General features: G+C 34.3%; 7 protein-coding genes across 8 annotated transcripts; 6 read left to right on the forward strand and 1 right to left on the reverse strand.

The window, feature by feature from the left end:
* The first annotated feature begins 3,493 nt into the window (after positions 1–3,493).
* On the forward strand, positions 3,494–7,413 carry LOC120329666 (uncharacterized). Its single transcript, XM_039396391.2, has 4 exons — positions 3,494–3,686; positions 4,931–5,118; positions 5,465–5,737; positions 6,158–7,413. The coding sequence occupies exons 1-4, from the start codon at positions 3,581–3,583 to the stop codon at positions 6,212–6,214; spliced, it is 624 nt and encodes a 207-aa protein (XP_039252325.2). The 5' UTR covers positions 3,494–3,580; the 3' UTR covers positions 6,215–7,413.
* Positions 7,414–12,819: 5,406 nt separating this feature from the next.
* Positions 12,820–17,661, forward strand: LOC120329633 (DNA-directed RNA polymerase I subunit RPA2-like). Its single transcript, XM_039396351.2, has one exon. The coding sequence runs from the start codon at positions 12,830–12,832 to the stop codon at positions 16,271–16,273; it is 3,444 nt and encodes a 1,147-aa protein (XP_039252285.2). The 5' UTR covers positions 12,820–12,829; the 3' UTR covers positions 16,274–17,661.
* An 87-nt stretch (positions 17,662–17,748) lies between these two features.
* LOC120330334 (DENN domain-containing protein 5B-like) lies at positions 17,749–25,772 on the forward strand. The gene has a single exon (XM_039397235.2). It carries the CDS (start codon positions 17,749–17,751, stop codon positions 21,937–21,939), a length of 4,191 nt encoding a protein of 1,396 aa, XP_039253169.2. The 3' UTR covers positions 21,940–25,772.
* LOC120330335 (protein arginine N-methyltransferase 9-like) lies at positions 25,773–34,408 on the forward strand. Its single transcript, XM_039397237.2, has 11 exons — positions 25,773–26,035; positions 26,672–26,771; positions 27,075–27,287; positions 27,852–28,009; positions 28,870–29,077; positions 30,375–30,495; positions 30,923–31,178; positions 31,522–32,242; positions 32,934–33,087; positions 33,677–33,865; positions 34,242–34,408. Exons 1-11 carry the CDS (start codon positions 25,798–25,800, stop codon positions 34,398–34,400), a joined length of 2,517 nt encoding a protein of 838 aa, XP_039253171.2. The 5' UTR covers positions 25,773–25,797; the 3' UTR covers positions 34,401–34,408.
* Positions 34,409–34,682: 274 nt separating this feature from the next.
* LOC120330336 (NF-kappa-B inhibitor-interacting Ras-like protein 2) lies at positions 34,683–37,201 on the reverse strand. The gene is made up of 6 exons (XM_039397238.2): positions 37,043–37,201; positions 36,177–36,272; positions 35,760–35,810; positions 35,499–35,594; positions 35,103–35,196; positions 34,683–35,031 (listed from the first exon to the last, which is right to left on the reverse strand). The coding sequence occupies exons 1-6, from the start codon at positions 37,136–37,138 to the stop codon at positions 34,892–34,894; spliced, it is 573 nt and encodes a 190-aa protein (XP_039253172.1). The 5' UTR covers positions 37,139–37,201; the 3' UTR covers positions 34,683–34,891.
* A 671-nt stretch (positions 37,202–37,872) lies between these two features.
* LOC120329314 (TBC1 domain family member 10B-like) lies at positions 37,873–57,040 on the forward strand. Of its 2 annotated transcripts, none has more exons than XM_078118941.1 (10): positions 37,873–39,249; positions 39,367–39,584; positions 41,445–41,544; positions 44,660–44,767; positions 45,079–45,300; positions 45,859–45,924; positions 50,475–50,664; positions 51,134–51,288; positions 51,886–52,016; positions 53,500–53,656. In XM_078118941.1, exons 1-10 carry the CDS (start codon positions 39,214–39,216, stop codon positions 53,513–53,515), a joined length of 1,242 nt encoding a protein of 413 aa, XP_077975067.1. In that variant the 5' UTR covers positions 37,873–39,213; the 3' UTR covers positions 53,516–53,656. The 2 variants fall into 2 exon arrangements, with proteins under 2 accessions (XP_077975067.1, XP_039251833.2); XM_039395899.2 differs by having other exon boundaries at positions 37,876–39,249; positions 51,886–52,074; positions 53,500–57,040.
* A 6,750-nt stretch (positions 57,041–63,790) lies between these two features.
* LOC120329550 (uncharacterized) lies at positions 63,791–69,441 on the forward strand. The gene is made up of 6 exons (XM_039396200.2): positions 63,791–63,948; positions 64,740–64,905; positions 66,084–66,218; positions 67,051–67,258; positions 67,863–67,950; positions 68,276–69,441. Exons 1-6 carry the CDS (start codon positions 63,932–63,934, stop codon positions 69,039–69,041), a joined length of 1,380 nt encoding a protein of 459 aa, XP_039252134.2. The 5' UTR covers positions 63,791–63,931; the 3' UTR covers positions 69,042–69,441.
* Positions 69,442–72,089: the final 2,648 nt, after the last annotated feature.

Genomic DNA, 72,089 nt, shown 5'->3' on the forward strand with positions numbered 1-72,089 from the left:
ATGTGTTATTATTTGCATTCTCTATTACGTTTGTATGATATTAATACTCAATATTGTTTAATGTTTTATTCAAATCAAATTTGAATAAAACAAATTTGACATTATAAAAGAGAATGATATTGGCACTGAAACAAAGGAAAAATAAACAAACATAGAACAAAATATATCAATAACATCCATTAGTCAGTATCAAGTTGTGTGACACAAAAATCTTTCTGATTATTTGTCCATCTTTAACCATAGTGTCCCTAAAATAAAATTACTCAATACTTAGACTTTATCCTATCCTTCTGAATAATCATATGAGATAAGAAATTATTTCCAATCTCCCCCATTAAAGAATACTAAGATTTATATGTATGCGATGCAGTATATAATTAAATTCAGAAAACGTTGAACATTAGAACTTGAATGCTATGTTGTTCACAATGCCGCCCGAGGGAGAATGTTTGAAGAATCGAATTCACGAGAAAATGGCATGTGATACGATCCAGACTAAAATGTTTTTGTGAACAACAAACTCACTAAAATGATATGTTATGGGAGCCCGTGGTTTACGCGTCAATTTTGTTGCGTCTTTCTTTCGTTAATTTACCTTAGGACAGGTGCTCATCTGCGAAAAATGTACTACCAAATATACTATGCCAAATTCCACAAAACGGAGATTCTTGGAAAAGATAATTTAACATAAAATGTTCGATAACAAACAGGTACCAACCACTACTGTACATTGAATGAATGCGAATCAGTAGCTTGTCTACTGAATGGAACAAAAACATTTTGGGCGAAGCAAAAAACGGAAAGCGCAGTCGAACATGGAGGCCTAGGGTAAACAGCTTTTTCCTCGGTTTACAATAAATCGTCATGTAACACTGTATTTAAGAAATACCTTCCACAAGAATAAATTACTCTGAAGTATTCCTGTTAGTAAACATTAATGATACACAGAGTAGGTAAAGTACGTATTTTGTATATATATATACCTTAAACTTTAGAGAGATTAATCGTGTCTAATTGAGATTTTATTTTTTCCCGATATTCTATAATTAGACCAAGTTTCTCCATTTAATGAAATAATACGAAACACGAAGGAGAAAGGTAGATATTTTTGTTGTATCGCCAGTAAAAATCCCAACATTTTCTAGGTCGCATGCATTGATTCTATCCAATTGAATAAACTCGAAGGGAATTTTTCAAACTCCTATTACCACATTACTCACTCAATAGAATTGAACGTTGGAAATTTTGTGGGAAGTATTTTGAAAATAAGGTCGACACACAAACTGATGGCATAACTTTCTATAGATAATCATCAAATTCAGTGGTTTTATGTTTTACTCAGAACAATCACAATTGCTATATAAAAGGTCTGACACGAGACGAAACTTTTGCCGGCATATTTTCCGTAGAACAGTGTCCGCATAGCCTTGTGGTCGAAGCGTTGGCATCGCAGAATATATTTCTTGGGTACGAACCCCATGCCCACCACCTCACCCTGTGTCTATTATTCCCTTACGTTGTCTATGAGTGCTTGCACATAGAATTGTTCAGTGTGATGGTGTGAAAATGCCTCATAAACGAGAAAAGTGAGTATCACGCCACCAAAACGATTATACTTACTTATTATCTGCTTGGTTACAAATCAGTTTTGGACTTTAGAATCTAATTTTCGACTGCTAACAATTTTCTTTGTTCTGCTGCTAACCCGTTGCGTTTTGGTTGAAATTTCTTGTTTTATGTTTTTAAACTATTTATCGTAACTCGACTCGTATTTTCATTGTAAAATAGTGTTTTTTGTTAGCAACGGCGATTTTGTGTTGCTAAGAGCCAACGATTTAAAATACCATGCATTCCTGGACAAAAACGAGAGATGTCGTCATTTAATTTCACTACAAGAGAGAAGAAATTTCTCTCGTTTTTTGTTTTCTTTATTCCTCTACTGAGTCTACGAAAATAGAGAAATTTTTGCCAAAACCGCACCCTTCCCTTTAAATAGGCAATTACTACTTGAACAGAACCGCCAGTGACCGTAAGAAGTAATTATCAAACTGAAGTGGGTCATTGTGGCATGAACGAAGCAGCTTCAAGAAGCATTATGAAGTCGCGAAAGGAAATTGTGTGTATGAAGCTGAAATATTAGCAGGCAATGTTTCAATTTGGGAATTATAAATTGGCGAGCTATATTGTTTAAGTAATTTAATACTGATAACATTCCGTAATAAGTGTTTGAGTAAGTATTTCAATTTTCTGTGCGTTAATAGTTAAATACTGTAAAGTATAGTAAGTGATACTTTAAGCAGTAGCCATAAGATTTTCAGTTGGATAGAAAATTTGGACGTAACTTGACATGGAGTAATCTATATCAAATACAAAACAATATGCCTACTGAATCTATTTACGTAACCGAGAAAGATTCTCTTTTAAAAGACGAGCCTTCAAATAGCTCACATTCGAATAGATATATATATGACGCACATTAAAATTCCATAAATGTGCTGTAGCTTATACTTTCATATGATGTATGAAATATTTGCAGCGGCTAAATGGATTTAGAAGTTTTGAAAACTATTTTAGAGCCTGTTCATTGTATGAAAAAAGACTGGTATATTCTCAAGCTGTCTTAATTTTTTAGAAATAAAAATTCGATCATCAACTCACGTTTGCTTTATCTTTGATCCTGGGTTAATTTTTATTATTTTCCAAAACATTTCGCATAAAATATTCATGCATCCCATGGGATGAAAATGTATTGCTTTCGTATTATCGACTCGCAATATCACGAAAATTGTCAAAATAAACAGCAAGCCTCTCAAGTGCGCTGAGTCACCCCCTTTTCAATATGATCAAGTACAAACCTTTGATAGCACTCCCCAAAGTTTCAGAATTGATGTTGTGTGTTTTTCGTGAATAAAATTTGTCACCGTTTCTTTGTATTAAGTATGCATTGTGTGAAAATAATGCTCTTGAAATAACTACGACGCATCTGGCCGATGGTGTCATTAAAATAATTTCAGCAAAGAATATTTTGGACGTAAACATGACGCCTCTCTCGCTCACTCGTTTTCAACTTTAACTACCGGTATGTTCTGTTTATAGTATTTATAGAACGTAGATAATACTGGTAAAATTGCCCGCGTTGTTGTAGATTTTGCAGACATGTTCATTTGTGTGCAGCATTTGCAGGCTAATTTTGTCTTGTAGGGTTTAAATTATTTGGTAAATGTACACATTGAGTACATAGGATTATATCTGAAACTCTTTTAATAGCATTAGGTAATCCGTAACAATTTAAGATCTGTCGTTACCTTAGCAAAGATGTTTTGACGATTTTGATTAGGAATATTAAAACGCTACAAATACAAGTCAAATAATAGGTGAAAGGTGAATAAAAATGGGGCAATAATTTACCTTATCCCAATATAACCTGAACAAAATTTAAAAAAGCAGAAAATGAATTACGGGAAATCTTGTTTAATCGTAACATGTTGTTATCTCGTCACCTATATGTAGGCTACACCAGAATAAATAAAATATTTAGGCCGTTTGTTTGGCATTGATAAAATAAAGAAAGAAGAGCAGGATGAAGATCAACATCGACAAAGAATTTATGGGATCCACAACCGGTATATTGCGGTTAGGAACAATCGGATTCGGTGGAGCAGTGTTCGGGACTCTTGCTGCTAACAGTATGTGATGTTGATTTACCTTCACTAGAATTTCCTAATACACTTTTTACCTAAATTCCTGAACAAAAATAAAAAGTATCTGGGTTTGCTACAGATTAGCCTAATTTTATAATTTTAGCCTAATACATAGCTACACTTGTCTTAGATATATATGAATTATTCGTTTAGTGGTAGAGTGTTAAACGACTAACAAATTTGGAGTTCAACGCACTGGAGTAGATTGAAAAAATTAATATTCCCTGGTTATTTGTTGAATTTGGACAAGGAGGATTTGTAAAATAATTTATGGGATCCTTATGGAACACCCCCGCCACCGTTCAAAACGAAAAAAAGAATTATATTCGCGATTTTAAAATTTCTGGTAAACTAAATCTAATTAAGTCAAAAATCTTGCTGCACATTATACGCATACGGATCCACCTACGCAAAGGCATAGAGCAAGGAAAGATTGCTAGTTTCACGTAACCCCAACTGTTAGTTACGTAAACTTTATTACACGCGAATTTAGTGTTTGGGAAATCGATTTATCTAACTTTCATAAATACGTCTCTAGGGATTTTGATTTCATATCTCATCTTTAGAGGGTCGCAACTCGCAACATTAAAACCGATGAAAATCTCCTCCAATAAAAATAGTCATAGTCGTTATTTTAATAGCAGTCAATTAATGCAAGGCAGTAAACAATTTTAAAGAACCGCTTACAAAAGTATTTAGCTTTGTGTTTCATATAATTGCGTACACTTCCAATTAACTGGTGATCGATGTACTGTAGCATATAAAAACGTGGCATGTTTAATTTGAATTGATGGGAAAAACCAGGCGCATTATCTCATGGTTCAATGCACAGCATGCCTAACACAGACAAAAGTGAACATACCAAGCTAGTCGATTTCAGTGAATACAGTAAAGTTAAATCACCCGAAACACAAACACTCGGACACCTATGAAGAACTATCAAAACTTGTACTTACGGTATCGTCGCAGACACGTTCATTTTACGGATTCTAACATTATTACATGATATATTTCGAATTTTAGATGGAACTTGCTTCTATTCTCCATAATAAAATTCATAACATACCGACATAAAATTTTTAGCCTTTTTCAATTTAATAATACTGTTAAATGCGTTTTCCTTTTTGCGTAAATGATACACCACCGCTTGCAATTTGATTAGTCTATGCCTATTATAACTTTTTACCAATTTTATATACCGACACAAACATAGAAAATCTCTATTTTAGACCTCCTCGTTCGACCTACCGCGCATCTACTGATGTGGATCGCAGTATTTGCCTGGTCCATCAGTACAATAATATTCATAGCTGGACTTCTCTCTCGCCAGCTATTCTCTGGCGGTGCAGAATATCGAGTTAGCTTCTTATTCTCTATTCTCTATCTGATTGGTGCAATTATGTACGGAATTTGGGACGTAAGTATTAGTGTATATTTCTAATCAATGTTAAATGGTGTTCACCAAATCAAGGAAATTTTAAAAATAATGCAACGTTAAAAATAACTCGGGAGACACTGAATGTGTCCTTCTGATTTACGAATGTTTGGAGCACGATGGGATGTATAATCGTATTTGTGATAATTTGATAACTTACTGCTCACGCATCACAAAAACGTTTTTTGTCAACGAAGAATACTTGACTGTATTTTGTACTTATGTACAATCATACATCAAAATGACGGTGAATTGCAAATGGCATTTTCCCGCCCGCAGTTCCCTGGGCAATTTCATTCAGCCCCTAAACCCGACTATACATTTTTAGATCGACGTGAGGCCATTTACAGGCATGGGTGTCCTGGTTTTTGTGTATGCTGCAATCAACTTCATACTCTATTTGGTGCTTTTCGCCCTACAATTTTGCTCGAGCGACGTCGGAAGAAAATGGAAAGAGTCCGCAAAAACTAGAAAAGAAGCAAAGCCAAAGAAAGAAAAGAAATCAGCAAATGACGACAAAAAGGAATTGAAAGAAGAAATACAGGCCGAGGAAGGTACAGCTGTCAATGCTGACGCTGTCGTGGAAAACGGAAAGGATGATGTAATGCAATAAATGTATTCTCTTCTGCACGTTTTTGAGTGTGAAATGTCATAAAAATTGATTTTAAAATGCGGGCATTGAAGTGTTGTTGAATGATTTTGTATCGATTTGCTCTATTCAGCAAACGGATTTAACATCCGCTTTTATAACTAAAACTTTTCAGAACGAAACTTTTTTGAAGCCTTTTTTGTCACCTTACCAAACAATTATTTCACTCTGGGATTGTAAAATAGCTTGCCTGACATGTCAATTTGGAAATCAAATGAAATGAGTATTAAAAGGTTTATAGCTTTATTCAGTCGATTCCAAAATATTTTTGTCTGATTGAATGCGTACATTACCTTACGGTACAGACTCCCAAAATTTATCTTATAGTAACATATATGAATATATAACGTTATGATATCGTTTTCTTTTCAGGAGCCTGAAGCCCAACAAGCTCAACAAGAAGCCGTCGTCGAGCAGAAAGTAGAATGAATTGTTTGTAAAGAGGAAGACTATTGAAAAATAATATATATTTTTGAACATTTCTTGAATTTGAGTAATATGACTCATAGAGAACGGTAAATTCCATTCCAATGTGTTAAAATGAATCATGCCTGGAATATGATACTAAAATGAGAGTAATGTAATAAACCCCTAGATATATATTTAGCTTAATAAAAATGTCGAAAGGGATGCAAAATACTTTTCACTTGGAACACAGTTTAATATGCTTTAAAGGTGAGACGAAACTACCAAAATGTCAATTTCTTAAAATATTTTTACTCGTTCTGATTTACTGCAAAATGCTATTGTGAAGTTTGTGTAGTTTCGGAATAATTCTCCCAATTGATTTTTGATTATAACCGTCCATGACAATCAAGTTGATTTTAAATTAGATGTGTATCTGTACTTAAACGTTTCCCTGAATTAAGCATAAAATTCACGAAAAGGTTGTTTTATGTGATTTAATCATGCAGATATTTTTTTCATTGATCCGGATATCTCACCTTCCCGTATATATTGTGATTTTTGCAGTTTTTTATATAAAACCATAGAATTTTATTTTCCTGGTATTCTTTTTAATTTTTTTGCTTCTCATTTCTGTTTATAAATAAAAAGGTTTCTGTCTTTTTTTTATGATTAACTCGTTTAAATGGTAATACAACAGTTTGAACACATATTACAAGACAGTCATAAAATTTTTGCAAAACGGGCATGCCGGCATGCATATCAAGTCAAGTAAAGTTTATTTTTTCCAACCAGTAAAAAGAACACTTTCTCCTCTGTATGTATTTCCTTCCTTAGTCAAAGGTCAAGTCTGTCACTGACTCATGGTGAATTTCACGATGTAAAATAGACGGAATATGACCGCGGATATGGGCCTTGATTTTCTAGGGTTGAATCAAATATTGTTTTGAAATTTACCTTGCGTATGACAAACAACGAATTTTTTTGTAACCATCCGGTGTTGTTTTGATGTTTAGGTAATATAAAAAAGTCTACATGGTAAACTTCCGTCTTAACTTTTGATAAAATCTAACAGTATAGTAGTCCATGATAGAAAAAATAGGTATGGGCCATTGCAAATACGGCTCAATATCAAGAAAAATGAGTCTCATTCGCTAATTTCCTTGTATCGTTACGTGCTTTGAACGCCGTCTTCGATTATTTTTATTAAATTTATAAAAGTGGATATATATATAATGGTTTTTCTATTTACAATATTTGAGGAATTTGCTTCAGGGTGTTGTTATAAATATGGTAAATAATCTATTTTGCAGTCGATAATGCAGCTTACAAGACCCGCGGGCAATTCAAAACAGACGAATAGAAAATACATAATATAGACAAGCAGTGTTACCTATAAGTCGGTTAACTTTTTGCTAACCTTCTCCGAAGCCGGAACCTTTTTTATTTACCCTCTAAATGAGACCCAAATCAATAAGAGTACCACTTGGTCAGCGTGGCCATTTCCAGAACCGACCCTTAAATAGTGCATGATTATATACTCTGGACTACAGACTGGAAAATATTTTCCTATGTATAACCATGACAATATGTTATATCAAGATTGGGTACTCCCGTAGGATGTGTAGGTTAAGATCAGGCCATAAATTTATTCCGATTTTATTTTTATTTCAGTTATATTACGAGTTCGGGAATTGTCTGGGTCAGCCAGGTGAAACCGTATACCCCGTCCCCCTACCCATAGGCACCGTTCCTTTACACAACTTATTGTAAAGTAAGCGAACAAAATTAGTTACCTCTACATTGGTACACACACTTCTGGAGCGCGCAAGAATGTTATACGCTTTTATCAATTCTTTTCAATGACAAATGAGATACGTGCGTGGAGAGAAAGCCGATAAGTAAATGTAATCAAATGGAAAAAGACACTAACCCAGTCAAAAGACGTAACGGCGAGCGCCGATCTGTGTATGAGCATTATCCAAAACCTCATTTAATTAAAAAATCTTCAAAACATCCTTCCATAACAAACGATATGGCACTCAAATGTTAATCCCCATATAAAATTTGTGTTAGTGTCTGATCGAAATGGGTAAATCCGAATAATTTATCATATATATATAGTAAAAGTGGAATAACTAATTACATGCAAACAATCTTAATTTGAAAAAAAGGTACTCAAATGTTCAATCAGATAATTTGTAAAAATAGGGAATACTGCTGATAACGAACCTTTCGAGAACTTTAATTACATAGTTGATACCAAAATCCATAAATATTCGTTTGTCTATTCATAGTCGGTCTACATTCGAATTTTTACTATTGTATATTGTTCCGTCAGAAATTTTTAGGACAATGATTCGAATGTCAAAACCAATTATTAGGTTTGTATTTTCTTTAAAAAATTTACACCGATGCCAAAATAAATACATAGTTAAATTTATTCACAACAATAAATTTTTTTAGTGGACGGATATCAAAGATATGCCATGGAATTGAATATATTTTGCAGCTTACTAAATCACGCTTCGACGACCGGTGCATTGTACTCGGGAAAGGGCGTGCTATCAGTCTCCCTGATTGCCATATCCTGTTCGCATCCCATGTGTTAAGTGTCGGAGGATTGCTGGCCTTGCTTTTGTAGTTTGGCTCATATCACTGCTGGTCGGTTACGGATACATCTCTCACCATGACTATTCGTTTTGAAGAAAAAAACTGCGGACAGGGAACAAATTCTTTGTAATCCACAAACGAACTCATTTCAATGCATAAACACAAAAATTGATTTATTTCGTAACAATGGTTGTTGTACGGGCTTTTTTTTTGTAGCAAGTAGTGTAAGTAACGTGTTTCCCCGAAATTAAGACCTACCCTGAAAATAAGACTTATTCAATAACGCGAATATTTTTTTTGACCTAGTCGTTAGCATGAAATCTCTCCCACAAATGGTTTGAATGAATCAAACACGTTTGATATAATCTATGTTTGGCGGTTCTTTTGAATAAAAACGTGTTATTTATAAGGAAATATAATTTTGTAATTTCGATTTTGATAAATAAAAATATAAGACATTCCCCCAAAATGAGCCCTAGTGTTATTTTTCAAAAGAAAACTGTAAGTAAGGCCCAGTCTTATTTTCGGGGAAACACGGTAAGTGAAAGCACATGTTAGTTCGTGAGGTTCACTAGTCAAACGTTTTAACAAGTAGTTGTAATTAGCGCTTCAGTTCAGTTTGATATTCAAAATTTGGCATTAAAATGGCTGGAAAACGTAGAAAAGTTTGCGAAGAGGGCAAAGTGCTTGGACGGAAAATATTTCTTTGTTGAACATTATTCAAAACTTATCTGCTTCACCAGCATCGTAGTTACGATATGTACTGCGGATATCATCAAAGTTGCCAGTTGATTTTTTAACACTTTGGCCATCACACAGAATTAACATAATCCTTCACACTAATGAGGTAAACAAAAGCAATATAAATTTTGAATGATGATACCGAGAAAACAGCCACGTACACGTCTCAATGAGATTTGAGATATGCGTTAAACACATGAATAGAAGTTGCGGGTGCGGAATAAAGTTTTATGTGATTGTTTGTTTACAGGCGGAAACTAATGCGCCACGCATACTACCAGTAATGTGTATATTTGGCCCAGTAGTACTTCAAGTTTGCTGACCGCCGCTTCGGTATTCAGTATGTTCGTATGTTTCCCCGCTTTTTATTTTAGGAGAGGGAGTTCCAAATTTGGGTGGTGATAGATATTTATTTGACTGATCCTCTTCACCGGCATATAAGCCACTTCCTAAATATTCAAATACATTTTTATTTACGTTGAGAATTAAAGTAAGGTGTCACACCTGATATTTAGCGGAGTTGAAATTTGGGGGGTAGGGAAATCACTGCCGCCGCCCTACATAAACTGTCAACCAAACCGGAATTCTTGACTGTTACCATGGATTGCAATTTTGGGTAAAATATTGGATGTCACATGGCTCAGGAATTATAAAAAGAAGTACCGCTAATAGCATTCTATTGACATTTTGGAGAAAAGCGATAAAAAAGTCTGTAATTACCGGTATACAAAAAATAGAAGAATACGACGATTTTGAGGACAATGGAGTGAAACACAAAACAAAAGAAAGAAAAATACGGGTCGTTTACTTTTTAACATTACAGAGCTATTTTTTAAAAGCAATGTGAAAATAATTGAACCAATGAATGATCAATATTCAAAAATGAGAGTCAAGTGGAAGAACATGGCGCGGCGGTGTGGCTCAACGGGCTAAGCGTTAGGAATACGCTCGCCACCGCACCTCTAATTACTCTGCGTGGGTTCGCAGGTTCGAATCCCATGCAGGGATGGTTATGTGCGAGAGGATTGGTGGACTCCTCGCCGTCGTTGGGTGGTTCACGTAACCGCTGGTCGGTTACGGCTTCCTCCACCACCAAGTCCAACAAACAATACAGTAAAACTAATCCCATACCCGACTTGGAATGGTAACCGGACGAGAGGCCGTGGTTCGCCATATGGATAAGCCGTCTTATCGGCTTTCTTCTCCCCCGGGATAAATATGTAAATCCTATTCTATCCTAACATGCGTCAATCAATATAATTGAACTTATCATAAACATTAGATTAAGTTTAAGTCACTAAAATGCAACTACGGTACTACGGTATTTTCTATATTTAGGTTAGTGAACACGTAGCACTTCGAATTTAAATTCTGTGCGCTATGAATCCCATTTTGGGTTTTGTTTGCTCTCCTTATTCTATAATCAGTTTTCATTTATTTATTTTTATAAACAATTTTATCGTCTGTTGTGCCAATAACTTTGTTTCGTGTTATGGTTGTGCTAATGATGGAGTCGAAATAAACTACGCCGAACTATCCTGCATGTTGACCTGAGACATGAAAATCGCAGCCTACCTCTGTGATAAAAGTCGTTGGGAAGTACGTAGCTGCAGATGACAGATGCAGATGGACTGCCAACAGGGGATAAAATAAAACACTGGTTCATGAATGAACCAGGTATATGTGTTATGTGTGAATGTAATATTGAAGAGACTTTATGTCATTTATTTTTGGAATGTCAATGGGCTGTTGATTTCTGGCAATGGTGCTGCGTAGAAAATAATCGAATTACTATTTTAGCAAATGATTCGGAATGCAAATCTAAATTAATCACAATATTATGCGGAAAATCAACAATTTGGGAATATAGAAATTCAGTAAAATATGATGAAATAGTTAAAAGTAAAAGCAGTATGCGCTCAATATTCAAATGTAAACTGATAGGAGTTTTAAATTTAATGAAAACAAGTGAAAGAAATGATTTACTATTGTATGAACATATGGATGATCTCATACATAGGTCAATCATGATGTGACATGACATTGACATTTTCTATGCAACACCAACTTAAATGGATAGTACATGAAAAGATTCCAATGTCCAAATTTATGCATCATTTTGATTTAATTCATACATAGATAGTGAATAGAGAAATGCCAAAAAACCCACTTTGGCTGTTTTCTGATTTTCTGTCTAATTTTCTAATTTCCATGCAAAAACTAACTAAATCGATTAATTATTGGTAACTATATATAAAATGTGTGCACGAATTGGATGACGACTGATAATATGGATAAACCTATATTCAATGGATATAAATTGGACTATATATGATACAAAACTCCGGTAATGGTATGGTTTTATATTTTAATTGTTACATATATTATTGAACTTGTGGGCAATGTGTTTTGAAATTATGAAATTGTTTTAATTGGGTGCAAATTATACTAATTCGACAATAAAATTAATATACGAAAATTCCGTTTGGCATTGGAATTTATTTGGCAAAAAAAAAAAAAAAATGGAATTTATTTGGCAAAAAAAAAAAAAAAAGCTGCAGATGACATTAAAGCGGACAAAACCATAAGTAAGGTTTTAAACGTACACATGTTAGATTGAAAGGTGTTGTCGAAAGAAGTCAGGAAGTGGTAAGTTACGTCTGTACGTGCCCGCTCACCCAAAAGTATTACCGGTACCGGTAACCAACAAATGAATTATTGGAAGTCCCTGGATTATATGGAATATTATATCTGATGGAATTATCTTGATATTACTGATATACGGTATATGTTTGTTCACTTGCGGTACACAATATATCTTTATTTATATTTAATTTATTTATTATTTACATATTGAATAATCCACATTGTGGATCCATTTAAAAAAAAAAAAAAGTATTAATTTAAATAAAACACACACACACATACCTGCATACTGCAGTAGTCTACTGACTGTATTCTGTTGATCACTAACTGACAAAACTTATTACCGAATATAGGTCAGATATTTAGAAAAATTGGGTTGAACTGGGGTTAGTCGGGTCAGTACGATTAGTCTTAAATTTGACTTGAGAAACAAGGAAGCGAGAAATAGTAGAGCTGTCAGGCTGTACAGTTCCACATTCAGACCATACCGGTACTGCATTAAAATATAACTTAACTAGGCCTATAATTTATTTGACTGTTTATGCTCTAATGATTTCTGCTAGTAGCGTCGTTTAGAATTGTTCCAAAATTTATCAGACTTCAAAAATATTTATATCTTTTATCATTAGATTTAACATCATGTCTAGAATAAGTTTGGAATCCAAACTTCCATCAAGTACCACTCCATCTTTGAAGAATTTAACTGTGAAAGATTTTTCTAAACTTGGAGAAAGTCAAACGGAGGCTTTACAAGCTTTAACCAGACCTCATGTCGATTCTTTCAACTGGTTTTTAAATACTGGTATCAAATACTCGGCCAGACTTATTCCTCCCATTCAAGCTCTTGTCCAAAATCGTCGTTTCTCTGTTCAATTCGTGGATGCAACTATCGAGAAACCACGTGTTGATGAAGGGTTTCGTAATTGTCGAACATTAGCTGTATATCCATCAGAATGTCGACAGCGTGGGTCAACATATCACGCTAAACTTCACGCTACCTTTTCGTATTCTATTGATGGAATAAAACAAGCGAATATTCCTGTCATGCTTGGTGTTATTCCAATAATGGTGAAATCAAATTCATGCAATTTGAGTGGGTTAACTCCTAAACAATTAGTTGCAAAACAAGAAGAAGCAGAAGAAATGGGTGGATATTTTATTGTGAATGGAAACGAGAAAGTTCTCCGTATGTTAGTAATGCAAAGACGTAACTTTCCTCTTGGTGTTGTCAGACATTCATGGAAAAACAGAGGCCCGAACTATACAGAATTTGGCATTATGATGAGAAGCGTGTCTCCAGATTTGAATGTTGCCAATATGGTTGTTCACTACTTGCGAAATGGCACTGTAAACATTTGTATTTTTCATCGCAAAGAAATGTTCTACATTCCACTGATATTTATGCTTAAATGCCTCGTTGATAAATCTGATGTTGAAATATATAAAGAACTAACAAAAACCAAGGAAGATGACACATATTTCAAAACGTGCATTCAAAATATGCTCCGACAAGCAAAATCACTTAATCTACATTTGCATAAAGATTTCACAAAGTACGTTGGAGGAAAATTTCGTATTAAACTAAGTCAGCCGCCTTGGACAACCGACGCTGAAATAACGAAGTATTTATTGCAACACAACGTTCTTGTTCACTTGAAAAACAATGAAGATAAGTTTCATTTACTTTGTCACATGGCTCAAAAAGTATTCGATCTTGCTATGAAAAAATGTGTCCCAGATAATTTGGATTCGGTCCAAAACCAAGAGGTGCTTTTACCTGGCCATTTATATCAAATGGTTTTGCGTGAGAAAATGGTTCTATGGCTTCTTACTCTATCTAGGCTTATTGAAAAGCAATCTAAGCTGAGTAAAAATCAAGGTCTGTCAATGCTAACGTCATCTGCAATACAAAAAGCAATGAGATCTGTACCTGAAGTATCCAATGCTATGTCCTACCTTCTCGCTACTGGAAACGTCACAACAAAATCAGGTTTGGGTCTTCAGCAAACCACTGGACTAGCTGTCGTTGCAGACAAGCTCAATTTTATGCGCTACATATCACATTTTAGATGCTTACATAGAGGATCGTTTTTTGCGGAAATGCAAACTACTGAAGTCAGAAAATTACTCCCCGAATCATGGGGCTTTTTGTGTCCTGTACATACTCCCGATGGGTCTCCTTGTGGTTTAATGAATCATTTAGCGTACATGTGTGAAGTGGTGACAAATCGTACATCAAATGCTGCTATTGTACCGATGCTATATAATTTTGGTATGATAGGGCCAGATTCATGTCAAGTAAAAGGTCCTAATTATTACCCAGTTTTACTAGATGGGCTTTTAGTGGGATGGCTATCAAAAAAACTAGCGAAACCCGTAGCGGATATTTTGAGAACTAAGAAATCAAATGGGGAAGATAAAATACCGAACACCCTTGAAATTTGCCTGATTGAAAGAACTGAGAAAATATCACAATTTCCTGCTCTTTTCCTATTAACAGACGTAGCACGTATGGTCCGACCAGTGTTGAATTTAGAGACAGGAAACGTGGAAATGATCGGATCATTTGAACAGCCATACATGGATATTTGTATCATTCCTGAAGAAGCACATGAGCATACAACACATCAGGAACTTGTTCAAAATTCTACACTTAGTGCTGTAGCGAGCATGACACCGTATTCTGATTTCAATCAATCCCCCAGGAATATGTACCAATGTCAGATGGGTAAACAGACCATGGGAACACCATGTCAAGCGTTGTCTTACAGAGCTGATAATAAATTATACAGAATTCAAACTCCACAATCGCCTATGGTGCGACCATACATGTACGATCATTTTAAAATGGATAATTTTCCTTTTGGAACGAATGCAGTGGTTGCTGTCATCAGTTATACTGGATTTGATATGGAAGATGCCATGATCTTGAATAAAGCTAGTTTTGACCGTGGTTTTGCATATGGTTCTATTTATAAAGGTGATCTTATTGATTTGGTTAAAATAGTAAATGACATTTCAGTTAAAGTTACATTCGGAACTTTGCCATCTGATAAAATTTCTGCGGAATTGGTGAAGACTGGAAAATTAGGAGCTGATGGTTTACCAGCAGTTGGCCAAAAGCTTGTTTACGGAGATCCCTATTACAGCTACGTGAATGCCGGTACTAAAACATTTCATCTTCAAGTTTACAAAGGACAAGAAACAGCATATGTTGATAACATCAAGGTTTTGAGCAATAACATAGGAACAGGATTGTTCAAAAGGGTGTATATAATTTTACGAATAACACGCAACCCGATTATTGGAGATAAATTTGCAAGTCGTCACGGCCAGAAAGGTATCTGTTCCCAACTTTGGCCCGCTGAAAGCGTTCCTTTTACAGAATCTGGTTTATTTCCTGATATCATATTCAATCCCCATGGATTTCCATCTCGTATGACAATCGGAATGATGATAGAATCTATGGCTGGAAAAGCAGCGGCTATGCACGGTGAACCATATGATGCCACACCATTTTCATTTTCAGAAAACGATTCAGCTATTGACCATTTCGGTAAAACCTTACGAAAAGCAGGGTTCAATTATTACGGTACTGAAAGAATGTATAGTGGCGTTTCCGGCCTTGAACTAGAAGCGGATATATTTATTGGAATTGTTTATTATCAAAGACTGAGACATATGGTATCTGACAAATTTCAAGTTCGTACAACTGGCCCCGTTGATCAAATGACGCAACAGCCTGTACAAGGCCGAAAACGTGCTGGCGGAATCAGGTTTGGTGAAATGGAGAGAGATGCATTGGCCGCACATGGCTGTGCTATATTAAACTATGACAGGCTTTTATTATCATCGGATCAAACATGGGGCCATTTATGTGAGAAATGTGGCAGCATACTATCGCCTATTTTAGAGCGAGATTTGAACAAAGGCCGTCTTTATGGGCTCGGTCGCAAAACATGGAAATGTTTGACGTGTGGTTCATCAGATAATGTTGTTTTAGTTGATATTCCATCAGTGTATAGATACTTAGTCAACGAACTAGCAGCGATGAACATCAAAACTGTGATACCTTCTCGGTAAAAGGATAAAAGTGTGGCCAACAGCCACAGGCAACAATTGTCTCATTAACAGAAGTCATCCTATAATGTGTTTTTCATTAAATATTCTGTAAATACAGCTGTACAATGGGATTCAGTGATTAGCAATCAAGTTTGATTACAATAATCATTTAGTTTTCCTCTGTTCCACTGCCATATTATTTGTGACCTATCGTATGTCAACCAAATTTTTTTTTTTTTTTTAAAAAAGTGACTCAAATTTACATACCCAAATTTTGGGTAGGAAAATTTTCATTGTTTTCATTATTTCAAATTAGGCCTATTAATCAAATCATGTTTGTGTCCATGTTCAGGCTTCAATTATTTTGAACTAAGCAGTATAAATATAAATATAAAACTTTCTGGAAATTTTTAAATAGAATTTCATTTTGAGTTCTCAATATTTAATTGCCATGTTTCTATAGCAAGTCATATTAATGTATAAATTTCAATCAACTTTTGGCCTTCATTTTAGGTTAAATTTTCTTCTGCTATAGTTTACTTGCATTCGATTTCTAATCAACAGGAAAGCCAGCTGTTATTTCAATATGTTTTTCAAGTTTTGTTCAACCTATGTTTACGAAGTGAACTTTGTCCTGTTTACGAAGTGAACTTTTGAGGTGTAAATATGACATGTGAAAATATGTCATCACTTTCTATTTGAACAGTAATTTCATTACTTGCTTGCATAGGTGTTTACCGAAAGTGCTTATATGTACCTATTATAAATATTAAATGATAAAACTGAAAGACTGTTAGTTCTTTAAAATAGAGACAACATAACCTAATTAATGTATTTGGCACTTTTGATGAGTTTAGCACATCATTGCTAATAACTTCAGCTAACTTTCTTGTTGTATTATTTGAATACTGTTCAGTATGGACTTTCTAATATGTAACTTCCTTGTTGTATTATTTGAATACTGTTCGGTTTGGACTTTCTAATATGTAAAGTGCCACAAAACCTCTAAAATATACCTCAATGTAGGTTGTTTGTTCCTGGCTCTATTCCTATTTTGAGGCTACATTTTCCGGTAATTTCATCTTTATTATTAAGCTGATTTACATATGTAATGTTTTATTTGAAAGGTTTGCATAATAGTAATAATAATTGAGATGGTTTGGGCCGCCAACCGGTGTTCTGCCTGTAATTTAAAAAAGTTAAATATGAGAGCAGTTTTATGCTGATAGTGCATTGCTTTACACTGCCAAGTGCCAATTTTTGGATTTTGCTTTGGTCTTTAATTTTAATTAAGGTCACACATTTTGTATTGAATATAGTTGTGAAGGCCTGACATTTTCAACCACTGTTAGAGCAATTTGTGTGGAATAATTGTTGATGGTGCTTTATTATTTTCTTCCATTTTTCAACAGATTTACCAGTAACAATATGTACCGTAATTATATTTTAAAAATACATTGATACCGTGTACTGTTGTCACTGGTGCCGTTGTCAATATGACATCTACTACAATGGAAATGGATAACAAAAAGAGGCAAAGTAACATTTTTGATTATTTTTTTGTATCCGGGATTTCGAGAAGAAGTTTGCTACGCGTACCTGCTGTTGGCAAGGATGATGAAAATATATTAGATACTGCCTTCAGACCTTCTGTTTTATACCGTTTTCCTACAAACGTCCCGGAAAATTCATGGAATATATCCATCCAAGGTACACTGATGCAATTATGCCATCCTGGAGGAATTTCAGTCAGAATGGGGGAGCCGGAAAATAATGAACCAGTTTATCACTCATTCTTATCAACGAGGGATGACGGGTTTCGAACCTACGGACATGTTTTGACCTATTTTGAAGCAATTACTGATGGAACAGTTATAGAAAAAATCCGAAATAGTATTCAAAATGCAGATGATGCTTCACAGAAGGATAACGAAAAAATATACGCTCAAAAATGTATTTGTCTCAGTAGTAGGCATTCGTACATAAATACGGCTGAAAAACTATTACGGATGTTGTACAAAATATTTGTTACAGAAAAGAGAGAACTAAAAGGCACAAATTTGCCGATTGATAGTTATATTTACAATCTTTTATTTGAAATGCCAATACCATCAATGGGAAATAGTCTTGCACTGAAATGGAACTCAGAAAAGCCAATTATCGTACAGCATCCATCAATCACAGAACTTCCTTTTATAGACATACATTTATCATCGTTATTTAACCTTGTTGGCGGACCCGCTAATGTTTTACGCGTTTTAACAAGCGCTTTTCTGGAACATCAAATTATATTTGTTTCGAAAGACTGCCATCAACTGATGCAAGTTGCTGAAGCAGTAACTTCTCTAATGTTTCCATTCCAGTGGCTGCATGCATATGCTCCTGTGCTACCGTACAAACTTGCCCATAATTTTTTAGATGCCCCTGTTCCTTATATTATGGGTATTCCTCTTGGTTCTTCTGAAGAAAAGTTAAACCGATTGAGTTCTGAGTTTGATCAATGTTTTGTTGATCTCGACAAAGGTGCGGTAGATTGTCCAGAAGATCAGCCGAATTTTCCTAATCAAATTATATTAACCCAACAGTTGAATATGTTTTATAAAAAGCATTTGAAACAGATCGAAAAAATTGATAATGTGAAAGATGATTTGAGTGAGGATGCAGAAATTGTGCCACCAGTTCCTGACAATGAAAAAAGTGTTCAACGTTCTACGTCATCATTACATCGCAGAAACGCTCATAAGAGACCTTCGAAAGTTTACGAAGATGGTCGTGAAATTAATGTTCAGATTTCAGACAAAATCCCAACGACCGAAACTATCGATGCAAATATTGAAGTTGGAAATGAAATTGATCCAGTTGAGGAGTTAAAAAATCTTCATGCTGTCAGTATTTCTCCGATCAAGTTTTCTACTCCTCCACCCTCACCAGTATCAGAGTTAAAAACAATGAAAGCAGATGAGAAAGAAATTCAAGAACAAATTTTCAATATCAAAGTACGAGAAGCTATTTTCGGCAGTTTAGTGTCGTTGTTTTCACAATACGATAAATTTGTCATCCACCCAGATGTCGACGAAAGTGATCTTGGAAAGGGATGGTTTCTTACTCGCGAGTCACAGCAAAATTTCGATAAAGCTTCATTTCTATCAGATCAGCCTGAATGTCACTTAAAATTCTTGTCTGCTTTTCTAGAAACGCAACCATTTGCTACTCTAGTTGACAGCTCAATTTTATCACAATTTGACAATTCTGTGAAAGACCCAAATTTAAGGCTCTTTGACGATAGAATAAAACAGGCGAAAAGCATGCCTCGTCCAGAAAAGGGGGGAAAGGATATTACTCCACAAGTACCTGGGTTAGATTTTCTTCATCGTTCAGTGTCTATTATATCGGCTGGACAAAGCGCGAAATTAAGCATAGAAAAATGGATGAAAAACTCTGAAAATGCGCTGAGAAGAAGATACAATAACTTAAATGGAAGATATCCCAGACTCCGATTGCTACAGAAACCTGATATGGGTATTATAGAAGAAGATGAAACTGAAAAAGAAGAAGTGAAATCAAACGATGTATTTCCTAATATATTATGTCCAGCGTTGCTCCAAGAAAGAATGAAAGATTCTGAGCAAAAAGTGTTTCAATCGTCAACTATTGATCCTGATGCGGAATGGCAGGAACTACAACGCACAAAGAAAAGATTAGCAAGGCAACCAAGTATGTCTGAATTTTCTCCAGAAATGATTGCGCAAACTAACTGGAAATTCCTTGAAAAATTGTTGAAAGACGTGAAAGGAAAAACTAACAAATTGGTTGTGAGAAAAATGGGACAAGAAGCTGTCGCACTAGGACACACAGAATCTAGCATTATGGGCCTCGAGGAAAATACACTCATTGGTAGTTTATGCGACCTTTTAGAAAGAATATGGTGTCATGGATTACATTCTAATCAAAAGACTGGAAAATCGGCGCTTTGGTCACATTTACTAAGATATGAAGAAGATTCTGTAAGGATAATGAGAGTTCCAACACACAACGTTATGAATACAGTTGATGGGGCTCGGCTTACTGGCTTGGGACAACATACTCAGTCAACTGGGAGGTTATCAATGACGCCAGAATCTCCTTTACATCTTTCTCCCCAGTCAGCTAGAAAATTTGCAGACGAGGTCCGATTAGATCGCAGATTTTCTCAGCCGGTCGTGGTTTCTGACAGTCAATATATTTCTCCCATACCAACTGATATTGTTAGTAATATTAAAAGAATAAGACAATTACGTGAAGTCAAAACAAATGTTGGAAAATGCCGAGCATGGATACGACTTTCATTAGAACAGAAGCAACTCCAAGTTCATTTGAAAAAACTTTTATCAAATCGACCTTTGTTGCAAACAATGTACAAGCGATACTCATTGTTGAGATGTGATGATGAGCGTGAACAATTTCTGTACCATCTTTTATCATTAAATGCCGTTGATTTTACTTGCTTTACCAATTCTTTCACCAAAACTACAATCCCTTACCGTGTTTGGATTTTTCCGAAGAAGCAACTAAGTGGAATCTCTCAAACTTCCGCCAATGTGTACATAATGATATCAGGAGAACTTGCATGCACAGGCGTAATTTCTGTTCCTAAAAACTGTCTGGAATTCAGTTTTCAACAGCAAAATCTTGGAGTCCTCACAACGATGATACTTGGACATGATAATGCTGGCATGCTACCAAAATGGCTCGTTGAATATGCTATTGTTCGGAATGAAGTATCTGGGCAAGCATATTATTTACCTTGTGGACGTTGGTTGGGAAGTAGCATCGATGACGGCAGCACACAAAGACTGCTGCTGGCTCATACAATACCTCATGCTAAGGATCTTAATATCTTTATACATGAAGTTTCATCAGGTAAAAATCAGCTCGGCGTCTACCCTGTTGTACAAAAAAACCTTATCGATGACTTGAGAGATTATGTGGGACAAGCTGTCAACGCCGTCGTGAAGCATTTTCATCGCCCATCGCAAGATACGTTATGTCCAGGAGCTCTCACACCACTTTTATGTAAACCAAATGGTCTTATACCGGTTTTAATACAAGTTTTTCAACATGGTTTGAAGAGCGCTGGATTTTTTCGAAAGCAGATTTACGCTTGGGATGTTATTACTACGGCTTGTGATATATTATCAGGAAGGTCTTTAGCTGTAAAACAAGAACAATCACTATACAGATCCACATTAAACAATTTAGGGGATTTCATACGAAACACAAGTCCTCAGCGAAGTATCACTGCACCATCTCAATCCTCTTCGGGGCGTAACTCACCACAATTCAGTGCTCGAGATGAGGAAGGACCTGTTTTTTCAAAAACCGGTCCAGCGGATGTTAAAGCGATCACAAACCGATTACTATTTCTGCATAACATAATCAAAAGCCAACAAGAACGGGGATTAGGTAAAGATGACATGTTTCAAGTCCTCGTTTGTGTTGGATTAAGAGAACGTTGCCTATCAGAATGGCTGAAAAGTATTTCGTCAGTAATTCGACAAGGAACACAACTTTATGAAAGACATGCATTCATGTGCAATTCACAAGCAATTTTAGCGCTTGCATCGGTTTTGACTAATTTATCAGAGTATTCTATAACTTTTGAGCCAATATTATTAAGAGGATTAGATGAATTATTATCAGGTCGTTAGTTCTGTTTGAACTCATTATATCCTGTTACCAAATTCTTGCCAATGCTTTTATAACCAAGTTGAAATTATGTTGTATCCTACATAAAATATTTATTTTAGTGTGCTGTGCAATCTATCGTATTATAACTATTGATTATGTCTTTATTGGAATTACACCTAGTACTTAGTGAGATTGCATATACTGATTGACAAGTTCATCATTGGTGAAATATGAAATTTCTGACTGCGCTACACTGTATGTGGGCATAAAACTAATTTGATCTTTCGATAGTTAGTCCAGCCAGAGCCACTCAGTTTAAAAGTTTCAATTTCGTACATATATTTTCATGGGTATATATTTTGAAATTCAATTTTAGAAGTTTAGAAGGAAAATCAATACCTATACAATTTAACAAATTAATATTTTGAATATAGTATAATTCTAGTTTAGATATTTCAAAACGAATTTTGAATTATTATTTCAATCAGATGTGGCCATGTTTATTTTATATTCCAGACTTCCCAAATCTTGAGCGAGCGGCGTCATTACATCATGTTTGAATATCAAAGTAGGAATATCTTCCAAGCATGGGCCAGTATTACAGTGCACTTATTTTATATACATCACCATTAAATCATGCTCGGTTTGGTATATAAGACAGCTAAGATTATTTTAAATTTGTAAATCTATTTTCTTGCTAGTAAATTCTATATATGGTTCTTTACTGGTAAATCAAGCTTTATATAAACTTATATCTGGAAGTTTGAACTATATTAGGATGCAACGTTTCCTTAGTAATGAATACGTTACTTGCAATAACATTGCCCGACCTTTTACAACATATACAATATCCTGTATTCATCATTTACGAGCATATAAACCTTTTCAAAATAAATCTGATTATTGATCTACTAGCATAACATATTAAGAAATTGTGTTTTATTTCAGCATAATGTTACGAACTTGTGTATACTGTTTCATGTGTGAACTGTAGATAAATAAATAAACCTGTGATTCCGTAATGCACGCTTGACCGATTTTTTTGGTTAAATCAAAGTCCTGAACTAAAATATTTTGACGTAAATTTGAAAAAACAAAAACAATTCTTGTTTGTTTTGGGAGAAGGGATTATTCTTTTATAAATGAATAGCTCAGAGAGGCATTATGATAATAGGAATGCCAAAGATAATTATATTAACAATTATTATATAATTGGATAAAAGTCAGTCGAAATAAAGTCATTTTTCATTAGCTCAACTTGATAACAGGGTAAGGAATTTTTTTGACTCTTTTGACCCGAAAAAATATTTCTGTAATAAAAAAATATGCTACCTGAATTTTAATATTCAATTTTGTTTTGTTTTTCTCGTTTTGCTATATTATACCATAATGTGAATGTTTTTTTTTAACTATTATTCAGCCGAGTAAAAGAGTCAAGGAATGACCAAAACTGTATCAATCCAATATTTCGAATACATTCTCAAATTAGAATTACGGTATTAAATATTGAGTCTTGTATTGAACTGTTTTTCAACCTACCGTATTTGATCACGACCCACTTGGCAAGGCCACATTTTTTTGCAACCTCTGTGAACTGAAATAATACAGCGAAAATAAAAGATAATAATAAAATAGATAATACATTTACTGGAATTGCTTATTTTCACACAAATGATCGAATTTTGGCACTATTTCGGTGATGGTGCGTCTCAGTATCGTTTCCAAATTTGATCGATATTTTGTCTCAACACACCGTAAGTTAGTGTGGGAAAAAAATTTTGTCGCTACCCCCATTGACCCTTTTTGCGACCCACTGTGCGGTCGGGACCCCAAGTTTGAAGAGCCCTATTCTGAAATGAAGTATGTTTAACAGGGAACTCCCATTGTAATATTGTATTCATTTAGAAAATTAAATTTTTAAATTCATAAGCAGTCTGTATAAATATTGTTTTCTGTGCGACCATACCTGAAATTCCATATGTAAAAATGAAAATATCTCAAGTTATTCTTAGAATGAAGAATTGACCAATTCTTATATGTAAATAAACTAAATTTCTTCATTTAATATTGTTCGGTAAAGTCCATTTACTAATGAAGCTTAATCATGGCTAGTGTATCCTCTTCCAGTATTATTAAACTCCTTGTATTATAATATTCATCACCACTGCGATATATTTTCTCTTTCTGACTATTTCATAATGATTTTGATGTTCAGCATTACTTTGTTTTTCTATATAGCTTTTGATTACGTTTTCATGAAGCGTGCCTTGTTACATTTCATTGCCATTTGCTACAATGTTGTAGGAGTTTTCTAGTACACTCCTTTCTTTATTATTTTAGAAGAAAATTGTTTACAGAATGGTGTAAATAATTTAACGTAGTTTAATTTGGATTCAAATTTATGAATATTTGGAAATAAAAATCATAATGGCAGTTTTATTCGTAAACTTTGGAATTTTGTAGAATAAAGTTTTTCGTCAATATTCGAAATTTACAATGATTCCAAACTGTTTGGAAATGGTTGCCTGCACTTTAATAATATTTCTTGTATTTTGTATTGTTGTTCTTATCTTTTCTGTGATGTATACATTTCTTTTGTTTGTGTACTTTTCTAATAGTACTAGTCTTTAATTTGGGCGCTCCTGAAGTAAGCATATCAAGATGGCGGACACCGAAACGTAGTATGTGTACCAGGTTAGGGTTGGGCCATAATTTTAGGTACAAATACTACGGGAATCACTTGGCTAGTCCCCGAACTCGTAATAGAACTAAAATGTGGAAAATTGGAATAAAATTATGGCCTAACCCTAACCTGGTACACATACTACGTTGCGGTATCAGCCATCTTGGTACACATACTTCAGGAGTACCCTAATTTGGCTATTTCTATATGTGTTTCGGCTGGATTTTTATTTCATGCCATTATTGATATCAAGTATGATTTAAGGCTGACAAATTTATCCGGCGGAGAATGGAAACCCTAATTGGGGTTGCTTGGATACTTTATGTTGAACGGTATTTGAAAATCAAAATTGTAATTTTGCCAAATCCCAATATTACAAAATTGGGGAATATTTTGCTGTTGAGTATACTCATTTAAAATTTCCTTAATAAAAATAAATTTCAATAAATTGAAGAAACATGGATTACCCGAATTATTTTATCTAGGCATTCCTAATTCCTATACCCAATGTATTCCAGATTTATTCTTAAATATCATAGATGCCAATACAATTAGGTGAATACTGCAATCAAATAAATCAAAGCAAATTTGACAGTATATGGTTAAAAGTGCATATACCCATCTATTGTTTTAATTGTGATCGTTAATTAATAACATTCTGAAAGTGAGTTACCATATATATATTCATGTTCGAATATTTTTAATTTGACCCACATATTATTCAATTTTGTTCCATGTCTATCCATTCATTACACTTCCTTTTCTTCAAAGTCATAGGTAGCCCGATGTCACCTTGAACATGTTACCTAACAGAATTCTGTTCCTTCATTATATCTGTAATATGATCTGATGTCCTCTCAATCCTAACTATCAATGCTACTATTATTAATCTGAAAGATAGTACTATAGAAAAAAAGGAGCTCTGAGGTGCCATTTCAATAAAAAAGCATTTTGAATGCCTATATTAGGCTGGTAAAATTATTACGATTTTCAATCTTCAACCAATTTTCTGTTAACTTTGCTCTGCAAATATTTCTCTCTTTGTCTCAAGAAAGACAATTCTTAATTTCCGACTTTGTGAGGATGCTTTATTTCGCCAATTTTGATTCTCTATACATACATTACATTTATTAAACAATAATATTCTTGTTTATTTGTGTTTTTGTTAGATTAGCGGGTATCTTAACATACAATAATGGCAAGTCATGACAGCCAACTTAGGCACTTAGTTAGAGGGTACTTAGGAGAAGCCAGGCAATGTTTTATAAGAGAAGATTATGGCAAGTCGTACGCTTTTTATCTGCTTGTTATAAAACTTGCGCCTGTTGTAAAAGCTTCTGTGGAGAAAGAGTTCTGTGAAACGTGGAAACATTGGAGCGCAAAACTTTTTAGTTTAGGGAAATTTAAAGAGCTGATAGAACTCTATCAACAAGGTGATTTTATGTATATAATGATAACTATTTTGTTGAAATTCAGCACTACATTGCATTATATATCAAATTTGCAGTTTTCATCAAAATGCATGATACTGGCTAAAGTGTATCCTCAAGCTTGTGTTCATGACCCAATTTACAGGGTGCCCATAAAGTTCCTTTACAATTTCAATTTTGGTGTGAAGTTAGTTCTCAATATATTTTGACCAGGTTTGTTGTTTTCAATCGGTAATTGTTTAAGTATTTTTATTCCATTTAATACACATTCGAGGGCCAAAACAGTATATGGTATCGATAAATTCCCTTTGCAATTTTAAAATAATTGGAGATTTTTTAGACACACTCTGTACTACTACAGGGAGTTGAATTACATTCATATATCAGCTACATTCCTATATCTGAAATGTTCATTTACCCTTTCAATGAATGCGATTGGTAAGGAGGAGTTTGTTATCATCATATAATTTTTCTACTCTATATTTAATTGTTTCAGATGCATGGATTTGATCTCTTGCATCATAATAGTGATACCTAAAAAGTTGAATATTGAATATTTTTTTAACCCAGAATGTTTATCATGCATACCAATTTGAAACAAAAATTTGAAAATATTACTTGTATGTTTAATTTTTTTAGGATGTGACGCATTTTACGAGTGTGAGAATCTTCATCTGTTGATGGCTGAATTATTTTTTAGAATGGAACAGAAGTTGCCTGCTCATAGCACTTACAAACGGTATTGTAATGGTATTTGTCAATGTCTCTTTCCCAGATTCATCTTATAATTTTTTTTTCATCTCTTTTTTATTTTTTTTCCATGACTTCTATACTTTTTTTGCATATAATAAAGTAGCATTCTATGTAACTATTTAAAACAACTATGAAAATGAATTTAAATTATTGAATTTAACTTCGGACATTCTAAATTTTAATTTCAATAACTTATTGAGCCATGTCTTGCTGCTCGACAGCGACCCTTTTTATTTGCTTGCTTCCTGTTGCACAACATAATTTAAAATCTTTAAACAAATGGATTTAGAGCTCTTCAAATGAACTCTTCGAATATGGCAACCCTGGAATGCATTGATAACTTGTGTAGAGAAATGATTGATAATTGGACTTATCCTATGTTGAATGACAAGGAAAGAAATTTCAAATTCCATGAAGCGATTCGAGATAAAATATTAAAAATGAAGGAACAGGGAAAGGAGGTTCATGTTATAGACATTGGATCTGGCACAGGGATTATGAGGTAAGAGTTTAAATTAGTGTAAAAGAAAAATCAAAATTTGGATTTTCTGATCTCCTAGTACAGGAGTGTGCAATCTTTAATTAATACAGGAGGACCAGATACAAATAACTGTATGAAACCACAACCATCTTTATTTGACATAGGCTTTCTAGTGATTGCAGCATTCGCTGGCACGAAGAACCATTGTAGCGTCATAGGAATAGATACCATTCAAAATTGGCACTAATCCGCGCGCCGCACAATATTTTTCTCACCGGCCGCATTTGGCCCGAGGGCTGTTGGTTGCACACCCCTGTCTTAGGACATCAGAGTCAAAGTGTGGGACATTTAAGACATTGATCAGAAGAGTTGTTTTTTAGGTACCGGTACACGTTTTATCAATATATTGGAATGCATTAAAACGCATTGAAAATAATTACTATTGTTTCTCATGGCAGAAAAAGTTTCGATAGTTACCAATCTCAAACGAATCACTACCTAGGTTACATTCATTCTCATTTCTAATATCTTTACTATGTTTTACGTAATCATATTGCCACAATTATTACACCATTCTTATGACAGTATGTTTGCAGCAAAACATGGTGCCACGACTGTTACTGCCTGTGAAATGTCACCAACTATGAGTAATCTTGGCAAAGAAATAATAGAAGGCAATGGATTTAAAGATCAAATTGTTTCATTAAATTGTTTATCGACAGATATTCACTTACAGGAAAATGGTTTGTGTATTTATTTCTGTAATGTATCTAAATCTGTTTCTGTGTTGTATGTTAATTCTGCTTATTGTTCTCGATGAGCAGTACATTTGTAGTTCATTTGTTTTTTCCAAATACAGTATCTGAAGCAAATTTATACCCATGCCTAATATGGACTTGTTACTGGACAAGACTTATGATTAAGCTGTCTTATCAGCCTTACTCTTCCCGGGATGAATATGAAAATTACATCTCATTGTTGAAGATATTTCAGATCCGTATTTATTGCAACATTGCTAAATGGTTAACTTAAATGTCAGTATTCTGGTTAACTGTTAGTCTGTTACCATACCCATCCTGAACTTGTAACCCAGCGGTTCTTAACCAGGGATCCTTGGTCCCCCAAGTGGGCCTCGTAGCAGTTGGAAGGGGGCCACAATACCAGGCACCAAATTGATTTTGATGCAATTTCATTTGCAATCTTTTCCCTGTACCAGAAAATCCCCGTGCTTCCTATTTTCATTGTTTCATAAGGTTATTTCACAGGTGGTTTTCACTTTGTTGAGCATGAATTGTTTGAACATAATGGGATTTGGAATCTACCAATCAAAATAACACTTTAATAAATACCACTGGAATGATAAACATTGGGGACATGAGTGCAAGAAGCCTCCGAATGGGGGCCACGAGCCATAAAAGGTTGAGAACCACTGTAATGTAACTTGACAAGAGACTATGATATTTTAATATGGATAAGCTGTCTTATCAGCCTTCCCCAACATAAATATGAAAATTCTAAACTTATTGTTTAATTAACCATCGGCAGTAATTAGAGGCAAAATTATATACAATTTTTTATGTAATAAACTTCTATACACATTCAGATGGATCTAATATTCTACCTCACAAAGCATCTGTTGTGATAAGTGAAACACTTGATGCTGGAGTATTTGGTGAAGGAATTATAAAAACGATCGACCATGCATGGAAAAAACTTTTATTTCCGCCAGAAGAAGGTGGATCTGTGATTCCATCAAAAGTTATTGTCAATGTGATTTGTGTAGAAAGTGAAGATATACATCAGAAACACTGGTAGATATTTTACAAACATTTTTTTGGTTGATGTTACTTCAACTTTGTGCATTAAAGATATTGTCACGTCGAAATTCACTATGGGCATGGCAAAGACTTTTTAAAGGAAAGGACAGTGAATTTTACGATTTACCAACTACGAAGCATAACCTAATATAAATCCATGCTATATAATAGTGGTTGGGCTGGGCTGATGGCTCGCGAGCCATATATGGCTCCCTGAAAAATCTGATATTCCACGGCTAAGCTTACTCTTGTTATCAGATTTCAAACTATATACAGTAGTATGGCCAAATTTGGAAGAATATTTGCCAATACGTTTGAGAACACATGCTCTGCGCCCGTCTATGTTATTATGGTAAGAGAATTACCAGACAGGCATTGTGACAAAACCAGGGGATTCCTGGAACATATTTTGTGATGCACCAAGCGATAAAGTTGCGGGGCAAAAGAGGAAACCTTCTGTCCGTTTGTACTGTTTATTTGTAATATTTGGATTATTTAAAGCACTACGGATATGCCTATTAGAAAGAAACTATTCGTAAGTGAATTTCAACATGTGTTGCATGTGAGCATTCGTCCAATGCCCTTAGCGACAACAAGCAGCATCAGAAGTCACATTAAAAATATATTGAGACATTTTATGTGTTGAATTTTGGGTATAAAATTAAGACATGATCAGGGAAAGAAAAATGCTGTATGGCTCGCACGGAAATGCAATTGAAAATATGTACCTTTTATGGCAAAAAGGTTCCAGACCCCTGCTATATAACCTACTATTGTACTAAGATACCACCATGATATCCTATTATTCCCCACATGTATGGCCGAGATAAAACAAGACTATTCTGGATGCAATGCAGCTATTCTCTGCAATGAATTTTCAATTCATACCAATTAGCAATAGAGTGGTGATTTTGGTCAATTCGTGATTATCATTGCACTCATAAAAGAACATAAATTATGGTAAAATTTTAGTCTCTGTAATTGAAATACATATGAATATACTTTTGCATTTTTATTCGACATTGGCCTCGAATGTGTATCCTAACGACTCTCATCAACCCTTTCCTATTCATTGTGATGATTAATCATTATTACTCATCTGATTAAAATGTTATTCATTGGTTTGTTCAAAAATTTTAGTTTCCCAACTAAAACTCGCTCCGGCAACAAAATCATGATTTTATGCGATTGCAGTAAAATTCCTCTTCGAAATATAATGAATAAATTTTAGATCTAAAACCTATAAGCATGTATATAATTTCTATCACAAGCTATTTTCTTCAATTTTCAGTGGTGACACTACATTCGAATTCACACCAAATACTGAAGAATCAAATAATATATTGCTGACGAGTAAAGTTGGTGTTGGATTGCAACCTGACAATGAGGAAATGCTTGGACCTAATTTTTTTGTATGTTTTACATTAGTTTCTTATTTGCTCCCTTTTTAATGGCGTAAAAAGGGAAACTAATGTAATCTGATGACTAATTACGCACAAGAGCAAAAGAGTTTAAAAAAGGTTTTCTTCCAGGCATTACCAAACCATCTCTTTCACTAAAAATGTCTGGTTTCTTCAACATTAAAGGACTTTTTGGAGTTCTAGCTATCTAGTGTTCAGGAGGCTTTGCTCAAGTCTCTATTTGAAAGACTCAAGACTTGGATGATCCATATGTCAATTTGACTCGCTGCTCTGGATTCAAGGACTTCTACTCAATGCTGGTACATAATACTGTTCATCACATAAACTCGCTCTGCCAAAATGCTATACCAGATGTATAATTTTCTGTCTCAAACTTGTCAAATTTCAAATATGATTCTATCAACATCTTTGTTTTCAGAGTGATGGCTCACAACCTGAACCTTACACCTCAGAACGAATATCCAGAATCAAACACAAACTGCTTTCCAATTATCATACGATACAAGAAGTCAATTTCAATGATCCACAACAGATTTCCTCCATAGCAGAAAGAAAACCAACGACAATAAATATCCAACTACCAATTACTGCAGATGGTTTTCTTGATGCTGTAGTTTTGTGCTTTGATCTTGCAGTGGATGACAACCAAGTGCCAAAATATGTAATCACAACAAGTAAGTTTTGTGGGCAGGATCGCCCAGTGCATAGGTTCTCGAACTGTGGCAACAAGGCGATTGATTATTCAGATATGAAATTATCTATAGGTTCCAAGTAATTTCAACTTACTCAGGAACATCAAACGATGAATAACAACGTGTTTTTTTTTGATTCCATAAATTCACTGTGGGTTTCATGAATAATAGCCAACCTTTTCACGGGCTCCATAACACTGAAAGCTTGAGGCGCTTGACCTAGTGGTTGTATGTTGGAATTGCGTGAAAATAGTATGAAAGACATGAACCAATTTAAAGGATTAGCAGACAATATATTTCTAAATAAATTTGCTTTGTCTTTCAGAGATTGATTCAGGATGTTGTTGGGAACAGGCTGTGTATCCAATTCGTCATATTGACGCATCAACAAATAAAATAAACTTCACAAGATTACATGTAAAAAAATCTGACATCGTTGAACTGAACCTCACTCAACACCACAACAAAATTGTACTGGAAAATTGCATTCATCAAGATACTTCAATGAAGAAAAAAGTTTTACCGCAAAATTTAATGACAGATAATTTTTTTCAAAACTTGACCGTATTTTCTCTTCAAGAAGACAAAGTAGTTTTGTTTAATGATAGAAAATTCACACAATCATGTAAAAAAGCGATTTTGAGATTTATGGAAACAACAAATTCCACTTCGAAAACACTAAATGGAAATATGTGTGACCATAATGGTGCCAGCATACAACCAAATGGAATATTAAATAACATGGAAGAGCTACCTGATGAAAACTCTGGCTATACATCACAAGACACATTTATATCAGTCTTAGATATGACAAGTCCATTCTCAAGATTGCCTTTAGAGCTTACACAGTGCCACAAACGTGTATCCATACACAAAGGTCTTTCTATTGGCACTAATACTGAGCAAAAATTCGCAACACATTTGGGTTTGAAATATGTCATTTGTAATGGAAACTTGAATGAAAAATATGATGCTTTATTTGTTGATATTGTGGAACAAAGTGGACTTTTACACCAAGAAGCATTTAACAATATCGCTCATGCCAGGTTTGTGTCATTTTTCAATCACAGTGTTTAAATTTGATAGGGTATGACTAATTGCAAGAAAAATGTTTGTTTAAAAGTCGATGAGTTTGAATTTGGAAATGTAATATAAACTCAAACTCATTTTTCAAATGAATCTATTTGTTTTGGACTGAGAAATAGTTAATAAATCTTAGAATAATTGGTTGCTAATGCCACATCTGACTTAGACTCTTAGCCGTGGCTGTCATGTAATAAAGTCTTCCATTCTTTCTTCGGGGCTCCCAAAGTATGCGAACCAAGATGGCGGACATCAAATGTAATATATGTACTAGGTTAGGGTTAGGTCATAATTTTAGCTATAAATACTACGGGAGGCTCTTGGCTAGTCTTCGAACTGATAATAGGACTAAAATAAGGAAAATCGGAAAAAAATTATCGCCTAACCCTAACCTGTTACCCATGTTACGTTCCGATGTCCGCCATCTTGGTTCGCATACTTCGGGAGCACCCTTTCTTCTACCCATGCATGAATAACAAGCCATATAGCTACCCAACTGAGTCTTAACTTTATCGTAACTTATTTGAGATATTGACACATTTGCTCCTAACAGGAAAAGTGTATTTGATGGGAATAAGTAATACAATTTGCACAGACGTCAATATAGTAGTCAGTGCAAACCATTAGCCAACTAAAAGAAGCTATTTTGTTTAGAACTTTACTTCATCCAAATGGGAAAATATTTCCAACAAGAGTTAGACTGATGGGAATGGTTTTCGAATCAGAAGAACTTTTGCAGCGATGTTCTGTGCCAAATATTGACCAAACTATAGGGGTTGAAATTGGGAACTATCTGCAAGAATATCAGGTAACGAGAGCGTTATTTATATCTTGATAGTTGTAACCATATCACTCTGAGAAATTATTTGAACTGGTCAATAACAAACCATTGCTGTTCTCAAGTTTAGTTGGACTGTTTCTTATTTTAGAAGGCCTCGATGGATGACACATCAGTAACACATTGCATGCCTCTGATTAACCTTCACATGTTCAAATGCTACACAGGGCATATAATTGAGTGCGAGAGAATTGCTGCTCCTCATCATTGTAGGGTGCCATGGCTTCCTCCACCATCAACCGAAGAATTTGAAACAATTAACTGGCCAAATATTCCTATATTGATTACGGACTCTTTTGCCACATTGTTGCGCTGCTTTATCGGTTTTCCTCCCCAGGAAAGATACGAAAATCTTCTTTAATGTTCCGCGATACAGACATCCCTAGTTTGTGTCTGATAGGCACATAAAAGTATTCCTCCATCCACTTAATGCAATTTTTGATTATCCAAGGTGAGAAGAAAGCAATTGCTGAAATGATGCACACACAGCTTGCTGCCAACAAAACAGTTATCACAAATTACAAAACTTGCAAGTTAAATTCCTCATTTTTACTTCCAGGCAACTACACTTTCGCATATCAATATGAACAAAACCAGATTTACTGCATTGTCTGAATGTGTCGATTGCATGGCTATTGATTTAAATAATACTGACATCTCATCCATTTGCGATTGTGAAACAAAAACTGATGTTAAAATTACCCATAGTGGATTTGCTCATGGAATATTCATATGGTCGATATTGGAGGTATGTCAAGTTTGCAAATTTTAATATTTGTGAAGAAATTGAGATTATTTTAATGCTACATCCTATTACTAATTCTAGAAGTTATACAACTTTTAAGTGAGTTTTTGTGGTGTTGTCTTGTCAGTCCGTTTACAAGTAGCCTATATAATAACATGGACAATGCCAGAATTCAATTCTTTTTTCCCTATACGCCTATTCACCATTTTTGCTCAGATTCTTTCCTTTTAAATTTGACCACCAAACCAATTTTGAAATACAACACTACATAGCTTTAGTTGTTTTGTAAGTGCGTAAAGCAAAATTCTAACTAGGGGTTTGATAGATTCCGTCAAATCCCCGTCATACATTGGTACCTATAATGAATATTTTACTTCAGCTTGATGAATGTACAACCTTTGACACGTCCAATTCGTGGCAACAGTGTGCGATCATGTTTGGGAAGAACTCTATAGATGTTGCTGCAGGAGACTGCTTAACACTAGAAATGAAACGCAATCTCAGTTATTTTACTTTTAATATATTGGATAAAACATAATAAAATTTCCAATGTCTTATGGGTGAAGCTAGGTAGCATCTGATTCTTTTTTAACAAGAGAGTGGGTAAGCAGTCTTCGAGGCTTCACCTGACCACTAATGCGCCACAAGGTCCGCATTTTATTAATTTTGATGACTTGATTGCAGCCAGAGTGATCAACAATCAACATGTACACTTCAAGTCCTCAATATTCAGAAGGTGACAGGCAGAGACTACCGGTACTTAAAATTTGCCATCTGACATAGATAAACATTGCAATGGTTTCAATAAATTTCCTTGCCGAACCAGCCATTTTAGAATGTATTCAATCAATCAGGTTTTTGGGCCATCATGATTGGATTGCATAAGCATGTATTTCTTTGAAGCAAAGATTTACTTCTTCTTGAGGCAATACCAGAGCAGTTGTGGCATACACAGTGGCACATGAGCAACTTTATTAGCTCCGTATTTCTTGAGTAATACTGTAAGTCAATGATATCAGAATCTTGAGTTCAGTCCACTGATGTTTGCTTCAACCTTCGGCTTCCTAGTAGTGTAGATTTTTGCGGTGGTTGTGTCAGTCTACTGCACACATATGTGAATGGTTCGACCACACTGGTTCTATTCGTCATTGTTGAATTGTAGATTTTCACTATATAGGAAAAAGACGACATTTAGTCAATAATTTGACACAAATTATTTTCAAATCTATGTGAAATTCACCTTTCTCCTTTGCCGCCCATTTTTGCACCATCATTGCATCGACTTGTCTTTGTTTGTGTAAATCTGTTTTGTTACCGACAACGACGATAACAACCTAAGGAATGGCAAAAAAGGTATAAATGAATAGATTACTTCAGGCCAGGGTTTCTGTAACTGGGCCCTCGGCCACTCTAGAGGGCCACAAGCAAACACCTACAACCATTGAAGTAAATTTGGCTGCAATTCGCACGTAAAATAAATACCCTAATGGAAACTTATTACAAGGAAAACTGCATATTTTTGTTGAAAAGCAGGGAACCGCTGTCACAGAAGTTTGAGAATCACAGCCCAAGACCAATTCCCCTCATAAACACTGATTATCAAAAAGACCAGCATGAGAATATTAATATATTTTACCTCTTTCTTTTCTCTTGTTCTGTCAATCTCTCTTTTAATTGCTTCAATACATCTGAAGGATTCTCTGTCAGAGATGCTATAAACGAGAACGAAGCCCTGTAATAAATATACTATATTAGTTTCTGAACAATATAAAATTTGAAGAAAAAAACCTTTCATATTGCATTGTACAGGCTGATAGAGTTTTATTACTCCTGACTGCCATTTTGAATCAATGGATATATTGTGATCCAGTGTAGCATATATCAGACAAAGTCATACCTCACCAAAATGAAGATAATGTTTTCCAGAAGTGCTTGGATTCAGCCAGTCCTGTAGTGAGAATACAATTATAATATCATTGAACTTTTTGAAAGCAGAATATATAGCGTTACATGAATGAATACTAAAGAGAACCGGCAGCCCAAATAGTATGGGTGGATAAGCAATTAAGCATATCCGTAAAATGTTGAATAAAATATATTTGGTTCTTTCATTACTCACGTAGGCATGTAAAATTAAATAGACAATATCATACAGAAAAAGATTCTGGAGATTCCAAATGCTGTAGCTCTATGCTTATTTTTGTGTGGCCTCACTTGGAATTGAAGGAAATAGCCCATAATTTGAGTCTCTAAGGATTAACCTAAGAAGCTGAAGAACTATTTACAACCTCAATACTGTCAAACTTCAACTCACATTTCCAGATGTATCTTGAATACGAACTTGTTCTTTGACTCCGCGATCTGTCTCTATTTGAGCAAGATAACAATCTTCTCTTGTGTGCATGATATCCTGAAATATAAAATAATTTAGGTTTGAATTTTTGCACTTTAATGAAAATTCCAACTTGCTGGTTCAGTGGTCAAATCCTTGTAGATAGATTCGCCCAAGACTGTGCAATACAGCGATATCGACAAAATTGCATTTATCATAAAATCTGAATTTACTAGAGCAAACTGGTAGTTAGGACTTGAATTAAGACTGTAAGTTACTCTTGAACTTTCGGGTCAAGGCTTAGAATCAGAAAAATTGCTAGACTTCGGTAAAGGATAGGATTTAACGTTACATATTTATCCCGGGGGAGAGGAAAGCCGATAGGACGGCTTAATCATGTGGCGAACCACGGCCTCTCGTCTGGTAACCAGGTCGGGTATGGGATTAGTTAGACAGTTATTTGTTTTCGGAAGCATGGACTTGATGGTGGAGCACCAGCGATTACGTGAACCACCCTACGGCGACGAGGAGTCCAGCAATCCTCTCTCACATGATCATCCCCGCATGGGATTCGAACCTGCGATCCCACGAAGGGTAATCAGACATACGGTGGCGAGCGTATTCCTAATGATTAGCACGATGCGCCACACCGCAGAGCATGAATACTGAAATAAACCAAATTGCTGCAGAATAACTTGGTGCCATTGATATTTGACATCAGAATCCATTGACAGATTGACAAGCAATCTTAGTCAAATGACAGAATGAAATGCCTTATTCTGGTTTTCTATTATCGTACCTACCAGATCATGACTTTTTCTAATTTTTATAAATGTTCATCATTTTACCTTGCTGGCATATTCCCCATATATCGCATTCTCTAAAATTGTAGTTTTTCCAACTCCCGGTGCACCACACACTACTAGTTTGCAAGTTTTAACCATCGTTAGATTGTCGAAAGCGACGAAAGATAGAATAGTAGTAACGCTGAGACGGTATAGGCCTAATACGAATTACACTATTAAAAGAAATTGTTTTCTTCTATACAAGATTGCGGATATTTAAACCACTAGGTGGCGCGAAGCTATTTTATTTCGACCAGATTACTTTTACCAGATTTCGTGTTTTGCTGCTAGCTTCACAGAGGTTCTACTTTCCTTTTATTCATTTAGTCCCGTTTAATTGTATCGTACTCTTTATTTTATCTGCACCGAAATCAATGAATACAATTAAATGGTATCCCGAAACTACTCGTGTTCATAAATCCAGTTTAGCAATTTTTTTTTTAAGTTAGACTACCGGTATGGTTTTTCGCTGAACTGAAACTACCTACGTTAATCAGTAATTTGGTGCTTGGCCTGACTGAAGAACCAGCTCACAAATGCACAAAGACAAAATATTGTACCGTACGTTACAGAAATGAAGCCAGCCATGCATATTGCAGTATTGATGTAGCCTACAGATGTAAGGTGTTGTAATTTAAAATCTGAAGATAACAAATTGCTGAATCTGTGAATTGAGCTTATAATAAAGAAATAAATTGATTTTGTCAATGTTTCAACTTGCAGACTTAATCTGTTTAAAAGATCAACAAATAATAATACAGTAATATGATAATATATAAGTACCAGTATAATGCTCAAAACTGTAAAAGAAATGAGAAAAAAAGTGCGCAAATCATCGCACTTTCAATTTGTTTTCAATCGTACGTAACAACATCAAGTACCGTAATTAAACTATTAACATGATATCCTGTATATTCATAGTTATTACTCTGTTACTTGTAAATTAATCGAAAAATACGAAATAGAGAGATGTCTGATTACGGAACGGTACTACTATCAGCTAATTTGGAATATAGACTACAGATAATTATATTCAAATGCATAATGTTCATTACTGCATTATGAGCAAAACAGCTCAGAGTTAAGTTCAAAGCAACATGCAATTGAACATACTGACATTTATATTCTGACTTCTGAGAAACAGTGTTTGAGTTTACATTATATTACTGTATCAGCTAGTCAAGCGTTGATGATTCTCATTAATAGTGTGGTTCGAATTGTGTTAAAGGTAACATATTGCTGTAATGAATGATCAAACTGTCTCTCGTTTGAGACCAGGTATAAAGAATCAATAAATAATTGCTAATGTTTATATTGGTTGTTGATTCAAGCAATTAGCATGCTCTTGTAAGTTCTGTATCAAGTTTACTTCAATAGATTAGTGATATCTATTTGTGTTGTTTTATCGAACTTAAGTTTTACCATGTAGAGTTCGCCGTGATTTCTGTTAAATAGGGATATGTTCTAATTTGATGATGGTTAAGATAGATGGATTATATAGGCTACATATTGGAAATAAATTTGTGTGGGATTATGATTAAGGTACTTGTTTTTGTTAGATTTATTCTTAGTTCATGGCATGTCTGCATGTTGTGTTTGTTTCGTTGTTATATTAAAGCATTTTTTAGATCTGGACATTCCAAAAAAGACTACCGAAGGATCTAAACCATAATTCTGTATGGTATTAGCATAATGGTGATTGTAAAAGTGTTCAGATAAAATTCGAAAATTTGAAACATCAAAATGTGTAAACTTGAAATTGTATACCTATAATATTTATATGGAATATTTTTTGGTGCACATGTACATTTCTCTATGATATATAGATAGGTGTGTTTTTATCCAACCAGCAGATGTTTCGAATTCTTCACATTTGCCAAAGTTCATTTTTCAATTTAAAAAAAGTCATGACTGATCACATAATTGTTGAATTTATGTAAAAATATTTGTATTGTAACTGTTTGAAATGTTTTCAATTATTAGGCCATATTTTTAGGACATCTCTAATAATATTCTATCTTGTTTATATTCATAGGAATTATGTGAAATAATGTTATGCATTTGTTCCATATTAAAACGACATGGGTTAGTAACTAGTAAGTAGTAGGTGAAAATTGAGTTACCGAAAAAAAAAACACTCTCGAATCTGAAAGAATATTTAATTACGGCTAACCATGAACGGAATAAAAATTGACAGCTCTCACGCGCAGGTAATTTTTATATATTTTTTTAGTAATTGATGATAATTATTCAATTTGAATCTTTGTCGTCTATGATATAAATGTATATCTTAATAACAATAATTTTTTTAAATTTTTTTTTAACAGGTTGAAGATGTCCAAGTTCGATTAGGGGATCTTCCCCATCATAGGGCCATGTCTGTATCAAGCGTGGCATCTTCATCTGTAGCTCCAACAAGTATTTTGGGTGATCTCAGTGATCGTAGCACAAACGATAGTGAGGATGAGCAAGAATATTCACCAAAAAAGATTGCACAAGTTGATAGATATGGATTTACTGGTGGAACACAATACACAGATCCAAAGTAAGTTTGAATTATGGGCCCTTGTACTATTCTTGTAAATTCACAATTTACTTTGTACTCCAATCATTCCAAAAATAACTCTTGACTCCTTACTCAAAATTTTAGTTCAGGTGCTGGCTGTTGGTTTAACTGTTACATAATTAAATTACGATAATTAAAACTGCAGGCCCTTTTTAATTGTCTGTTGAGAATGCTTAGTCAACTTTATGCTTTGGAAATTTCCGTTTTCGATTGTCATCATATAAAAGTGTGATTGGTATTCTGATTCTTTACCCTGAAAAATTCCAAATTTCATCTTTGACTGCCTCCAGTCTCACATCCCTGGTACGTACATCTCTTGTAGTAAAACTGTTTAATATTTTTTGGTGAGAAGTTTGGGGTTAAAGGCAAAAGGATGGAAATTTGATGTCGAAATAAGTGGGGTTTTATTTTTTCCTCGTTTACTCTTGGAATCTTTTCTTGTCAAATGAAAACAACGGGCATTCTTCAACTATAGTAAAAATTATAGAAATGGGAAAATTTAATTCACAGATTCGTGTGTGGAAATATTTTGAATTCTGATTCGTAATTCTTTTCAACAATATAGGTAGATGTCATTTATATATTTGAAGCTTACATCCCAGTAAGTGATAGACTTACGGCAGTGGTCGTCAAACTTTTTGAGACGCGACCCCATTTCAAAAATTATGAAGTATGATAAGCTTGTGACGCCAAGGTATGGCAAGGAAAAAAATATTTCAAACCACTAAAAACTAATCACAGTAAAATCTCATTCCCAAAAATTTTATCACACGCTCTAGATTTCGTGTTACAATTTAGGTATTGCCGTCACACAATAGCCTTATTATAAAAGATATCACTGTAATTCAGAATACCCAAACTTGCTATGTAGTGCTAGTCAGCTCACTATAGAATGCACGCGATAGAATAATGAAAAATGAAACAAGAATACAACGCCGGACACTCGGCGACCCCCGAAATATTCAAGGCGACCCAACTTGGGGTCGCGACCCACACTTTGGGGACCACTGACTTATGGTATGTAGTATAGGGCTCACAATAAAAATGGGAAAAACAAGTGGTATATCAAATATTAATCTGATTGGGTAAGACAAAATTTTGTTGGACATAGGTACAGGTGTTCTCTTCAATGTTGAAGAATTTACAATTAACATTTGAGTTAAAAAAAACTCTAGGCTTGTAAAATAATTGAACATTTTGTAACAAATTATTAGGTGAGACGTGGGTCATCCATATCTTAACTCTTTCAAGCTTGTTTGAATCTAGTATGCTTGGATTATCCATCATTTATGCTTGGTTTTTTATTTAATAATTTTATGTGGGAGTCTTGTTGCAACTTATGAATCATCAATCAGCGTTAGGTTTGTTTGGTTTTCTCACAAATCTGTATTGTATATTATTAATATTATATCAGAATTGTAACTTTTGATTCACTAGTTGCATAGATATGACATTTCTTGTGAACAAATAGGCAAGATAATCATGTCATATTATATGTCCCATCATTGGTATTGGTATGTACGCTCAGAAACTGTGTATCATAAATAATAATAAAATTGGCTGCTTGATGAGATTATAACTAGAAACGATCAAATTGTCACAGTTTGCTCATAATACATATTCAAAACATAATCTGATTTAGACCATGTCATGGATAGATTAATAATACATGTTGAGTAGACAATCCAAGAGAGATGAAATACTCAAATTTTCAAACCTGTTTAGGCTCATAAATTTATTGGCAGAATTTTGGAAGCTGTCGATTTGCCATACAAACAAATTTAGAAGCAACAATACATAATTATTTTGAAATAATAAATTTATCATTGCTATTTACAGTTCAGATCTGATGTCTGTTGATAAGATTCGAGCTCGAGAACAGAAGTGGCTTTCTATGTTGAATAATTGGGAAAGATGGATGTCCAGAAGATTTCCACAAGTTAGTTTTTTTGTTTAGGCTTTTTTGTATGTGTGACTTTTGTCATATTTAGAATTCTATCATGCAATCCGTATCAATTTCGAACCGATAGGCAAATAAAAACCAAAAAAATATTTTTCAAGTAAATTTTTATAGTTTACTATGTGCATCCATGACATAGGACAAGAATGGTTTCTTTTTTTTTAAACTGATGAATAATAAAAATTCGAACTGGCCAGTGTAAAAGTATTCCTATTTCAAATACATTTTTAGGTATTATTTTTGAATATCAAATATGGAATAAGTTCTGAGTTGCGTAGATCAATTTACAAAGACATAAACTTGATGTTTTACACTTGATGATACAGTAATCATAACATAAATGAGGAATTATGCATTAATTTATAAAATTGACAAATATTTAAAAAAAACATAGTCTTTAAAATCCATAATTCATCATCTAACCTATATATACCCTTAGTAAATGTAGCTGAATGTTTGATTCGGTTGAGACACTGCTACGATAAAATAAGGTTTCAATTTCTAATTTCAGTTGGTTACACAGTAGACAACATTCTATGTTATCGTCATGTATTCCTGCTATTGAGATATGTTTAACATCAGTCAGATGGTAGTTAGGTAAATGTCAAACTAAGTACACATTATAGAAACCAGCCCATGTTAGTTTAACGGGTTGATTGCTTTTGAAAGACTCTCATACTTAAAGCTACACTGTATTTAATACTGGTGTACCTATGTTGGATATATGGCAAAATAAGTCTACTCTTAAAAATTAGACAGGAAATTGCATATATTGAATAATTAAGAATGGTTTCATTTGAAAATTTGTCATTTTGAGTATTTATTATATGATGCCACAGACAAAAAGTATCTGTATTATCAGAGAAATAACCTTACTTCAATTAAGGATATTTTTTATAACCTGGTGTGCCATAAATGAAAACAATGCAAAGCAATGCAATAATCGAATCGATTTTGTAATCAATTTATATTCAATCCTCTAAATTGTTGAATTTACAAATAATACAGAATAGTGTCATTTGGAAAGTTATCATTTTTAACCAAGTCTCATGCTATGACAAAAAAGATACTTTCTATCTCAGAAAACTGTAAAAAATCAATCAAATTGTTGTATATCTTAAATTTCATAATCCACGGTCTACACTCAGACACAGTTATACAGAATTTTCATAAGTCCCGAATGCCGGATTATTTTTATGGATTTAAGAGTCGTCATCTTTACTCTAGTTACACTATATCAAATATAAAACTAAAATATTTTCTTAATCGTAAAATTATGTTTTCATAACATAACTGGCAAAACGGTTTTGTCAATTTTCAATCATTGTAAAACACATTTTCCCACACTTGATATAGAAAAGTTCTAGCGCAATTTGACACTAACATTGTTCAATCTGGCTGGTGTATGTCAGTACCACCCACATTCATGGGATACCTATTCATCATAAATACATAAACCATAAAACATTTTATGATGGTGATATTGCATTTTTGATTGTTTTCTGAGTTAATGTGTTATTTACACCTCAATCATGTCGGTGAAAAATAGTCTAATCTAAAGCATAATCTGTACAGAGGTATCATGCTAAAAATGCTCCCTCTGCTAATTTAAAATTTATATTATTTTTCATGCTTATTTATATGCTAATTGCTAATAGTGTGATATTTTGCTATTTTTTCCCAAACGAGGCTTCATGAATATGACATATATTAGTGAAAGTGTTTTTCACATGAGTATGAATATAATAGAAAGTCTAAACTGAACTAAAGTGTTCAAACTATCATTATGGCTACTAATTAAGAATCAATTATAGTGACCATGAAATGTCAGTGGCCTAATTGCATATCATGCTTTCACTTCTATAATTATGAACATCATATATTTAATTTATTTCATGCCAGCAATGTCCATATCCAAGTAATTTGGGTATTTTAGAATTTCATGCTCTTTTCATATTACCTCAAGTAGCCTCATGTGACAAAATCTTTATACAAGAAAATTGATGAAAAACATGATAGTAAAGATTACTGTAATTCCCACTTTTTTGTGATTCAGATTTTCGCTTGATTTAATTTTTCGGTCATCCTATTTCATGCTCTATTACTATTTTTCTGCAGTGTATTATGTACTCAAGTACATACACCGGGATAATAATCTGCTTCTATATTTAGTTGTGAAATTACGTCAAACATACCGTACTAGTTTTGGTTTGTATCCTGTTCGCTAAGTGTTTGCATTTCCCATACTCCTTTCCTGTGTCCTTTCAACAAAGTATCATCAGTTCACTATATAAATACAAACTACTATTTCTTTATTATATGTTGATACTGTTGAGATGAAAAAAATTATATCAGAAGATTGGTATAAAGTTACTTTGCTGATGGTTATATTTTGAAATGATGTACCGTATATAGCAATAAATGGATTTCCATATGACAGCATACTGAATCTAATTTATTTATTCTTCATTGGCTCAATGAACAGCAAAGCCAAAGTCCTTTCGGAAAAATTTTAGGCATGAAATGATAACAATAATATTGTTAAATAAAATTTGAGTCTTATGATATTCAAGAAAGCATTATATCAAGGAAAAGTATTAAAAATTGCTTCTTTTTTTCAATACAATTTGCTATAATTGTGAAATTCTTGATTGTCCCACTATTTATATGTAGACATCCCTTTATTCCCTTGTAGTGTTTTTTATTTCCCATTTTAAACTATCGTATTTATGATATTTAAGAAAATTATTGTTATAAAGGGTTAATGATGTGTATTTTTTATACGTCACTTAACATACCTCTCTCTCTTGTCCTTCCATATCTAGTAACCCCTTACCTATCATATCATTTGATATCAATAGCTGCTTGTATTGGGCCTTGTTCAGAGTTGACTTTGAAGTCTAGGCTCTCTCTCAGCTAGGCCACTCCAATTTCTTGAATTTAATTTGTTTCGATTGCAATTTTATTTAATTTGAACAAGATTATTACGCTGGAAGACATATTATAATAACCAACATTCAAATACATCAAAAGTAGCATAATCTTTTATTTTAAAACATTTATTTTAAATGAATATATCTATTTTTTATTCAAGGTAAAAAATCGTTGTCGGAAAGGAGTACCACCATCTTTACGAGGTAGAGCATGGCAGCTCCTGAGTGGAAGCAAAGCTTTATATGAACAAAATCAGGGAAAATACGCTGTAAGTATCAATCGACCTCGATACTTCAACCTGTTTATGTACTCCCATAGTGTGTGTTAGGGTTAGGCCATAATTTTATTCCGATTTTCCTTATTTTAGTTCTATTACGATTTCGGGGACTGTCTGTGTTACCGAGTGAATATACCCCTTGCCCATAAGCATCAGTCCCTTTACAAAACTTTGTTCAAAGTAGCCGAACAAAATTAGTAACCTCCAGATATATTGGTACACACACTTCTGGATCGCCCCTTTCTGTTTTCGACTTGTATTCTTCTTTATATACTGACACTCAAATACCATACATTCATCAGGAACTTCTCAAAGCTGATGTCGACCCAAACTGTATTGACGACATCGAAAAAGATCTTCACAGACAATTTCCATTCCATGAAATGTTTACTGAAAGGGGAGGGACAGGCCAACAAGATTTACGCGACGTACTCCGAGCTTATTCAGTATATAATAAAGAGGACGGTTATTGTCAAGCACAAGCTCCTATAGCAGCTGTATTGCTAATGCACATGCCAGCAGAGGTACAATACTATTTCTTTTGTTGATTTTTAATTGCGGACTCATTATTGAAGGGAAGAGTTAGCTAAATCGAGTAATACTGCTATTTCTGTGACATTCTAAAATAATACTTCTTAGTATGGAATGCCAAATATATATTAGATTTTATGTGATAAGCAACACATGGGAGAGAGAGAGATTCATTTATAAAAAACTATGCTATTAAAAGGGAAAATAATCTTATGAATTTTTATAAAAATGCTACATTTTGTAGAAATTCAGTGAATACCGGTAATTTAAACATTGAATTATGTTGGTCGTGGTCAGTATGCAAGACATTTGCAGGTCATTGATTTCGCTGACTATTTTGTTTACACTCAAACTTTCGTAATTGATTGTGAAAATATATAAAAATAAAATGAAGGTAGAAAATGAGTCGACAAATCATTTTTTTCCTTCTATGATTCGACACTTTAGCAACCTTGAAATTACTGAATTTTTTACCATAAAGCAAATTTGGGTATGAGCCATCATAACAATCAGTCATCTCGAACCATGCTAAATTTATTTGTTTTTTTTAGCAAGCATTTTGGTGTGTTGTAGCAATGTGTGAGCATTATCTGCAAGGATATTTCAGTCCTGGTTTGGTGAGTAGTTTTTTTTATGGATGTATTTCCTAATTCTATACTTTATCAACCTCAACTTTTTTTGTCAGAAATTTAGTTTTGTTCAAAGCTTCCTACATCATCTGTTACACATACTATTAAAGTATGTCTAATACAATAAAATTTGTATACATATCTTGTCCTATCAACTGAGAATCATTATGTGTACTCAACATTAAACAATCTATTATTCTGAATATATTTTGGGAGAATATTTTTGAATATTGGATGTAGGGATGCCACTTTTGGATTTACGAATCGGATCGATTCGAATCGCATCTTTTCCGGATCGATTCGAATCAGATTTACGCGATTCGGAAAAAGAGAGCGATTTAGCGAAAAAAAAAACATTGAACGTGTGTTAATTGTTGTTTTCGGCGGTGTTAAAACTACCGAATGCGTTTATGCAGCACTCCAAATAACACCAAATTACGGGACCGAAAGAAAAACATTGAACATTTGTTAATCGTTGTTTTCGGTGGCGTTAAAACTGCCGAATGCGTTTATGCGGCACTCCAAATAGCAACAAATTACGGGACGTAAATAAATGAAAATGAATTTTTCGTGATTGACTTTTTTACTTGTCTGCCGTCATTTGTTTCAAGTTCGACACAACACACTCTTTTACGCATCACTCGAGATGATGTGTGGCGTAATTACCAGCAAACTGCGAGTTCAGTTTTCCACTAAATAGCCGAAGTTTCCATTATGCGCGAATTTAAATGGATCGTATACCTGAAAATTCGTGACAATTTTGATGAAAATTTTCAACAGCACACCTGCGCTGCGACTAAGTTATTGTACGCCCTGGCATGATTGGATAAAGAATCGGCCACCGACGTCTAGATAATGTTTAATTTTGATTGAAATTTAATTTAAACTTTGTTCTGAGAGCAATATTTTGCGTACATTTGAAGAGAACTATTACTGAATGAGTTCATCGGCCGGCAATGTTAATTGACAATCATGTTTCTCATCCTAAAATATATATTTATTTTGTTTGCGTTTGTCAGGCTTCCACTCGAGTGGCGATAAACGAAATCAGGGGGACATAATGTAATAGTACATACACGTCTTTTTTCAGCTGTTACAAAAAAAAGTAGTATTTACTTTTAATTTTGTTAGCGCGATACAAGCGAATAAAACATTTCGGATTATTTCGAGCAAATGTCATAACGGACAGGTGGGAGTAAATAATACTTGAGGAATGGCAACTTGTGCACTGTTTTACATCAACACGTGGCAGATTTCATACCAGACCGAGCATACTGTGCGAATGTCGTCTTACTTTAGCCCCAGCGACCATGTCCGATCGAGATAAAGCGTCAACCAATTATCGCTCGTCAGCGCGGCGTCCATTATGCACATTTGGACTTTCTGAATTACGAAATTAAACGTAGTCCACATTAATAATGAAGCCCGAGTTAGCCAATAACGCTGTTAGCCACAAATAATACTTTCTCTAATATTTATGGAAATTTTTGTTCGCAATCGTAGTCGGATGAACGATTGTTTTTATCGAATTTAATTTAATCGTGGTTAATTTTATCGTCTTCAATCATATTCTTGTAAGCATTTCCCATTTATAGTAATTCAGATGCAATTAGAATGTTTTTGTCGTATTACTCTATGCTGCTAGCATAAATATAAAATATTGTACTAAGATTTTGAAGATAAAGAATCGGTAATAAGGCCGGCCTTAATTCAATATAACAAGAAGGGAAATACCACGGTCACATATACTGGTGTGGGACAAGGAAAAGCAGTGCTGTTACTGTGTTTACGACATAACAGTACAACTGTTCCCTGCTTATTTTCTCATATGAATTCCATCAAATTGCCTCAGCCCTGATACAAGTATAACACAATAACTCAGTATTGTAAGACTCACAGATAAGTTGCAACAGCAAGTTTTTCATCAATGCATTTATTAGTGATATCTATGACCTACATCTTTTTTATCATGATGAAAATAAGTGTGGCTTATTCACTGAAAAACCCTTATCATCCTTGCTATATAGCCTATTCCATTTTCAAATTTTTCTCTTCTAGATTTGAGCTTTTTTGTGACTTTGGGCAAACATACGCATGTAATAAAAAAAAAAGCTTAATGGAATCAGATTCGGAAAGATTCGATTCGAAAAGTTTTGATTCGAGATTCGATTCGAAAAAAAATGTATCCAGAAGTGGCAACCCTAATTGGATGCATTCTAAACTGTGTTATGTCCGAAAAACATATTTGCAAAAGTTATCAGTGATATTTATTCATAATGATTGAAATTGGAACTGCAGAAAATATTCTTTATTAAGAGTTTTATATAGTATATATACTAAGAATATTTACAGTTCACATGCCTGTCATATGCCAATTACTGAAATTGAAATTTTTTTGCGGGAAGGTTGTTCTCAAGCTTTCCATTCATAAAATCAAGAATTCATTACATCAACATAACTAATTTCAAATTGTATTTGGGGACTTGTTTTGGACATCCGTAGTTTCAAAATCTGAACAGAACTCAAAGATGTGAGCGTCCCAGTGTTGTGCCAATTTCAAGTTAACAGTTGCATGTTTAAAGTCTGTTAATTGTGCTGTTTCCGATAGAAATAAATCATTAAGATTTTAATATTCCTGGCATGTCGCAAAAACAATGGTTGCCTGAGGGTATTTACACACATTCAACTCAATTCTATATACTTAAAAGATGATAAAGTATATTTTATTGTGAAAATCATAGTATGTAACAGTCACTTGACCGGCTGATTACATTTTGAAGGAAACACACATTTTCAACACCATAATCAAGCATATATTATTATTAGTGTTATTTTATTTTTACCTAGTATGCTTGGAATAGTGGCTAAAATGTTACTTGAAAAGCATGACAATTTTTCCACCAAATCAGACTATCTCGGTGTTATAAATTTATTACATTTACATAAGTATGTAGATCTTTGAGATAGTCGGTTGTGCTGCTAGTTTTATATCTGATATGGTTGTGAAATTCTAATCAGGCAAGCTTTCACCTGGCTTGTTTGATTACTTATTATAATTTGACGAGTGACAATTTATAAAAATAAATCCATTTTGATGTGAAATCATATAGATTTACAAAAGATGCTAAAATGTTTGAACACGAAGGCCAAAATGAAGTAGTACAGGTATGCAATCTGGCACAGTAGACTACCGGTACAGCAGCCTTCACAACAAGCTCAATTTTTGATAACTTCACCTCACATAAAAAACGAATTCCATTGAGCCCATAGAAATTTTGGAAATAAATAAAAGTAATAGCTTTCTGAGCTTCTAGTGAATAATACAATCTTTAACAACTGGAAATTTCCAAGTACATGGCCCTAATTAATTAATGAAAAAAAGCAATTTCTCATAGCAATAATGTCAATAAAAAGAAAAATATCAAGAACAACAAATAAAGGAGCATAATAAAAAATGATTCATATGTATACTTAGAGTTTAATAGTCAAGCAATTAACAGTACCTGTGCTTGGATTTCAGTATTGGTAATCCATCAAAACTAAGGAGGCATTCATTGATCACATTATTGAGTGGTCATTAGTGAATTACTTTGATGCAATATCACATTTCACCATTGTGATTGATCTTATGCCCATAATCATTTTATTCGAAATCGTTGCACAAGCGAATGTTGTTACTTGAAAGTTTATTCAAAATTTGTTTTTTGTGAACATATATGGTGGGGTTTCCAACAATAGTTGTAAATTGTTATCAATTCAAAATATATTTTATTCAACAAACAGAGTTGAAAATTCATCATGTTGAAAACTTAGTCTCATAGTATTTATTACTAAACACTCAATAATTTAATGACTTGCGCATATCACACGAAGAAGGTGATTTTCGACAGAAGTTACAAGCAACCACTGAGGCACCAATAGCTACTGCCACTGTAAAGACTTAAGCTTCTGTAAACACTGATTGACCCGAGATTTGGAATATCTCTGGTCGAAATGCTCCAAGCAATCACTATGGGAGGGGGAGTGCAACAGGCAGCTCGCCAAGTCATTTAGTGTGGCGGTTGTCAAATATTCAGAGTTCTGATCCGACCCTTCATGTGTGAAAATGCATAATGATTTTCTCTCTTGTCGCTGTGTTTATGAGACTCTTATAAAACAGAAGCCTGGCAAGAACATAATTTTTGTGCAAAAAGTCCAAGATCTTTTGCCGTTAAATTTTTTGTGTGGCCCAATTAATTGTTGCACACCCCTGCCATAGGATGATAAAAAAAGAATAACTTTAGCACAATTTTTTTTAATATTCAAAAATATAATTTTTGACTGTATTTAGTTTCGGCTAACGCTGTTTATACGGTGAGGCGCACCATAGCAGCTTGTAATATGTGATTGTAAACAGATTTTATCGAGCTGTTTAAAGCTCTAAGCTTTACAAATAGCAACTGATGTGATAAATATACCTTTCATCACGTCACTTATAAGCAGCGGATGTTTCTTGCTGGCAACCACATCATCACCATTGTTTTGTCAATCTTATATAGGAAGCAATACAAATTGACGGCTACGTCATGCAAAGTCTACTTCGCAAGGTATCACCTGCGGCATATAAACATCTGGAAAAGAATCAAGTAACCCCTGTGTTATACATGACTGAATGGTTTATGTGTGTCTTCAGCAGAACTTTACCCTGGACTTCGGTGTTAAGACTTTGGGATATGTTTTTCTGTGAAGGTAAAATATTATCGTATCTTTTGGTTTTGACTTTAACTAAATGATTGAATTTTATAATTTACAAAGTTCTCTTTGTTTTATGGACACAGGTAATACTACTGATTCCCTTACTTTTTGGCAGAATTACCTTATTGTTTATGAAAATAAATTTAATTTGTAAAATAAGTATGAAGTTGATAGCATGAAACTTTTTTATGGGCAGTTTTCATTCCAAGTCTCTGTCTCAAAATCTTATGTGAATCAGTGAGACTCATTTTATATTTTTATCTAGAAGAGGGTTGACTTTGTTCAAACATAACGCCACAGAATAAATTTGAAAAAATGTGATACACAAGCATTGAATTCCTCAATGGAGCATTCAGAGTTAACTTAGAAAACAGGCCATGAAATTTGCTTTTACAACTAAATCATAATCCTATCATTTTAGTAAGAACAAATTAATATAGACACAAATCAAAACTTTTTTCAGGTATCAAAGTTGTATTCCGTTGTGCTCTGGTATTGCTGCGAAGTACACTTGGAATGTCAGAAAAACTCAAATCTCTGCCTGGATTATATGAAACGATGGAAGCATTAAGAAAAATTGATCCAGTGTGTATGAAAGAAGATAGATTAATGTTTGAGGTATGTTCTGTGTTTTCTAGTCTAGAGCCTTTTGCAGAGTGGCGTAGTTGAAGAAATTTTCCATATATACGAAAATCTAATTTGTGTATATATCGTTTATTGACAATGTAATATTTTTGCTATTTTTTCACTCTTTTTTCTGAAAAAGCATCCGGGTGCTATCATGGATGGCAACGAAAATATGCTTATGTTAAAATAATTTAATTTTTCATCGCAATAATTTTGACTCGATCACAACCCTTGGGGAATTCAGAATCCCAACTCCTAAGAATTCAAAATTTCAACTTTGACACCAGAGTCCCGGAAGTGTATAAATATGAATTGACCCCAGAACCCTAGTAGATAAGCATATGGAAATATGGGGTCACTCCCATAAAAACAGAAGCCCATAAAGAACATACCTTTTGTGCAAAACGTCCTAGATTGAAACTTTTTAGTAATAATACTAAAAGAGAAGTGCAAGTGTTGAATGAATTTTTATAAAACACAATTAAATAATTTATGGTCCTGTGGATTCTGTTTTTTGGATCACCCTGTAATAATTTTCTTATAATTTTGAATTGAGCCTAATATAAAATCCGTTTATTATTGTTCAAGATTATCAACCTCAAAATCAGTGAACGAGATCTCGAACACGAACATAAACTTCAGAAAATTAAATGGAAAAAAGATAAAAGTTCTGCTCCACCTATATCGAATACTGGTAAAGAAGGGAAGAGGGTTTACAGGTACACACCTACGTATGGAACGGACTCAAAATACAAACACAAATCCAAATCAAAAAAGGTAGATTTTCGGTAGAAATCCTCGCATTTCTGCACGAAACACATTTGCATGGTGGGGTGGTATCAACTGCATGGAATCATCATCACACGGCACTAATTTTTTTTTAATTTGCATGTTATTCTTCCTATATTATTGATTTAGGTATAGAAGGTTCAAAATGCGGTGTTTAACGAGGATGAAATTTTGGATTTTGAAAAAAGTAATTCCTACAAAGTAACCGATTTGATGAAAACGTTTAGCGAAACATAATTGAAATCCAGTAAATAATTTGAGATATAAAATAAATTTCTATGCTATTATTTTTTATAGTCTTAGTAGCTTTTGGCGCTTAGTGTTCGTCTGCAACTCCACTCAGAGAATAACCTCTTTTAATTCTGAATTAGTGCCCCCAAATCTCATCCAAAAGATTCCAATGGACTCTACATTCTTCATTGAAAAATGTATCGGTTCACAGCGGCTTAGAGAAAATCTCCTTGATTAAAAAATGACTACTGACAACTCAGAATACCCAATACCAAATTGAGTTTTAGGGTACTGTGATCATATGATATCACACTACTTTGGTTCCCATGTTCACTGAGATGACTATATGTGAGGAATATTGTATTCCTTGCTGTCACAGTTTCATGTAATTACCAGTCCAATGTGACTTCTTCATAGTGCATGCATCTAAAATAAATTGGCCTATTAATCTCTTAATCCACCTGCGATGGTAACTGGACAAGAAGCCTCTGTTTTCCATAATTATCAAACTGTCTTTCTCTTTCCTCTCCCATGGAACAGATAAGATGATCTAAACATTATATTTAAGTATTTTTGGGTTCTTGCATTGCCATCCATCTCTTCTCATACTCTTCCTTCTCCGTATTGTTCCCCCTTACATAATTTCAAAAATCTTTACTTTGTTATTCACATGCAAATTATTCTGTTGGTCTTTATTTGGAAGAATCAAAACATATTTCAGTTATTATTTATTTCAGTCTTTTAGTAAGGTTGTATAATATTATTACTTCACTTTTATAATTATTTTTGTTTGGTATTATCTTTATTGTTTTCAAACCAGATGTCTTTATAGAATGGCAGCTAATAAAGCATTCCCTTTTTAGCAGTTCTAATATCACTAATCTAATCGTGCTAGCAATTGATTTTACTATCAATATTGGATCATGGTGAGTGTAAGAAAGTATGTATACTCTGCCGAACTAGTATAATTCCGTTCTCTCACTGTAGTAATTTTGTAGATGGGTAGCTATTTATTCGGAGCTTGATAAACTTTATGATTGAATGTTCAATTATGGATAATTTCATCTTGTTTTTCCCAATTAATACTGGTAATTTGATTTCAATATTAAATTTTTTTCTCTTCTATTGTCATCTTGTGTCATCATCGTCATCGTCAAAAAATCGATTCTAAACTTTTTTTAGAACATCAACGCAATAAGTGTCAATTCTCTGGCTATTATTGAGCAAACACACAAAAAGAAAGATATAAATAGAAAAAAGCAAATGAAAACAGATAAAAATGAAGGAAAAGCCAAAATACAACCAGACGAAAATGAAGACGAAAAAAAAGAACGGAAGGCATTAACACCAAACATGAACAAGCGACAAACAAACTTAAAACCGGGCGAGGTTCAGACTCGAAGGAGGTCGCCATCTGGTGAACCAGTTATAACAATGTTCACCAAATCCCCACCAAATAATGAGAGTAATGATAATGTGACATCGGATAATAAAAACGTTTTGCAACCTACAGGTGACGAAAATAAAAAAGATGAAGTTACTGTGTTTTAAAGGTTCCCTTCTATCTTCTATATATAGAAATTGATTATGGTAATAGAGCTCTTTTAATAGAGTAGTATACAAAAATGTGTTTAAATCCATTATTCATCTATACATTCAATTTTGAGCGCTTGATGTAATATTGGATTTAGTAGAATGGAATTGATTTTAAAATTGGTGCTGGGAAAAATTACACATTTGAATTTAATAATTTCTTATTATATTATATTTAATATTAGCTTCCTATGTATAATTGGCTGCTTCTGTAAAGCCTTTTTCGGAGTGAAAACTCTTTTATGTGGGTTCAAAATTGGGTACACCCGTAGTATGTGTACTAGGTTGGGGTTAGACCATAATTTTATTCCTATTTTGGTTCTATTACGAGTTGGGTACTGTCTGTGTTAGCCAAGTGAATATACCTACTGCCCATAGTTTTCAGTCCCGTACACAACTTGATGTGAAGTAGGCGAACAAAATCAGTTACCTCCATATTGGTACACACACTTCTGGGGCACCAAAATTGTTAAATGAAAGATTCATATACTGGTGTTATTCACAATCGGTTAAAAACAATTATCACTCATCTGACTTATTTCATAACTTTGTTAGTTATTCATCTATTGTTTCTGTATCTATTGGTCTATTTACAACTGTATTAATAATATGTTATTTTATCTATATCACATGTATGGACCGACCTCAAAACATTTTCCGAACCACTATTTCATGTTAGACACTTTTTAATTATAATATCAATCAATTATCCTGTGTCTAAACAATTTCATATCTTGGGATTAAATACCCTAAATCTTATATAGACCTATTTTCAATCCCAGTTATTTTAATGATTAACAGTTTTGCACATGATTTATCACTAAAATCTAGTAAAAATGTGCTGTTTGAAAGTAAAGAACTGTGTACATTGTTTTGATTTTACTTGTCTTTACCAATTATTTTCTCTTATTTGTTTGTCATTTTGTGATTTGATTGGACCAAAAAGTTTCACTTTTCACAAATAATTTTTGGTTTTGTTATTCTTGACCCAGTGTTATAAAATATTATAATATAAGTCACAAATAACTTGACGTCGAAAAATTTAATGCTGTGGTAAAAGCATTCACTGGTTGACGAAGATCCAATTTCGAATGAAATTTCGGATTAATTTCATGCGTTATCGAATACCATAAATGTTTTCCCCTGGAACTCTCTATCTCAGCTATTTTCTCGATCTTGTTGGCTTGAACTGTTCCAAATGTTGAGTCAATTAGCGTTTACTCGCTCTCACTGCAACACCATCAATCCAAAGTAGTTCAATAGTTGTTGGGATTGTATTAGTCGCCGGTAACTTTGCTCAGAGATGAGTTGACTTTTCATCTGAGTTAATGACCCTTGTTTGTGCTTCTCCTATATGAAAATGCACAAAAACACTAATGCTAAGTGCGTTTTATGATCTCTGGTCTTTCCATGATGTTCATAGTGCTCCATATCTTTTGGTCTTAATTGTTCTGTTGAGATGTATATGAAATAAACACGTCGGGCTTCCTTTTTATTGATGTATAAGATTTGTTAGTTTCATATAAATCATAGTTTATAGTGGCATGTACATTCGTTAGTTAAAGATTACCATGCTCAGAGAAATGGAACCAAATCTTTAGCTGTACATGTTTTGTATCCTTTGTTCCGTTGCCATTTTCATTGTGCACAAGCAAAAATGGGTCATGTCTCAACAACCTTCTTTTGCAACTAGACTGAATTCTAATGTATGATTACCTCTTCCAAAATTCACCTCCTGCATGGAAAAAATTCCAAAACTGGTACTAGAATAATTATACTTAAACTTTGGAATAACAAAATTACATTTGACATTAATTTCTAACCAAAGCATAGATTCAACTCCCCATCTTTAAGAATGCCTGAACTTCATATTTGTATCCAATAACACCGGAGTAACGGCAGAATACAACCCCGCTTACAATGTTAATCTATACTCATTAAATTTTAAACAAACAGATGTTATCAAACATTTAACCTGTATATTTTACATTCATATACTCTAAAACAAGTGTAGCTTTTCATATATTTAAATCTTAGTCAGTTTTCGTTTCTTCTGAAAGATTTTCTTATATCATTTATACTCCTAATCAATTATTGACAATTCATTAGTCAAATAATCTATAATTATCTGTAAAATCTGATTCCAAATTGAACCTGTTGTCAGAGTTTTATTCATTACACTCTAAATAATGTTCCGATTGCATAGATCGAGTTTTGTTATTGCTGTGCAATACTTTTTTTTTTCAGTCTTTTTAAGTAAGCTGTGCTTTTTGGGGTAAACATTGTCACGAGATCTTTTGTTTTGCCATGATTTTTTAGTTTTTCAACAAGGCCAAGTTTAAATGATGGTCGATTTAAGCTTGAAAAACTGATTATCTTTGGCACAAACTTGCCTGTTTTAAGTAAATTTTATTTGTTTGTCAAGTGTTATTTAATTTTCCAAAGAGCTGATTGTACACAACTCTCGTTCTTAATTTTGTTTTTACTTAGTTTTATCCGACTTTGGACTGTTTCATCATTTCAATTTTGCGGTACAATGAAAATTATATTTGTAAATGTATATATGTGCTATTGATTGCACTAAAAAGTTTATTACTGTAATTGAGATAGATTTTACCAAAGAATGCTTTTCTAATATTGACAACTCGAGGATATACTGTTGTTTGAATTACAGTAATGTTTCCAAGTTATTACCTTTCTAAATGGAATTGGGAGATAAATTATCAAGTTTATATGATTGTGTACATTGCTTTGTAATCGAAATATGGAACTAAAACTGTCTTTGCTGTAAATTAATGTTCTTATTTTACATACTTGTTTATATAGGCAATTTCCGTGTAATTCTTGTGCACATTCGCTGCTGCTTTTTTTAATTAATTTCAGACAATTTAGCTTCCATTGCTACTTGGAACTCATAATTTGCTTTCCAATGGAGGATGGCTCATTGATCAATCAAACTTCCTCGGAAGCATGGGTATTTGTGAATCATGTTTGGCCGATCTTGTTCCTGAGATGGTCATCTCACACATCCTTACTGTTATTATAGCAAATGCACTTCTGTATTCCAGTGCAGTAATTTCTTTTTTTCTTTTCTTTTATCATTTGACCAATTAAAGTTTATGATGATAAATGCCTCCTTTACTTATTCAGCGAGTATTGATGTAATTATTATTGAGGTGGTAGCTATTTTTTGTAGCTATTTGAGGTGGTAGCAAATTTGGTCAAGTGAAAACAAGGGAATTATTGTTTATCTATAATTTGCGCTCAATCCCTCAGTAGTGAACGAAATGATCTTTTTCTAAGAGAAAATTTCACTCCCTGCCAAGGCCACACTTGAAGCTGCCAACTTTCTGGTTATTCAGGGCCCAGGGGCGAATAGGATTGAAATGTGATTTTGATAATGGGACTGTCGTCCTAGTGCGTTGATCATTTCGATAAAGTTTGATAGGAAATTGAACGAGAACTACAAGAACCGCTCTGAAATGAGAAAACATGTTTAGTGTTTGGAATAGCAACCTGGTTCATTAAATTGAAGTACTTCGATCATCTCACACATAAAATATACTTTCACGGTTATTTTTCTATGAATCCTCACGAATTTTCAATTTGGGGAATTTATAGTGAATAATCAAAAACGTGAACCACCCTACTGCGGCGGGGACGTCATAGAGTGATGTGGCAACCACTATTGTGGCGGGAAGCGAATTTTTCCTCACGATCTATTTCTTAGGATTTCATTCCGGATCGTAATTTTGGAGACGTCAATTTTTACCCATTCTCTACCACGGATTTGTCACTCTCGCTCTTACAAATTTTGCGTTGATTGGTAGGACTGAACATTGATTGGTAAGACCAAACATTATACAACAGGAAAGTTATCATAAACTCAATTTTTTTAAGTGATGTTTTCATTAAATAAAAAAAATATTATACAACCGTGGTTCTCAAACTTTTTGTCTCGCGCCCCACCTCAAAAGTAACTAGTTAACAATAAGCTTCAAATAACAGATATATAGTTAAACAAAGTAGGCTATGTTTTATTCAACGAACACGTTAGAATACGTGGATGGAACGTAAATATTAAAATCAAAGAAATGTGGGTACTCCCGCAGTATGTGTACCAGGTTAGGGTTAGGCCATAATTTTAATCCGATTTTCCTCACTTTAGTTCTATTTAAGTTCGGATACTGTCCCTGTTAGCCAAGTGAATATCCTCCTGCCTATCGGTTTCAGTCCCTTTACACAACTTTATGTAAGGTAGGCGAATAAAATTAGCTACCTCCATATTGGTATACACACTCCGGAGCACCGAAATGTGATTATCCGAAATAGGGCGGGCAAGATCAAATCCAACAAATATTTTTATTTAGCTTCACGCCCGTCGTTTGATAACCGCTGTTCTAGTAAATGCGCGGATAGTAAATATCGAGCGAGCTTTGATTGGTAAAACCAAAGATTAAAAAAAACGCGCGGGGTAAGGGTCATCAAAATAAGTGGAAACGAGGCTTGATTGGTAAAACCGAATATCCTAGAAAAAGGGCGTGGTATTAGTCACCAGACAAAGTAGGAACGAGCGTTGATTGGATAAGCCCAAGATTCTAAAAAAAACGCGCGGGGTAAAAGTCATCAGAAAAGGCAGAATCGGGCGTGGAGCCGAAATTTTACAAAACGCGTGATAGTAATCAACGCTGCCTCGACCTGAGTCGTGTTAGTAAACTTGCCGTTCTTGTGCCATCAAGATGTCAAGATGCTACGTTTCTGTTTTGTTTACAGGGCTATTCTATGGTAGTCGCGGACATGTGATAGGTCAATATTGAATATAACCTGAAGTTATGAATAGTCTTCATAGTAATAAAATCAAGTAGTCTACATAAGAGTCATCCAGAGTTGAGTGTTAAGCGTGCGCGGTTTTTTTTCAACTAACGATATAGTTACCGGTATAGGTCTTATTTTTCGGCATTTAAGAACTCCTGCTTGTTTAAATCATGAAACATGCTGTTTGTCGCATTAACCTTTTACCATTACAGCATTATAATATAATCTAGAATCTAGATCTATACAATATTTAATAGGCTTCATTATTGAGGAAAAAAAATAATTGGCAGAGAGTATTCTATCGACGTCATGGTGTGGACAGCAGGAGAAATCACGCTGGCCAAACTTACAGCGATTATAACAAAATCAGGCGATTTTTTTTTCTTATGATGCTTATTCAATACTTGTCGCTTCGAACAAGACCCTATGCAAGCATCCACAGATACCCCACGATATGCTATGAGTTACTTTTAATTAAGTATAATTTCTGGAATTATTATCGACCAGCCACGTCCTGGTCGTTTGTAGATACTATTCCGTATTCGTTGAAAATATTTGATAAAAAAATGCAATTTTCCTACCCCTAGCAAGGGCAAATCTATGGCGCCCATGGCAAAGTTTAAAATGCGCCTCCCTTGATAGTTAGTTGACAATTTACAATGACTGTCATTTAAATGAGATACATGTTCGTTATTATTTTTGTTGAAATACGAGTTTCAGTTATTTCTAATTCGAAATTATTCTATTAAAACATTTTACGATTAAAACTTCCTGCTCTTTTTGCGCCCCCGCCCAAACAGTGACTATGTCACGAGCCATGCTTGCCACACCCTAGATACGCCGCACACTCCTAGTTAGTTGGTTCGTATGTTAAAATATATTTGAGACAATATGTCGAGTAGCAACATTCTATCAATGCCAAATGGAAAGGGTTTCTCTGAGGAAAATCATTTCTGTCCGCTTTGTAGATTCGATTTTTGGCCCACAATTAGCTAAATGTTGCCACCCCCTTGATTTTCATAAACTGAAAAGCTCCGAATACGTGCTCCCCAAATATTGAATTACTATAAGCTCAATTTCCCCTAACATTAAAAATAAAATTCCAAGCGTGCATTAAATCAAATTTAATAGCAGCAATAACATAATATGAATCCATAAATACAAGAACAACATCTTTAACAACATCTAATTTATTTTGTCATTGCAAAGAATAGGTTGAATGACATTAAATCAAAAATGGAAATGACGTCTTGGAAAGGGTGGCATATTGCTGTTGGAGACAAACACAAAAACATCTGTAGTTGCGAAGTCGATTTTGAGTCTTGAATTTCACAAAACCGAATTATAAAACCGACTCTCCATAGCTTTTCTTTGGCGCCATCTCAACAGTTTTCACCTTACAGAAGCTATAATAATGAAGACCACATGTCTCTACTATCTGCGAGACCAACTAAATTGTGATTTAACAATGTTTGCTAACTAGATGCGAACACGGCGCGCCCAGTTGTTCTGCAAAGTGGCAGAAATATGGCGTTTACAAAATAAACTGTTACGTCGATGAAGACCCGGAAACCCCCCTGAAATTGTCTAGGTATACTCTTTTGGGTTAAGTACCTCCAGGCCTAGCAAATACCATACGGATTATATGCCAGCATTACCAGAATACGTATTATTCCCAAGAATAACATATGCAAAACTAAATTTGAAAGACCGAGCAATAATTGCTGAAAATGAATTTATTTTAAAGAATAGATATTGCACGCTATATTTTAGAATTTTTATTTTTGACTTTATTCAAAGCCTTTTTGTTCGCTGTTCTTCCCTACACACTGCTTTAAGATATCCTTTTCCCTCCTGACATCAAAAAATAAAGACAAAGTCCGGTTGTTTTTCACAGTTGAATTATAAACGGCTGTTTTTATGGCTCGAAAAACACTAGCATCCGTTTCACTGAGTTTGAAAATTTGTTCCAACCATTTTTCTGCTACGTCAGAAGTAAAAAGGTCCTGATCAGCTTCTAGATAGATGCAAATTGTATCAAATCAAATAATGATAAGTTGTCATAGAGCAGGGATGGCGAACCACTGACCCGCGGGTCACAAAGTGACCCATCGCGTTTTATTCGTGACCCGCCAAGGCACGAATAAAATTTAAAAAATGCTAACATATCAGTTATAAAAATTGATAAAACCGGCCATAATATCATATTCAAATTGGTACTTTTTCGAGCCGGTATGGTAATTTTCAAAACCCATAATCATGGACGTATGTCTGCACCGCTGTGAACCGTTATTCAGCTATTGGCACTGACATCGTTTATGACATAACAATGCAACCGATATGTTCATTTCTCGCTACGTCTAGCTAGTCTCTTTCGGAAGTTCATCGGCAGACTGTTTGGGGGGTCATTATGCGAGAACTAGATGCTACTTTGTATTTTATTAGTTTCTCGCCTACGATGTCGTTAATTAAGAGAACAAAATCTTGCAGACTTAAAAAAGCCTAGAAACCTAAAATAAAAGCCTAGAAACCTAAAATAACAAGGGGGCAGTGTAAAAGTGCCTTAACGTGGTTGATCGAAAAATAGAACACTATCAGAGTGGAATTCCTTCCAAACTCTTTGAAACCGTAAAATAATTTGCCGCATCATCCTAAACGTTTTTGTTAATTCATATGCGTGTTTTCGTACTCTAATTTCATAAAATCGAGTGCCATAAAAAGTCCCTGATAGAGGTGCTGCATAAGTAAAGCCCAAAGCTACGCCAACACCAACAGAAACTTATACGATTTGTTTCATATAAAAACAAACATTGATCGAATATATGTGACCCACTCTCTTCTGTTCCGCGATAAAAATATAATTTTGACCCATTCATAGAAAAAGGTTCGCCATCCCTGTCATAGAGCATATGGTTTGAAATTTTCTTAAAAATAGCAGTGGTTTTTAACATGGTTCTGTGACATTTTAGGGTTCCGCGATACTGTCCATGGGTTCCAATAGCTCACATTCAAATCGTAGAGTCTATAAAAAATAATCAAACTTGCTACACTTTTAAAATCATCTTGTTCTCTCCCTGGTAGGTTTGCTTATATATATATAGTATATATACATATATGGTTTAAATGATGTTCCAGTTTTATCTGGGTTGAAGTCTTGAGTCAAGTTGTGTGAATTACGGGAGGTACGTTTCACTGGCAGTCAGTTGATTGAGTCTCACTGTAAAAAAAATTTAAGCCAAATCTCTGGCAGCAGTATATCCATGGCCCATGTTCGCACCACATACAGAGTACCTGTATAGCCACTATAACAGAGTCACCTAATTTTCTAAAAACATACGTTGTGTACTAGTGGAAAATACATAGTACATAGTGATACTTATTTCAAAAGACAAGAAGCCTATGTCCCAAAAATACATACGTCCTGTAACTTGCTAATACATAAGCTACTTATTGGACACGTAGTGGACATAACGATCGTTTCAAAATTTTGTTGTTATTGTTATTATTTGTCTCCTCATCAACACGTTTTGAAGAAATGGCTTTTCTCTTCGAATACTGGACCAATTGCTTTGAAATTTTCAGTGGTTAAAGATAAAAATTTTCTCCAGAAGGATATTATTTTTTTTTCGCTATGACGTCATTAAAATTATGTGACTCTACGTGTCCATATATTTGAGCATAGCATACATAATTATACATAATTAATTTACATAATTATCCCGGGGGAGAGGAAAGCCGATAAGGCGGCTTATCCATATGGCGAACCACGGCCTCTCGTCCGGTTTTTATTCCAAGTCTGGTATGGGATTAGTTATATTGTTTGTTTTCGGAAGCATGGACTTGATTGTGGAGGAAGCCGTAAGCCGACCAGCGGTTACGTGAACCACCCAACGACGAGGAGGAGTCCAGAAATCCTCTCGCACATAACCATCCCTGCATGGGATTCGAACCTGCGAACCCACGCGGAGTAATTAGAGGTGCGGTGGCGAGCGTATTCCTAACGCTTAGCCCATTGAGCCACACCGCCGCGCCATAGTACCAGTGCCGTAAGTCAACTATAAAAACACAATTTTTATTCAGTTCAATAATTTGGCCAAACAACGTTGGACAAAATATCAAATTTCATAGAATTTATACAAAATTTAGAAATAAATAAAAATAACAGCCTTCTAGAGAAAGAATCATCTTTAACTACTGAAAATTTCAAAGCAATGGACCTTTTCCGACCTTTGACCCCCAAAATGTTCTTCCTATACTTGACCATTGCAAAATTTTCGGGGCTATTTTATGAGTGCTTTTGCGAGTTGGCGCCTGTAAAATGGAGTATGTTTTTCAAACCATCATTATGATTCATCACATACAAAAATCTGTTTTTTGAAAGTACCGGTAAAGAATTTTAGCCTAGTCTATCTCAGTTATTTCTACACTAATTTTTTATTACTGTAATTAAAATAAAACTCCTAGGAAGACAGAGTGATCATTGAATTATCTGATTTGTATTTAAGTTTCCGAAACACAACTGAAAACTAACGAATAGAGTTCAAAAACGCGAAAACGAGGTAATGTTCACGACCACGCTTGAAAATCTGTCTGAGTGAGAAAGGTGTCTGAGCGGACGCGAAAAGGGAGCATTGTTACGTCACTTTTTGCATCTTGCTGATTGGCCAATGTTACGAAGTAAACAAGGAAGTTGATGCTCGGGGAAAGGTCCATTGGTCCAGTAATCGAAGAGAAAAGCGACTTTTTGAAAACGTGTCAAAGAACAAGAACCAATGACATTGAACAACATTGTTTAATGTCATTGCAATAACAACAAAATACCGAAACGATCGTTATGTCCACTACGTGTCCAATAATGAGCCATAAGACCGACGAATGCACGGGGAATCCCCATTTCTGCTGGATTTCTTGGTGGGAATGTGATGTTCTGTAAAAATAGTTGTATACCGGTATGTGGCTGATTATAACTGTTTTAGTGCAGAAGTGGGATGTCAATAAAACGACTTCCATCCAAGATTCTATTAAAAGAAACAATATTCAGTTCATCTCGTGATGGCTATGTTAGTGCCACTGGTATACGGTACTAGCGCCTAACACCACGAATACTATTTCTGTATTTCTAGGTTGCGAACTTCTAGGTTCTTACTATTTTAATTTTTGAAGATTAAAGTAAATTTGAGATTGCTGAAAAACTACAGCCCTTAATATGTCATCTGTAAAGAAGTAAGTGATATCCTTTATCCAATATAAAAATATCATCTTTACCTTTTATTGGAGAAAATTGAATACATGGCAATTTTGTATATCAACACACAACAAATCATGAAAGATCTCATAATTTAAAATACTCTATTCTATCTTTCGCTTATTTTTTCCCTCTTATTCTCTAATCAGTTTTATTTATTTGGTTTTATATATTATTTTATCATCTGTTCTACTGATTATGGAGTCCAAATAAACTTATATTTTAGCATGTCAGGCATATTAATTTGCCTATTTATACTATATTCAGTAAGGCACACTTTACAGATTCAGAGACATTGTCTCGTTTCAGAGAATCCCATTCTGCCGATGAACAAACACTCCTCCTTTGGGGGACGTCTGGACATTATTGTCCCTCAATATCATAAAGATACAGTGAAATGAAGTTTCACAAAAAAATACAAAGAACATTGAATTCCTCGGGAATTAAAATCCGATTTACTAAAAAAAAAATTCGAAAGTTTTTGGCAAATAAACACGATTTTAGTCACGTGCCGACCGCGATTAATTTAGATTATTATTGAAACAAGCGTGATATGACGCATCTGCCGTCGTGGTATTAGAAATATGGTATTACCTCACTATCAGCAAAAAATAAAAATTGTAAGAAATAGTTCGAAAAGGTAAAATAATATAGATTGAATTCAATTTGTGGTGAAATAAGTATGATAAGGTTTTAGACGGAGTAATAGAAGTACCCTAGTATTAATTTGGAAACACACATTAATATTGTTTATAAATTTTCTTGACAGATATGGATTGATAATACCGAGTTCCAAGAAAAAACTTCAAGCAAAGAAAATTGCTGTCAATCGAGCATCAGTGTTTGGTGATGATTCTTCGGGTGATGAAGATGCTCATAAGGAAGTAAATGCTCAAATTCATAAAGCGTCATTGAAGAAAATAATGCAAAAACAGGTGAGAAAATACAATCTTTATGTAACAATCAGATTAGGGTTTACAACATTGTTTTAAATGATTCAGTGCACTAGTACAGTAGTAAAGTGCTAAAAGGTTAGGTAGGGAAATATTTAACCAGTTGAACATTTCACATACAAGAACGTGTTTGATGGAACAACCTTGACTATCAAATTTTTTTTTTATGTAATTTATACGACAATGAATGCATCAGATGTAAATTACTTCATGATAGATTCCAGCTTTCCTCTCAATCTCATAATCATCCCCAAAAGATTGGTATGAAGTTTTTCCAAAAATTGTGATTCGACCACTACAAGTGTCAGTAATTAAGCAGGGATTAGTATCATCCAAAATGTCCTTAATTAGTCTTCAGTTTTCTTAAGGAAGAATTTTGATCGTCTACAGTAGGGGTGTGCAACAAGCTGCCCACAGGCCATGACCTGCCAAGCCTTTTTGTGTGGGACTTATCAAGTGTTAACACTTCTCCGTCAAGCATAAAATCATTATCCGACAGTTTAAAAAGGTGCCCACATGAGTAAAAATATGACGCCCCGTAGTATGTGCAACAAGATGGCGAAGACCTGAACATTGTATGTGAACCAGGTTAAGGGTAGGCCATGATTTTATTCCAATTTTCCTTATTTTAGTTCTATTACGAGTTCAGGGCCTAGCCAAGTGACTCCTGTAGTATTTGTATCTGAAATTATCGCCTAACCCTAACCTGATTTACATACTACGTTCGGTGTCCGCCATCTTGTTGCACATACTACGGGAGTACGGTACCAAAAATACATAATGATTTTTGCTCTTGTTCTACATTAACTCTTTTGCTGTTTTGCCCGGAGCCTTTAGTATTAGAAGAGTAAGCGATAACTGCATACTCTTCTCTTGCCCTTCCTACAACTCTCTGGTTGTCACTAATTTTTTACTTCGTTGTGTAGAAGAATTTGTAATATTATGCGGGGTAAGAAAATGTCAAAAATTTTGAATATGAATATCTTTGAGCATTTCTCACTTAATTGACTAAAATTTTAAAATAGAAAAACTATTTATTATGTGGCCCAGCGCCCCAGCTAGATGTCTGAAGTTGGTTATATGGCCCATCGACAGAAATGTTGCACACCCCTGGTCTACAGGAACTTTAATATTGACTTAATATTGTATTTCTTATTCAGACCCAAAATGAAATCCAAAAGGCTCTTGAACAAGATTCAACAGTCTATGAATACGATAGTATTTATGATGATATAAAAGAAAAAAACAAGAAGATAATTCCTGCTCATGTATCAAAAGCAGATAAAGCACGAAAGGTAATTTGTAACAATATCTTGAGATGTTCGCATCAAATTATTTTCTATTTCAAATGATATTGATTTTGATATTGCTATGAAAGTGGCAAATTGAAACAGAAAAAATAATTATGATTATCTGATCTATGCGGGGTAAGAAAGTATCAAAAATTTTAAATATAAATATCTTTTAGTATGTCTCACTTCAAATGGACCATTTTCTATTATACTGGGTAGGCCAAAAAAATCTTACCATTTTTCCAGTGGCATAGCAAGACTCTCGTGGGCCCCCCCGCAAAAATATTTCGTGGAAATGACCATAAAAACTCTCGGACATAACACATAAGCTAAAACAAAGTTTTTTTTTATTTTGTTAAAAAGCATAACATGTTGCTATGAAAAGGCTATGGTAACCTAAAATTTGCGCTTTCGTTTTAGCAAACTCATCCACCATCTTCGTCATATCAATTTTATCGATTTGCTTCAAAAATTAGTAGCTTACCTGTGATCATTGTCGTGTAAGTTTTGGAAGAAAATTCATTCGCGCCGGCGCCATCACTTTTGGAGATTGAACACGCATCTGGTTTTGCGGGGGTGGATGCTACCCAACTGCATTTTTCACATTCTGAATGTGAAAAGTGACAACATTTTTTTGGCCCACCCAATTGGGTATTCAAACGATTCATCAAGTTATTAAAATATTTATAATTTGTTATGTCATGCGTGTCATGCAAAGTAAATTTGTTTATTTTATATTGCAACTTTTTAAAAGTGGAATATGAGAAAAACAATGGTTTCACTTTTCAATATGAAAACCCTTTCACCCATTTTTACCATCATTTTTGTCATTCAGCCGAAGTACATTTCAAATTTACTGAAAACGGCTGAAAAACGTGTAAAAGAAAGAGAGAGAAGAGAGGAAAGAAAAATACAGAAGGAGAGAGAAAATGAAGGTGATGAATTTGAAGACAAAGAAGAATTTGTCACTTCTGCATATAAATTGAAAATGCAGGAAAGACAAAAAGAAATAGAAGAAGAGAAAAGAATGGACGCCATAGAAGGTGATATATTACAATTTTAATTATATTCTAAAAACAATTTTTGATTAGTGTTATTGAAAATATCATGATTTCAGACAGTCACAATTCATTGTATATTCTCAGAAATTGATTTTATTATGTAACCTATATAAAGATGATAATAAACTTTGTTTTGGTTGATTTACTCTATTTTGATTTATCTATTTTCCAAATAATTGAAGTTAAATTCACTGTTTAAATTTAAAGATTTCACATGCTTGAAACGAGAATAAGGTCAGTGAAAATATTCCCAGTTATTCAAAATTTCACAGTTTTCCAACTAATGTGGAATGGATTTGAATATTCAATTTGTTTGAGAATCTCTTGTCGTTCTTCTGATTAATGGACTGGATTTAAGTTTATTTTGATTTGGAAGTACTCATGAAACTCACTTAATAACTTTTGTATGTTTTAAATTTTTCCAGAGATTGCTAACATGATACATAATTATGCTAATCGTTGCTGATTTTTGTTGCGAATATTTTCAATTAAAATTTAGGAAAAAAAATCCAAATATGGGATGTTTTTGGTGTGGGCATAATTACTGTAAGAATCACTATACATCATTTACTATAAAAATTTTCAGAGGCTCTTGATGTCAGGAAACAGAAAGATTTGTCTGGATTTTACAGAAATTTTCTCAACCGCCAAATGGGAGAACAGAAAGAAGAAAGGTAAATATATTCATCCAATGTATATATTTTATGAACTTATAGGTGGAATTCATCATCACAATGCTGATGATTGGATTGCTGTAAACTATATCCAAATCTCACTTGAACTGATATATGTAACTAGATGAATCTGGTAAACTCTGTAGTTGCTGGCATTTACCGTAAGTGATCAGCATTACTTGAATCAGTTTCTTTCCCCTCTGTTAAAATTTGCTAGGTCATACCAACTATCACTAGGGTCAAAGTGATGTCAAAGGTCAAACTAAAATATAACAAGCCTGTGATAGTGCTCATATATATAAAATAAATAAACACTCATATTTAGAACATCTGACGAAAAAAATGAAAAAGCTAAATCAAATACTGAAGAACAAAATGAAGATGAAGATACTGATCTTTCCTTCTCTTCAGACGAAGAAGAAAGTGAAGAGGAAAAAGTGGAAACTAAGGAATCAAAAAATGAGAATTCATCTTCATCAGATAATAAAAAATCTTCGAACAGAAAAAAATCTTCGAGTGAAAGTTCTAGTTCCAGTGATGATGAGTCTCATGGGAATAATCATAAAGGCCGATGTAACGATCGCCATTCTAATCATGAACGATATGAGAAGTCAAGTAAACGAGACCGGTATACGAGTTCCCGCGAAAGAGACAGACACTATAAAGATCGCCATAGATCGTCAGACAGAAACGACTATCACAGACGTTCAGATAGGGATAGGCGATCGAGAGAACCAGACTCGAGAAAAAGAGATCGTGATCATTCGAGGGAGCGAAATAAGCGACACCAATCAGCAGAACGTACTAAGCACAAACGTTCAAAATCACCAGTTCACAAGAAAAGGCATAGGTCACGGAGTAGAACTCCAACCAAACGTGAAAAAGACTCTAAAAATGATATTGAAAGTGAATCAAAGTCTAAAAGTCCTGATAAGAATCCAGACGTTGGTCCGAAACCGGCACAAGAGGACAAAAAAGACTCGTTTTCAAAAAGAACTGATAAGGATAAAGCATTATCAGCCCGGGAACGTTACTTAGCTCGTAAAGCAGCAGAAAAGGCAAAACCTATTGCTGAACCCGATTCAGATTAAATTTTTTTTATGTTAAGTGATTTTTGATTACAACTTTATACCACTGGAAAATATTCATGTGTTTTTGACGCCATTGCCGCATTACAAGAAGTATGCAAGAAAAACGTGGATATTCAAAACTTTCAGGGCAAGACTGTGATTTCCCGTTTGAGAAAAGATACCAATCTTCACACACTTCGTAAGCTAGTGGCTGATTAAATGATAGTTTTGCCAGTGTCGGGATTCATAACCTACAATATCGACACCCATCGCTGCGTTGTGTAGTACCATTGAGGCCTCAGCTGAGAAACAAACATGTCTATTAATTTGGAATACCTACAGGATAAATTTTATTACATAATAATTATGAACTAAGGAATGAATAAAAGTATAGAAAAATACATTAAATGGATGCAACAAATACCCGATATATCACGGCTGAGAAATTACTTTTTGTTACATAGAATTTCACTCAGTTACATATCACAGACGTGAAGTGATCGTTTTCTTTTCCAAACACTAGTTGAATGTGCTTCGTACCGTCTACGCTTTAATTTTAAAAGAAGAAACGATTGCTAGGAGGAAAACTATGTTTTAAATAAGGAATAATGAAATGATGGCCCGATTCTCACGATTTACAGCAGCTGATAACCCATTTTCTTGGAGCTTAGGGGTTATTTCCACGTTGGCTTTTGAGCATCTTCGTTTGGGTTTGCAAATGCTCCCTATCTCACAGGTATCTGTATACCTTTGTTGTGTCACGGGGGCTTTGATAGACTCTTTCCCGTAAAATCGCGCTCACAGTCGGTTTTATTACAGGGACATCAGCGACGAGCCTTGAAGATTAAATGAGTGAATCCGCGATCCAATAAAAAGTAATCAGTAGTTTATTTCATCACCACAGCGAAAATACATATTTTACATACGAAATCAGGAAAAAAGATGAAAAGTTGCATTCCACGGTGAAAGGAGTCGCGATAAACCAGACGTGGTTATCGAGCAGCGACACCCGTGAAATGAAATAGTCTAACATTAAATTATACAAAAGTAAAAATGAAAAAATCATTGATTACGGTTATGCACTTTTGAGCATTTTACCACGGTCTAACACGTAGGCAAGATAGTTCATTACAGATTCATTTAGAATCACTTTTAATGTTCTAAATCTGACATGAACCAACTATGGCCCGCGGGCCAAATCTGACTAGTTTGGCAATTCAATCTGGCTCGCCTGATACTTTGATTAAATTTAGTTTTGACACGAGGTTTATTGTTTTCCACTTTTTCTTACGTACGTTACGTTCTTACGTTCATAAAATGCAACTTTTACGTCACACTTAGCCAGCCCCTGTACTGGTCTCCATGCACGAATTTATTCTACCGGCATCATTGCCGGCGTATATCAAGTTTGAGAGTCATGACGTCTTGATAGTCTGACCCAAGAATCTCAGAATTGGTCCGAGACAGCACTTATTTCAGTATTACACATTTCAGAGTTTCATAGTATCAGAGTCAAGACTGTGTCTGATCAGTGTTTTCAAGCCTATAGTTCCACGTTACTTGATTAGTGTAAATCGGAATTAAGTGCAATACTGGAGACCCGCTATCAAAAAAATTTTATTCTGATAATGATCGATATCACTACTAGTCCAGGGATCGGTAAACTACGGACCGCGGGCCGGATCCAGCCCGCGGAGTAATATAATCCGGTCCGCGACGTTTCACTGAATTATGGTAGCTAAGCAGCTGGATTATATTCTATACGTATCACAATTTATTGTAAGACACGTGTAGACTAAAAATATTATAATCTAACAAGTATAAAATTCACAATTACTTGTTAATGAGCCTATAATTTAAATATAATTAGACAAATGGCAACAAAACGCAGAAAAGTTGATGCTAAGTACAAAGGGTTCAATGGCACCGAAAATATTCAAATGGAATTTTTTGAGATGCAATGCAAAGAGGAAATAAATCTATATTCTATTCGATAGATGTGTCACTGCTTGATTTTTATTATAAAAAGTATCATCCGCTCGGTTTTCAACTTCCTAAATATATATGCGGCCCACCAATGAATTGCAACCCATAATTTTGGCCCGCGAGCAACAAAAGTATGCACTAATCTATACTTCCACGTTCCTTGATCAGTGAAATCCGGAATTAAGTGCTGTAGTGGAGAACCACATATAGATTGTGACTATCACTTTGATGCTTGTAAATCAATCGATCTGTAAAACAAGATTTTAGAAGTGACAGGTGTCTAATTATTTTTTGCAGAGTTTGTAAGAATATTTTGAACAAATACCAAAGAAGGCCAATTTCAAAGCTTTATCTTGCAAACTAAAGAAACAAGATGATGTTTTAATTTCTTTACCTGGTATATCTTCGCCAAACGATAGTCAACCCCTGGTCCACAACGCTTCCACATTCCTGTTAAATAAGAAAAATTCAGTTTAAACATAGCATTGTGTTACAAACTAGAAAAACAAGATGCATGCTTTAAATATTTTACCTGCTTTAGTCTTTGCTGAACGATAATTTGAAGATTTGATGTTGCTTTCCTCTAAAGTTGAAGGTAAATTCAGTTTTAACAAACTATCTATATCAGTCGTTCTCAACCTGGGGTTCGCGAAGCATTTCCAGGGGGTCCGCGATTAAATTAAGATTGTAGGAAATTATTTGCAGTTTAATATCGTTTTTTTGTGATACGATCGAATGTTTGGTGCCTATGACAATAGCTTACAAAAACTATTTTGATTATCTCCTGTAGACCTATTGTGACAAATACGAGTTATTACATGACAGTGATAATACGGGAACGCAGCTACAGTGATCACTTTCTCAGTTTTGGTGCACCATTTTGCCGTCGTACCCAAAAGTATTGATGGGAGCATTACGTGTTATTGTTCCATTCGCCTCCACATATCTTTAGGAAAGTGGATTTTCTGCTCTCGTTCATATCAAATCCAAAGCTCGTAACCAACTAAACGTCGACATGCGTCTATCGTTATCAAAAACAAGACCAAGTATTTCAAGACTTGCTTTTGATATACAACAGCAGAA

The sequence above is a fragment of the Styela clava genome, chromosome 12 (genome assembly GCF_964204865.1).
Source record: "Styela clava chromosome 12, kaStyClav1.hap1.2, whole genome shotgun sequence".
In the NCBI taxonomy this organism is placed as follows: domain Eukaryota; kingdom Metazoa; phylum Chordata; class Ascidiacea; order Stolidobranchia; family Styelidae; genus Styela; species Styela clava.

What these genes read in the sequence shown, in the direction of transcription:
- LOC120330335 (XM_039397237.2), top strand. Translation starts at nt 25,798, where the DNA reads ATGGCAAGTCATGACAGCCAACTTAGGCACTTAGTTAGAGGGTACTTA. An exon ending in GATATACATCAGAAACACTG is followed by an intron (nt 29,078 to 30,374) that starts GTAGATATTTTA and finishes TTCAATTTTCAG; the next exon opens with TGGTGACACTACATTCGAAT. An exon ending in AACAATATCGCTCATGCCAG is followed by an intron (nt 32,243 to 32,933) that starts GTTTGTGTCATT and finishes TATTTTGTTTAG; the next exon opens with AACTTTACTTCATCCAAATG.
- LOC120330336 (XM_039397238.2), bottom strand. Translation starts at nt 37,138, where the DNA reads ATGGTTAAAACTTGCAAACTAGTAGTGTGTGGTGCACCGGGAGTTGGA. An exon ending in GAACAAGAGAAAAGAAAGAG is followed by an intron (nt 35,197 to 35,498) that starts GTAAAATATATT and finishes GCCATTCCTTAG; the next exon opens with GTTGTTATCGTCGTTGTCGG. An exon ending in ATGGGCGGCAAAGGAGAAAG is followed by an intron (nt 35,032 to 35,102) that starts GTGAATTTCACA and finishes TTTCCTATATAG; the next exon opens with TGAAAATCTACAATTCAACA.
- LOC120329550 (XM_039396200.2), top strand. An exon ending in AAGCAGATAAAGCACGAAAG is followed by an intron (nt 66,219 to 67,050) that starts GTAATTTGTAAC and finishes TTTGTCATTCAG; the next exon opens with CCGAAGTACATTTCAAATTT. An exon ending in AAGAATGGACGCCATAGAAG is followed by an intron (nt 67,259 to 67,862) that starts GTGATATATTAC and finishes AAAAATTTTCAG; the next exon opens with AGGCTCTTGATGTCAGGAAA.
- LOC120329666 (XM_039396391.2), top strand. Translation starts at nt 3,581, where the DNA reads ATGAAGATCAACATCGACAAAGAATTTATGGGATCCACAACCGGTATA. An exon ending in CGGGACTCTTGCTGCTAACA is followed by an intron (nt 3,687 to 4,930) that starts GTATGTGATGTT and finishes TCTCTATTTTAG; the next exon opens with ACCTCCTCGTTCGACCTACC. An exon ending in TGGAAAACGGAAAGGATGAT is followed by an intron (nt 5,738 to 6,157) that starts GTAATGCAATAA and finishes TTTTCTTTTCAG; the next exon opens with GAGCCTGAAGCCCAACAAGC.
- LOC120329633 (XM_039396351.2), top strand. Translation starts at nt 12,830, where the DNA reads ATGTCTAGAATAAGTTTGGAATCCAAACTTCCATCAAGTACCACTCCA.
- LOC120329314 (XM_039395899.2), top strand. Translation starts at nt 39,214, where the DNA reads ATGAACGGAATAAAAATTGACAGCTCTCACGCGCAG. An exon ending in TTGACAGCTCTCACGCGCAG is followed by an intron (nt 39,250 to 39,366) that starts GTAATTTTTATA and finishes TTTTTTTAACAG; the next exon opens with GTTGAAGATGTCCAAGTTCG. An exon ending in GGATATGTTTTTCTGTGAAG is followed by an intron (nt 50,665 to 51,133) that starts GTAAAATATTAT and finishes AACTTTTTTCAG; the next exon opens with GTATCAAAGTTGTATTCCGT.
- LOC120330334 (XM_039397235.2), top strand. Translation starts at nt 17,749, where the DNA reads ATGACATCTACTACAATGGAAATGGATAACAAAAAGAGGCAAAGTAAC.